We start from the raw sequence: 66561 nt of genomic DNA, 5'->3' as shown, positions 1-66561 counted from the left end.
TTACCAAGAACTACACCTGTTTACCACTGAAACACCTGTACACCAATGACTACACCTGTTTACCAAGAACTACACCTGTTTACCACTGGAACACCTGTACACCACTGACTACACCTGTTTACCAAGAACTACACCTGTTTACCACTGGAACACCTGTACACCAATGACTACACCTGTTTACCAAGAACTACACCTGTTTACCACTGGAACACCTGTACACCACTGACTACACCTGTATACCACTGGAACACCTGTATACCACTGACTACACCTGTATACCACTGACTACACCTGTATACCACTGGAACACCTGTATACCACTGACTACACCTGTATACCACTGGAACACCTGTATACAACTGGAACACCTGTACACCACTGACTACACCTGTATACCACTGACTACACCTGTTTACCACTGACTACACCTGTTTACCAATGACTACACCTGTTTACCAAGGACTACACCTGTTTACCACTGGAACACCTGTACACCACTGACTACACCTGTTTACCACTGGAACACCTGTACACCACTGACTACACCTGTTTACCACTGGAACACCTGTACACCACTGACTACACCTGTATACCACTGGAACACCTGTATACCACTGACTACACCTGTATACCACTGGAACACCTGTATACCACTGACTACACCTGTTTACCACTGGAACACCTGTACACCACTGACTACACCTGTTTACCACTGACTACACCTGTTTACCACTGACTACACCTGTTTACCACTGGAACACCTGTACACCACTGACTACACCTGTTTACCAATGACTACACCTGTTTACCAAGGACTACACCTGTTTACCACTGGAACACCTGTACACCACTGACTACACCTGTATACCACTGACTACACCTGTTTACCACTGGAACACCTGTACACCACTGACTACACTTGTACACCACTGACTACACCTGTTTACCACTGGAACACCTGTATACCACTGACTACACCTGTTTACCACTGACTACACCTGTTTACCAAGGACTACACCTGTTTACCACTGACTACACCTGTTTACCACTGACTACACCTGTTTACCACTGGAACACCTGTACACCACTGACTACACCTGTACACCACTGACTACACCTGTTTACCAAGGACTACACTTGTTTACCACTGACTACACCTGTTTACCACTGGAACACCTGTACACCACTGACTACACCTGTACACCACTGACTACACCTGTTTACCAAGGACTACACCTGTTTACCACTGGAACACCTGTACACCACTGACTACACCTGTATACCACTGGAACACCTGTACACCACATGCTAAAGGGTTACAGGTATACTGTTTATATCCTGGTACATCATCTTCTACTTATACAATTTTTGAAGTCCTTTACAATGCAATCCAACATTTGCATATTGTATTTAAGAGTTACTAATGAAAGTAGCAAAAGCTAACACATACTCCATCCCTACACTTGTCTGTGACTCAATCTTACCGAAATCAGATAAACATGAAGGTATCATTCACATTTCAGTCGTTGAGCAGACGCTCTTATCCGGAGCGACATACAGTAGTAGTGAGTGCAGACATTTTCATACTGGTCCCCTGTGGGAATCGAACCCACAACCCCATGCTCTACCAACTGAGCGACACGAGACCAGCATTAACAATTAACCGTTTGTTTATCCAGAGATATATTCGTTATTAATATCCTTACCTGAGTGGGGATGTCTTCTGTGCATTCCCGTCTGTGCTATTCAGTCCAGTGCTGTTCTGGAAGCATCCGTCACTCACAAGACACAGCAATTCCCTTTGGCCAAAGTCCCTTTGTTTTACCACCCAGTGATTCCAAGGCTTCCGGAATCCAGACAGATACATCTCCTCAATGGAACTCAAATCACTCTGATTACGTCATAATTGTTGCCATAAAACAAAGTGCATAGTCTTGTCGATGTGCTGTGCTGTGCAGTAAAGTTTAAGGCTTTGCAGGTGTAATGAAGGTGGTTCTGTAAAATGTGATCAGTAATCTTGCCTGAGACATGAAGACTTGCGTTTGTTTGCTCACTGAGCCCAATGCCTAGATTTTAGCTCAATGGGACAATAGCCTTGTGTCATGCAGGATACCTGAGTTTGAACCCAGTCTCTCTCTCCCCTCTCTCTGTCTCTCTCACCCCCCTCTCCCCCTCTCACTCTTGCTCCCCCCCTCTCTCTCTCTCTCCATGTGAACCAGAGCAGCTGGTCTAGCCCCTTCCCTCTCTGATCTAGCTAGCTGGAATGCCTAGCACAGCCTTGATGTTACAATACCTCATACCACATATGTGTCCCAAATAGCACCCTATTCCCTATATAGTGCACTACTTTTGACCAGAGCCCTATGGCACCCTATTCCCTATATAGTGCACTACTTTTGACCAGAGACCTATGGTACCCTATTCCCTATATAGTGCACTACTTTAGACCTTGACCCATATGATTCTGGTCAAAGGTAACGCACCGTATAGGGAATAGGGTGCCATAGGGCTCTGGTCAAAAGTAGTACACTATATAGGGAATAGGGTGCTATTCAAACGGCAACATTTATCTCTCTCTCCACATAGTTTATCATACTAACTTTTTTCACCATAGCGAAAATCCCCTTTATAAACCCTGCTGTCGCTTTAGTAAGTGATTAATATGGCCTTGTGTTGTTGGATAGTCCTCATTGTCGATGTAATAATGCATCAATACCCAGGGACAATACAGAGATCCATTACAACTGTTACAGTTATTTCTGTTTCTTATGTTAAGGCATGTTGTGTTGTTGCTATGGGAACCAATGTGATAAATGAACAGCAGTTTTATTCGCTGATCTGTAAATAAGTGTTCGCTCAAATTGACTAAATCTATGCAGTCCGGGATCTTAAGAACAAGAAATTTGTTAACATAATTGTACGAATTGGATTCGTAACATATATCATACAAATTGCACAATGTTATTTTGTATTATTTATTTTTTTAAATTTGCAGGACGCAACATATCATACGAAATGGATGCCTTAGAACACAATTCGATGATAACGATCCCTATTGGACCACGACGTTAAACCTCGGGTTAGGGACGGGTAGATCGGTTTAGGGACGGGCAGGGTTATTTTTGTCATCAATAACTAGTGTCCTGGCAGCGTATCACTAAACTGATCATTAACATTTTGAAGAGGAGCCATTTTCTCATGCTCTGCTGCGCAGTACGGTCATAAGATCTGACTGACTAAGATCATAACATGGTGTCAGAAGCGCTTCCAACCTTGTCAAATATAAAACAGGAGAGCCTTAAATTTGACAGAAGCAATCGGGCCTGAGTAGGGCTAGGTCTTAAAATGTATGCCTGGTTGGATTATACAAACCTTCCGGGGGGAGCATCACTTTAAGTCCGTTTCGGCAATATCACTTCACACATTCAAATGAGAGTCCTCCCAAAAACCTGTATTTTACGAATACAGTATGTCCTTTCTGAAATGCATTCTCTTAGCAAAAATGTACCATGGTAGTACAATGGGGGGGGGGGGGGGACCATGGTATTTTCCTGTCATTATAGTGACCATGGTAACTATTACAAATTAACCATGGTAATACAATGGGGGGGAGACCATGGTTTTGTACGAGCAGCATGTAGTGAAACATGAAAGCAAGGTAGCTAGTTGTTTACAATGTATTATGATGGTCTGTGTCCCACCGTTTTTCAGTTAAAGAACCCAAAAACATAGTAATTTATGGTACTCACATAATTAAACGTTGACTACTCGCTCTGCAATGGCAAAGTGTAGGCCTAGTACCTTCTTAAACCCCTTAAGCTCATAGTGAAACCACAACACACATGGTCTAGTAGAGCAGTGTACCTTCTTAAACCTTGGGAGCTGAAGGGAGTCTGAAACCTTGAAGATTTAAAATAGTTTGTTTATCTGGTGTGTTTTTTTTTCTTTTTCAGTTGGCTCTCTCTCATTCAACTGACTTGGCTACTCTTCTACAATTCTAGACGGTCAACATGCAAAAATAATTGTTTGTAAAAATGTATTAATTATCATCTTATCTCATAGATACATTTTCATCATGTAATTCTCAGAATATCCCTAAAAACAGCAAGTTTAACAATGTTTCCCTTTGTTTACACTCTGTGTGAACGTTCATTGGTCCTGTCGCCATGACTACGACAGGCTAGTTTGACTGGACCTAACTTTAGCCTACATTAGCTTATATACTAAAGGACTATAAATGAATTAACCTATCAAAACACTTTTTTTTAATAACAACAATTATATCCTTACACTCCACTTAACTTGGTGTTTCATATCATATGCTTTATAACCGTGATGATAACATTTCAAATATTTAGTTTATCCCGAGAGCCTCTGCACCTGAAGAAACCACTGGAGCGAGTCGATCCCTCTTTGATCACTTTTGCTACCATTTATCGTAATTGTGCGTTACCATCTTAGAATGTATAATGCAGGTTAAAACCCTTGTATATTTCCGTGATTCAGATCTATACCATGGTATAAATTATGTTATAAACTGGGTGGTTCGAGTCCTGAATGCTGATTGGCTGACAGCCAATCATATCAGACCGTATACCACGGGTATGACAAAACGTGTATTTTTAGTGCTCTAATTACATTGGTAACCAGTTTATAATAGCAGTAAGGCACCTCGGGGGCTTGTGGTATATGGCTAATATACCACGGCTAAGGGCTGTATCCAGGCACTCTGCATTGCGTTGTGCATAAGAACAGCCCTTAGCCGTGGTATATTAGCCATATACCAAAAACCCCTTGTGCCTTATTGGTTAATCATACAATGGTAATATGAAACATTTACAAAATATCCACCCAACACTCTACTCAGCAAACTGGATGCAGTCTATCACAGTGCCATCCGTTTAGTTACCAAAGCCCCATATACTACCCACCACTGCGACCTGTATGCTCTTGTTGGGTGGCCCTCACTACATATCCGTCGCCAAACCCACTGGCTCCAGGTCATCTATAAGTCTTTGCTAGGTAAAGCCCCGCCTTATCTCAGCTCACTGGTCACCATAGCAACACCCACCCGCAGCACGCGCTCCAGCAGGTACATTGCACTGGTCATCCCAAAGCCAACACTTACTTTGGCCGCCTTTCCTTCCAGTTCTCTGCTGCCAATGACTGGAACGAATTGCAAAAATCCCTGAAGCTGGAGACTTATATCTCCCTCTCTAACTTTAAGCATCAGCTGTCTGAGCAGCTTACCAATCACTGTAAATAGCCAATCTGTAAATAGCACACCCAACTACCTCATCCCCATATTAATACTTACCCTCTTGCTCTTTTGCACCCTAGTATCTCTACCTGCACATCATCATCTGCAGATCTATCACTCCAGTATTAATGCTAAATTGTAATTATTTTGCTTCTGTGGCCTATTTATTGCCTACCTCCCTACTCTTCTACATTTGCACACACTGTACATCGATTTTTAAATGTTTTATTTATTTTGTGTTGTTGACTGTACGTTTGTTTGAGTAACTCTGTGTTGTCGTTTTTGTCGCACTGCCTTGCTTTATCTTGGCCAGGTTGCAGTTGTAAATGAGAACTTGTTCTCAATTGGCCTACCTGGTTAAATAAAGGTGAAATAAAAAATGTAAAAACATATTTAGGTGCCATGGAAATACCACGGTAATACCATAATACTTCAAGGCTAAAACCATGGTACATTTTCATGATTCAGACCACAGTAGTACCATGGTACATGTTTATGATTCAGACCACAGTAGTACCATGGTACATTTTAATGATTCAGACCACAGTAGTACCATGGTACATTTTAATGATTCAGACCACAGTAGTACCATGGTACATTTGTATGATTCAGACCACAGTAGTACCATGGTACATTTTTAATGATTCAGACCACAGTAGTACCATGGTACATTTTAATGATACAGACCACAGTAGTACCATGGTACATTTTAATGATTCAGACCACAGTAGTACCATGGTACATTTTTATGATTCAGACCACAGTAGTACAATGGTACATTTTAATGATTCAGACCACAGTAGTACCATGGTACATTTTTATGATTCAGACCACAGTAGTACCATGGTACATGTTTATGATTCAGACCACAGTAGTACCATGGTACATTTGAATGATTCAGACCACAGTAGTACCATGGTACATTTGTATGATTCAGACCACAGTAGTACCATGGTACATGTTTATGATTCAGACCACAGTAGTACCATGGTACATTTAAATTATTCAGACCACAGTAGTACCATGGTACATTTTATTTTCTCAGACCACAGTAGTATCATGGTACATGTTTATGATTCAGACCACAGTAGTACCATGGTACATTTTAATTATTCAGACCACAGTAGTACCATGGTACATTTTATTTTTTCAGACCACAGTAGTACCATGGTAAATTGTTATGATTCAGACCACAGTAGTACCATGGTACATTGTTATGATTCAGACCACAGTAGTACCATGGTACATTTTAATTATTCAGACCACAGTAGTACCATGGTACATTTTATTTTTTCAGACCACAGTAGTACCATGGTAAATTGTTATGATTCAGACCACAGTAGTACCATGGTACATTGTTATGATTCAGACCACAGTAGTACCATGGTACATTTTAATGATTCAGACCACAGTAGTACCATGGTACATTTTAATGATACAGACCACAGTAGTACCATGGTATATTTTAATGATTCAGACCACAGTAGTACCATGGTACATTTGTATGATTCAGACCACAGTAGTACCATGGTACATTTTTATGATTCAGACCACAGTAGTACCATGGTACATTTTAATGATACAGACCACAGTAGTACCATGGTACATTTTAATGATTCAGACCACAGTAGTACCATGTTACATTTGTATGATTCAGACCACGGTAGTACCATGGTACATTTTTATGATTCAGACCACAGTAGTACCATGGTACATTTTAATGATTCAGACCACAGTAGTACCATGGTACATTTTAATGATTCAGACCACAGTAGTACCATGGTACATTTTTATGATTCAGACCACAGTAGTACCATGGTACATTTTAGTAAGGTTTTCAGTGTGGTTTGTGTGGGAATAAAAATGGAACATGACACTAGTTGAGATGAACTCAACATTTCAACGATGGTGGCACATGATTTTCATACAATAAAACAGTGTCAAGGGTGACATTTATATGACAAGGTTTTAATGATTTGCCAAAAGAAATTAGTGTTTTCCACGGACATGAAGAAATTCCAGTAAACATTAACTGTGTCACTCTTTTTGTTGTTGTTGACAGCTTAGTTCAAACTATCGCAGCGCCGAACTAAAAAATACATAACTTTCTCTTTGGAATAGTTGGGCGGCGAGAGTTCCGTCTGAAACAATTGAGTGCGCCTCTGTTTCATGCAGGGATACATTGGGTGGGTTCAATTCACTTGAACGTTTGCTATTTTGCTTAACGTTTGTACTGAACGATAGATTTCCACCAAAAACGTTCTTGAACATACCTCGAGGTAGGTTTGCTCCCGTTTGGTGGGTGTGGTGAGATGTGATTTGAAGCAATGAATGACGTTTTTAAAGTGCAATGGCCAAGCTGCTGACAGCTTTCCCCAACCCCTCCCCGTGTTTTAACTGGTCGTTCTGTACAGCACCGTCTCAGTATAATTCATTGCTTGTTCCAGAAGGTAAAAACGTTCCAAGAATCCCAGATTCCAAATACTATATAACCACACATCTGTTATTCAATCTTTTGCCAATACCAATATCCACCAGTAGATGTCAGAAGAGTAACATATTAACCACTAACCTTCTCTTGAACTGTGTCCAGAGAAACATTGTCTGGGCTCTGCACTTGTTTCAGTGGCTTGGTGGTAGACTGGAATGCCTGGTCAATAACAATAACAACCGTTTCCTCATAAACATTACATGCCAGTTTGAGAACTCAGTATATCAAAGTTCAGCCATGATGTCATATAGTAAGAACATGGTATAAGCATGGATAATACCAAGCACATAATACTAAGCACATAGAAATATAATTATTATTATATTACTTTAATATTTATATGAGCAAGCATTTGTGCATGATCATTTTCACTGGTTAGGATGTGTTGTGGTTTATACTGTCACTGCCTTGTCATTTGAAACTCCATAGAGCTGTTTATTTATTTAACTAGGCAAGTCAGTTAAGAACAAATTCTTTTTTACAATGACGGTCTTCCCTGGGAACAGTGGGTTAAATGCCTTGTTCAGGGACTATTATTTTTTTTACCTTGAGGGATTCGATTCGGCAACCTTTCAGTTACTGGTCCAATGCTCTAACCACTAGGCTACCCTGTCGCCTCTACACTCTAACCACTAGGGTACCTGCCGCCTCTACACTCTAACCACTAGGGTACCTTCCGCCCCTACACTCTAACCACTAGGGTACCTTCCGCCTCTACACTCTAACCACTAGGGTACCTGCCGCCCGTCTTCTACCTCATCAGATCAAACAAGCTGCTTGCTAGGCTTAATTTATTCATGTGTAACACTTCCTGTATTCTAAAGTTCTTGGAGGAGATATAACCTAATCCGTTGCTGCTATGTCTAGTTCTTCCTTAGTCTCAACAGTTCAGCATTGTGGGTAATGCAATGCTACACATTGGTAGTGAATGAGGTGAGTTTCCCCCTTTACCACTTCATGTATTAATGTACTGTGTAACTCCTGCACTGTAATGTCCCTTGAGAAGCCAAACAGACGATACTCTAATGGGTTAGTTCTTCCTTATTCTCTACAATTCCGCATTGTGGGTAATGCAATGTTATGCATTGGTAGTGGATGAGGTGAAATACAGTGTAAAGGCTATAAAGCCCAATGGAAAAAGTGTTATATATTTCTCCAACCCCGTGTACTGCCATGGGACATGTAGTAGCTGCCTGGTGGGTGAGAGGCTACTCTGTTCCAGCAGCTGTGTTGGGAGCTCTCTGTTGATCGTGTTTTGCCAGCTGCAATGGGAGAGAGGGAAGGAGGGCGGGTGGGAGGGAAGGAAGGAGGGAGGGAGGGATGGAGGGGGAACTGGGCGCCACACAGCCACAAAGAACAGACAGTACTGGACTGAACTTTCTCTCTCTCTCTCTCTCTCCGTTGTCTGCACAGCCACAGAGTACAGTCAGTACTGGACTGAACAGGCAGGCTTTCCTCCCTCTCCTCTCCCTCCGCTGCCTGCTGGCTAACTGCTGCCTCTGCAGTACCTCACATGGAGAAACATGTGACGCTGCTGTCTCTAACAGAAAGAACTGACTGTGCTGCAGACAGACAGGCAGACAGGCAGGCAGGCAGGCAGACAGCAGGATTGCTAATATGCTATCCTGAATCAATGGAGAGATTTTAAAGAAGATATATTTAAAACTTACCACACAAACAAACATACACATTCTCTTTCTTTCTCTCTGCACTTTTTGATTTCACAAAATGCCTTCCTTTTGGCAACCACATCGAATTAATGCACTTAGTGCCCGATTCAGACTTGAGATAAGTTGACTTAACATGGACTTATGTCAAAAAAATGTGGACTGAAGTCCATGTTAAGTCTACTTATCTCAAGTCTGAATCGAGCCCTTAGTAAAAGTTGATGTTAAGTAGAATAGGTCACAGCTGCAACTGGCTATGTATCAACAACAATAGGCTCATTGTTCAAAGAAAAAAGTTACTCTTGAATGCAGCAGTCATACCACACTAACCCAACAGTTGGTTGCTGCTCTTTTTTTCATTCTCTAAGATCACTCTTGTAGAACAGAGCAAGGAAGAGAAGACAAGAACAGAGAAGAGGGGGGAGGAGAGGAGAGGAGAGGAGAGGGGAGAGGAGAGGAGAGGAGAGGAGAGGGAGGGAGAGGAGGGAGGGGAGGAGAGGGGAGGGGAGGGGAGGGGAGGGAGAGGAGAGAGGAGAGGAGAGGAGAGGGAGAGAGGGAGGGGAGGGGAGGGAGGGGGGGAGGAGAGGGGAGGAGAGGAGAGGAGAGGAGGAGAGGAGAGGAGAGGAGAGGGGAGGGGGGGGGGGGGAGGAGAGGAGAGGAGAGGAGAGGAGAGGAGAGGAGAGGAGAGGAGAGGAGAGGAGAGGAGAGGAGAGGAGAGGAAACAGGTGATTGCATAACCTAGTTAAGTCTACAGAGCTGCAGATTGACTTGATGTTGACTTGACTTCAGTTCCAGCCTGCACTGTATTGTGGTGATTATATGCTAATAGTGGACTAATGTTTGGAATGATAATTCACAGCAATATCACTTCATCTGTAGTATCCCCTAATTGGACAATTAGTTTGATATACACTGTAACAAGGATCATCAACTAGATTCAGCCGTGTGAAGATTTGTTCTTTAGCGGATGGTCAGGACACTGGAAAATAATTGCAACACATTTGTAGACTGCGAATTGACTGCAAACAGATACAGCTGCGTTCACCTGGATTCACCTGGTCAGTCTATGTCATTAAATGTTTTGCACACTCAGTGTATATCTCCACCAGTTGGGGAACTCTGCACTGTACAATACACACTACACACTACACACTATACACTACACACTACACAATACGCACTATACACTATACACTACACACTATACACTACACACTATACACTATACACTACACACTACACATTACACACTATACACTATACACTACACACTATACACTACACACTATACACTACACACTATACACTATACACTACACACTACACACTATACACTACACACTATACACTACACACTATACACTACACACTATACACTACACACTATACACTACACACTATACACTATACACTACACACTATACACTATACACTACACACTATACACTATACACTACACACTATACACTACACACTACACACTATACACTACACACTATACACTATACACTACACACTACACACACACATACACTACACTATACACTTTACACTATACACTATACACTACACACACTATACACTACACACTATACACTATACACTATACACTATACACTACACACTACACACTATACACTATACACTACACACTATACACTACACACTATACACTACACACTACACACTACACACTACACACTATACACTATACACTACACACTACACACTACACACTATACACTACACTACACACTACACACTATACACTACACACTATACACTATACACTACACACTATACACTACACTACACACTACACACTATACACTATACACTACACACTATACACTATACACTACACACTACACACTATACACTATACACTACACACTACACACTATACTACACACTACACACTATACACACTACACACTATACACTATACACTACACACTACACACTACACACTATACACTATACACTACACTACACTACACACTATACACTATACACTACACACTATACACTATACACTACACTACACACTATACACTACACACTATACACTATACACTACACTATACACTATACACTACACACTATACACTATACACTATACACTATACACTACACACTATACACTATACACTACACACTATACACTATACACTACACACTACACACTATACACTATACACTATACACTATACACTACACACTATACACTATACACTACACACTACACACTATACACTATACACTATACACTACACACTATACACTACACACTACACACTCAGTGGCGACCCATCATTTGTTATATCTTTTATTGAACTGATCATGTCAGCATCATACTTTCAAAGACAAGCAGTCATCATCATCATCATGAATCATGTCTACAATCTTCTGCCAAATCCTTTTCAATCCTTGTCAAATGAAGATAAATTCTAAATGCAACGTATCGGTGCTCATCGGCCATTGGACATAAACATTACACCACAAGATGGAAATGGCAAATTCAACAATGAGTGGTTTGGAAGGAATCAGTGGCTAACTGCAAGCGTTACAAAGCAATCACTAGCCTGCTATTTAGTGGAGTGGGTGTGTGGTCCAAGTCTGGGTTTAAGAGTCTCTTTTCCAAGCTTAAAAGGATAAACAGTCACATGCAAACCCGTGGGCCAGACTTGGTGTACAGGGAGAACACTGTAAGAACGGCCCATGTTCTAAATTCTGTCGCTGTACATTTCAAAAGTGCTGAACAAATAGTCATATTGACTACGTCCGTCCCAGCTCGCTCATTAATGTCTTAATGGAAATCACCGGATTGCCTCGTATGCGCTCATCGTTCCCTTATGCAATAGTTCGTACATCTCAATTGTCAGTTGAAACGACATTTGTTTACAAACCTCTCTAGGGTAGGGGGCAGCATTCGGAATTTTGGATGAAAAGCATGCCCAAATTAAACGGCCTGCTACTCGGGCCCACAATATACGATATGCAAATAACTGGTAGATTTGGATAGAAAACGCTCTAACGTTTCCAAAAATAGTGTCTGTGAGTGTAACAGAACTGATTTAGCAGGCAAAAATCTGAGAAAAATCCATTCAGGAAGTTTTTTTTGTTTTGTTTTTGTAGTTTTCTATTCAATGCCATTACAGTATCCATTGACTTAGGACTCAATTTGCACTTCCTATGCCTTCCACTAGATGTCAACAGTCTTTAGAAATTGTTTCAGGCTTGTATTCTTATAAATGAGGGAGTAAGACCAGTCTGAACGAGTGGACCCTGATGTGTCACAGAGCTTTTTCATGCGCAATCCCAAGAGAGTGCATTTCTTGTTTACCTTTTAAATTGACGACATTATTGTCCGGTTGAAATATTATAGATCATTTAGACTAAAAACAACCTGAGGATTGAATATAAACATCGTTTGACATGTTTCTATGAACTTTACAGATACAATTTGGATTTTTTTTGTCTGCCTGTTTTGACTGCGTTTGAGCCTGTGGATTACTGAAGAAAACGCGCGAACAAAACAGAGGTTTTTGGATATAAAAATACTTTATCGAACAAAGGGAACATTTCTTGAGTAAATGAATGTCTTCTGAGTGCCACCATATGAAGATCATCAAAGGTAAGGGATTAATTTTATGTCTATTTCTGAGTTTTGTAACGCTTCTACTTGGCTGGTTACTGTTTGTAATAATTTGTCAACTGGGCTATGTTCTCAAATAATCGTAAGGTATGCTTTCGCCGTAAAGCATTTTAAAAATCTGACACCGTGGTTGGATTCAGAAGAAGTTCATCTTTAAACCTATGTCAAATATGTTTTGTTTTCTGAATTTTTATAACTGAGTATTTCTGTATTTGAATTTGGTGCTCTGCAATCTCACTGGATGTTGGCCAGATGGGACGCTAGCATCCCACATACCCTAGAGAGGTTTTAAGCAAGTCAACCATATCAACTATATATTTTTTAAAGGCAGTAAATGAGGCTGAATTAACTGTTTCGCTGCCGGACAAAGTTCCGCTGATAGCCAGGTGTAACGGTGGCAAGGATTCACTCCATGGTGCTGAAAAGAAAGCTCTGCTTTTGGGATAGCTTTATGTAGGTCCTAACAGTTTGTGGGCACCGTTATAGGGCAGTTAAGGTATTGGTTAGTGTTGTGTTGTGTAGTGTAGTGGCTTTGCTGGTATGAATCTAAAATAAATTGGGAGAGTTTGCCCCACCAACATTTATATGCTAAAATCACCACTGTATACACTATAGATTAAACACTATAATTAAGCACAGGAGTTTTTCCTCATCACGAAACCTGACCGGGAGAAACTCTTGCCCCAGATCTAGTTGGGACCCTGGTAGTTAACACAACTCTGCTCCAGTAAACCAATGATCTCAAGACTCTGATACTGTAGGCCCCATTTGATTTTACCAGTGCAGTGGGCTGTCAATTGAGAAGGGGGTAGCTGCAGCACAATATGGCAACTGGAGTATGGGCAAGTAGGTGTGTCAAAAGGAATGTAGTGGGTGTGTAGAAAGGAGTGGGTGTGTCAAAAGGAAAGTAGTGGGCGTGTAGAAAGGAGTGGGTGTGTCAAAAGGAAAGTAGTGGGCGTGTAGAAAGGAGTGGGTGTGTCAAAAGGAAAGTAGTGGGCGTGTAGAAAGGAGTGGGTGTGTCAAAAGGAATGTAGTGGGCGTGTAGAAAGGAGTGGGTGTGTCAAAAGGAATGTAGTGGGCGGAGAAAAGTGGGTGTGTCAAAAGGAAAGTAGTGGGCGTGTAGAAAGGAGTGGGTGTGTCAAAAGGAAAGTAGTGGGCGTGTAGAAAGGAGTAGGTGTGTCAAAAGGAAAAGGAAAGTGGGTGTGTCAAAAGGAAAGTAGTGGGCGTGTAGAAAGGAGTGGGTGTGTCAAAAGGAAAGTAGTGGACGTGTAGAAAGGAGTGGTTGTGTCAAAAGGAAAGTAGTGGGCGTGTAGAAAGGAGTGGGTGTGTCAAAAGGAATGTAGTGGGCGTGTAGAAAGGAGTGGGTGTGTCAAAAGGAAAGTAGTGGGCGTGTAGAAAGGAGTGGGTGTGTCAAAAGGAAAGTAGTGGGCGTGTAGAAAGGAGTGGGTGTGTCAAAAGGAATGTAGTGGGCGTGTAGAAAGGAGTGGGTGTGTCAAAAGGAATGTAGTGGGCGTGTAGAAAGGAGTGGGTGTGTCAAAAGGAAAGTAGTGGGCGTGTAGAAAGGAGTGGGTGTGTCAAAAGGAAAGTAGTGGGCGTGTAGAAAGGAGTAGGTGTGTCAAAAGGAAAGTAGTGGGCGTGTAGAAAGGAGTGGGTGTGTCAAAAGGAATGTAGTGGGCGTGTAGAAAGGAGTGGGTGTGTCAAAAGGAATATAGTGGGCGTGTAGAAAGGAGTGGGTGTGTCAAAAGGAATGTAGTGGGCGTGTAGAAAGGAGTGGGTGTGTCAAAAGGAAAGTAGTGGGCGTGTAGAAAGGAGTAGGTGTGTCAAAAGGAAAGTAGTGGGCGTGTAGAAAGGAGTGGGTGTGTCAAAAGGAAAGTAGTGGGCGTGTAGAAAGGAGTGGGTGTGTGGAATGCGCTCTGTTAAATACTGTTAAATACTTCCCACACCGTTGCGGGACAGTAAATGGTGCTTGGCAAGTGGGAGCGAAGGACACTATGTCCCAGTGTTGTTGCCATTCATCCCCTACCCATTGAGTGGACTGTATACATATCAAGGCCAGATCTAAATGATTATATTAGTTATTTATTGTGTAGGCTGCTGTCCTGGGAAGGAAAACACTTGACACATTAGCAGGCAACTCAACATCGGAGCTGGTCGTCAGTTTTATCAACTTGTCATGCAGCCCAATCAGCATTTGCAAAATGTCTTGAGTGGCAATGAATCTGTCCAATTAGCTGATTCGCCTTCCATACCCTCTCTCCTTTCGACACACCCACTTGCCCATACTTCGATCGCCATATTGGGCTGCAGCTATCCGTACTTGCATCGATTAGCCCGTCTTGGCCTGAGGTAAGAAGAACCCAGAAATTACAAATCAGTCCTATAGATGGACTAAAAATAGTACGTGGAAACTACCAGAAAGCAATTGGCAATCAAAAAATAAAACAGTTTGGCAGAAGCTTTCTTTCAGCCAAACACTTTTAAACTTCCTGCTACAGTGTTTGAAAGCGTGTATTTATAGTTGATTAATGGAAGACAGTGCTGGCTAGCTGCTCCAGCTGGCTGCAGATATAGTTAAGCTATGGTGGCTGACCTATATTTTTTCCTCAACTCTGGACTAGAGAGAGAGAGAGAGAGAGAGAGAGAGAGAGAGAGAGAGAGAGAGAGACAGACAACAAATTCCAATTGGCTATACTAAAACTCTTTAACATCATACTTAGCTCTGGCATCTTCCCCAATATTTGGAACCAAGGACTGATCACCCCAATCCACAAAAGTGGAGACAAATTTGACCCCAATAACTACCGTGGAATATGTGTCAACAGTAACCTTGGGAAAATCCTCTGCATTATTATTAACAGCAGACTCGTACATTTCCTCAATGAAAACAATGTACTGAGCAAATGTCAAATTGGCTTTTTACCAAATTACCGTACAACAGACCATGTATTCACCCTGCACACCCTAATTGACAACCAAACAAACCAAAACAAAGGCAAAGTCTTCTCATGCTTTGTTGATTTCAAAATCAATCAATCAATCAATCAGACTCAATCTGGCATGAGGGTCTGCTATACAAACTGATGGAAAGTGGTGTTGGGGGTAAAACATACGACATTATAAAATCCATGTACACAAACAACAAGTGTGCGGTTAAAATTGGCGAAAAACACACACATTTCTTCACACAGGGTCGTGGGGTTAGACGGGGATGCAGCTTAAGCCCCACCCTCTTCAACATATACATCAACGAATTGGCGCGGGCACTAGAAAAGTCTGCAGCACCCGGCCTCCCCCTGCTAGAATCCGAAGTCAAATGTCTGCTGTTTGCTGATGATCTGGTGCTTCTGTCACCAACCAAGGAGGGCCTACAGCAGCACCTAGATCTTATGCACAAATTCTGTCAGACCTGGGCCCTGACAGTAAATCTCAGTAAGACCAAAATAATGGTGTTCCAAAAAAGGTCCAGTCACCAGGACCACAAATACAAATTCCATCTAGACACTGTTGCCCTAGAGCACACAAAAAAACTATACATACCTTGGCCTAAACATCAGCGCCACAGGTAACTTCCACAAAGCTGTGAACGATCTGAGAGACAAGGCAAGAAGGGCATTCTATGCCATCAAAAGAAACATAAATTTCAACATACCAATTAGGATTTGGCTAAAAATACTTGAATCAGTCATAGAGCCCATTGCCATTTATGGTTGTGAGGTCTGGGGTCCGCTCACCAACCAAGACTTCACAAAATGGGACAAACACCAAATTGAGACTCTGCACGCAGAATTCTGCAAAAATATCCTCCGTGTACAACGTAAAACACCAAATAATGCATGCAGAGCAGAATTAGGCCGATACCCACTAATTATCAAAATCCAGAAAAGAGCCGTTAAATTCTACAACCACCTAAAAGGAAGCGATTCACAAACCTTCCATAACAAAGCCATCACCTACAGAGAGATGAACCTGGAGAAGAGTCCCTAAGCAAGCTGGTCCTGGGGCTCTGTTCACAAACACAAACACACCCTACAGAGCCCCAGGACAACAGCACAATTAGACCCAACCAAATCATGAGAAAACAAAAAGATAATTACTTAACACATTGGAAAGAATTAACAAAAAAACAGAGCAAACTAGAATGCTATTTGGCCCTACACAGAGAGTACACAGCGGCAGAATACCTGACCACTGTGACTGACCCAAAATTAAGGAAAGCTTTGACTATGTACAGACTCAGTGAGCATAGCCTTGCTATTGAGAAAGGCCGCCGTAGGCAGACATGGCTCTCAAGAGAAGACAGGCTATGTGCTCACTGCCCACAAAATGAGGTGGAAACTGAGCTGCACTTCCTAACCTCCTGCCCAATGTATGACCATATTAGAGAGACATATTTCCCCCAGATTACACAGATCCACAAAGAATTCGAAAACAAATCCAATTTTGAAAAACTCCCATATCTTTTGGGTGAAATTCCACAGTGTGCCATCACAGCAGCAAGATTTGTGACCTGTTGCCACGAGAAAAGGGCAACCAGTGAAGAACAAACACCATTGTAAATACAACCCATATTTATGCTTATTCATTTTATCTTGTGTCCTTTAACTATTTGTACATTGTATATATATATATAATATGACATTTGTAATGTCTTTACTGTTTTGAAACTTCTGTATGTGTAATGTTTACTGTTAATTTTTGTTGTTTTTCACTTTATATATTCACTTTGTATGTTGTCTACCTCACTTGCTTTGGCAATGTTAACACATGTTTCCCATGCCAATAAAGCCCTTGAATTGAAAATTGAAATTGAGAGAGAGCGAGAGAGCGAGAGAGAGAGAGAGAGAGAGAGAGAGAGAGAGAGAGCTAGAGAGCTAGAGAGAGAGAGAGAGAGAGAGAGAGAGAGAGAGAGAGAGAGATTGACTATCAGACCATAGAAAAATTACAGCATATCTAAAAAGGTCAGAAACAAACCACAAGGGAGAAGAACCTAGTAAATTGCACAAGGCCAATCAGCCCTATAGATCAGCGTTGCCCCAACTCGGTCCTGGGGCTCCCCCTGGGTGCACTTTTTGCTTTTTGCCTAAGCACTACATAGCTGATTCAAATAAATCAACTCATCATCAAGGTTTGATTATTTGAATCAGCTGTGTAGTGGAGGAGTTTCCTGTGTAGTCTGGGGAGTTTCCTGGCCATGGACCCAAAATATCGATGTTTTGTTCCCCGAGCCACTTAGTTATCACTTTTGCCTTATGACAAGGTGCTCCATCATGCTGAAAAAGGCATTGTTCGTCACCAAACTGTTCCTGGATGGTTGGGAGAAGTAGCTCTCGGAGGATGTGTTGGTACCATTCTTTATTCATGGCTGTGCTCTAAGGCAAAACTGTGAGTGAGCCCACTCCCTTGGCTGAAAAGCAACTCCACACATGAATGGTCTCAGGATGCTTTACTGTTGGCATGACACAGGACTAATGGTAGCGCTCACCTTGTCTTCTGCGGACAAGCTTTTTTTCCGGATGCCACAAACAATCAGGAAAGGGGATTCATCATAGAAAATAACTTACCCCAGTCCTCAGCAGAATATCAGTCTGTCCCTGATGTTTTTCCTGGAGAGTAGTGGCTTCTTTGCTGCCCTTCTTGACACCAGGCCATCCTCCAAAAATCTTTGCCTCACTGTGCGTGCAGATGCACACCTGCCTGCTGCCATTCCTGAGTAACCTCTGTACTGGTGGTGCCCCGATCCCGCAGCTGAATCAACTTTAGGAGACGGTCCTGGCGCTTTCTGGACTTTCTTGGGCGCCCCGAAGCCTTCTTCACAACAATTGAACCGTTCTCCTTGAAGTTCTTGATGATCTGATAAATGGTTGATTTAGGTACAATCTTACTGGCAGCAATATCCTTGCCTGTGAAGCCCTTTTTGTGCAAAGCAATGACGACAGCACGTGTTTCCTTGCAGGTAACCACGGTTGACAGAGGAAGAACAATGATTCCAAGCACCACCCTCCTTTTGAAACTTCCAGTCTGTTATTTAAAACTCAATCAGCATGACAGAGTGATCTCCAGCCTTGTCCTCATCAACACTCACACCTGTGTTAACGAGAGAATCACTGACATGATGTCAGCTGGTCCTTTTGTGGCAGGGCTGAAATGCATGGCAAAGAGGGACTTTGCAATTATTTTTTTTTTTTAAAGTTCCCTGCAGCTCCACAGGGAACTTCAACCTGCAGCTCCACAGGGAACTCCAACCTGCAGCTCCACAGGGAACTCCAACCTGCAGCTCCACAGGGAACTTCAACTTGCAGCTCCACAGGGAACTCCAACCTGCAGCTCCACAGGGAACTCCAACCTGCAGCTCCACAGGGAACTTCAACCTGCAGCTCCACAGGGAACTCCAACCTGCAGCTCCACAGGGAACTTCAACCTGCAGCTCCACAGGGAACTTCAACTTGCAGCTCCACAGGGAACTCCAACCTGCAGCTCCACAGGGAACTTCAACCTGCAGCTCCACAGGGAACTCCAACCTGCAGCTCCACAGGGAACTTCAACCTGCAGCTCCACAGGGAACTCCAACCTGCAGCTCCACAGGAACTTCAACCTGCAGCTCCACAGGGAACTCCAACCTGCAGCTCCACAGGGAACTCCAACCTGCAGCTCCACAGGGAACTTCAACCTGCAGCTCCACAGGGAACTCCAACCTGCAGCTCCACAGGGAACTTCAACCTGCAGCTCCACAGGGAACTCCAACCTGCAGCTCCACAGGGAACTTCAACCTGCAGCTCCACAGGGAACTTCAACTTGCAGCTCCACAGGGAACTCCAACCTGCAGCTCCACAGGGAACTTCAACCTGCAGCTCCACAGGGAACTTCAACCTGCAGCTCCACAGGGAACTTCAACCTGCAGCTCCACAGGGAACTCCAACCTGCAGCTCCACAGGGAACTTCAACCTGCAGCTCCACAGGGAACTCCAACCTGCAGCTCCACAGGGAACTTCAACCTGCAGCTCCACAGGGAACTTCAACCTGCAGCTCCACAGGGAACTTCAACCTGCAGCTCCACAGGGAACTTCAACCTGCAGCTCCACAGGGAACTTCAACCTGCAGCTCCACAGGGAACTTCAACCTGCAGCTCCACAAGGAACTTCAACCTGCAGCTCCACAGGGAACTCCAACCTGCAGCTCCACAGGGAACTTCAACCTGCAGCTCCACAGGGAACTCCAACCTGCAGCTCCACAGGGAACTTCAACCTGCAGCTCCACAGGGAACTTCAACTTGCAGCTCCACAGGGAACTCCAACCTGCAGCTCCACAGGGAATTTCAACCTGCAGCTCCACAGGGAACTCCAACCTGCAGCTCCACAGGGAACTTCAACCTGCAGCTCCACAGGGAACTCCAACCTGCAGCTCCACAGGAACTTCAACCTGCAGCTCCACAGGGAACTCCAACCTGCAGCTCCACAGGGAACTTCAACCTGCAGCTCCACAGGGAACTCCAACCTGCAGCTCCACAGGGAACTTCAACCTGCAGCTCCACAGGGAACTTCAACTTGCAGCTCCACAGGGAACTCCAACCTGCAGCTCCACAGGGAACTTCAACCTGCAGCTCCACAGGGAACTCCAACCTGCAGCTCCACAGGGAACTTCAACCTGCAGCTCCACAGGGAACTCCAACCTGCAGCTCCACAGGGAACTCCAACCTGCAGCTCCACAGGGAACTTCAACCTGCAGCTCCACAGGGAACTTCAACCTGCAGCTCCACAGGGAACTTCAACCTGCAGCTCCACAGGGACCTTCAACCTGCAGCTCCACAGGGAACTCCAACCTGCAGCTCCACAGGGAACTTCAACCTGCAGCTCCACAGGGAACTTCAACCTAGCCGTGAATGAACTGAAAGACAAAGCAGGGAGGGCTTTCTATGCCATTAAACAATCTATTCAATTAGACATACCAATGAGGATCTGGCTCATAATATTCTAATCAATAATAGAACCAATAGCATTATATGGCAGTGAGGTGTAGGGTCCACTATATGGCAGTGAGGTGTAGGGTAAACTATGTGGCAGTGGAGTGTGGGGTCCACTATATGGCAGTGGAGTGTGGGGTCCACTATATGGCAGTGGAGTGTGGGGTCCACTATATGGCAGTGGAGTGTGGGGTCCACTATATGGCAGTGGAGTGTTGGGTAAACTATGTGGCAGTGGAGTGTGGGGTCCACTATATGGCAGTGGAGTGTGGGGTCCACTATATGGCAGTGGAGTGTGGGGTCCACTATGTGGCAGTGGAGTGTGGGGTCCACTATATGGCAGTGGAGTGTGGGGTCCACTATATGGCAGTGTGGGGTCCACTATATGGCAGTGGAGTGTGGGGTCCACTATGTGGCAGTGGAGTGTGGGGTCCACTATATGGCAGTGGAGTGTGGGGTCCACTATATGGCAGTGGAGTGTGGGGTCCACTATATGGCAGTGAGGTGTGGGGTAAACTATATGGCAGTGGAGTGTGGGGTCCACTATGTGGCAGTGGAGTGTGAGGTCCACTATATGGCAGTGGAGTGTGAGGTCCACTATATGGCAGTGGAGTGTGAGGTCCACTATATGGCAGTGGAGTGTGGGGTCCACTATATGGCAGTGAAGGCTGGGGTCCACTATATGGCAGTGAGGTGTGGGGTCCACTATATGGCAGTGGAGTGTGGGGTCCACTATATGGCAGTGAAGGCTGGGGTCCACTATATGGCAGTGAGGTGTGGGGTCCACTATATGGCAGTGAGGTGTGGGGTCCACTATATGGCAGTGGAGTGTGGGGTCCACTATATGGCAGTGAAGGCTGGGGTCCACTATATGGCAGTGAGGTGTGGGGTCCACTATATGGCAGTGAGGTGTGGGGTAAACTATATTGCAGTGGAGTGTGAGGTCCACTATATTGCAGTGGAGTGTGGGGTCCACTATATTGCAGTGGAGTGTGAGGTCCACTATATTGCAGTGGAGTGTGGGGTCCACTATATGGCAGTGGAGTGTGAGGTCCACTATATGGCAGTGGAGTGTGAGGTCCACTATATGGCAGTGTGAGGTCCACTATATGGCAGTGGAGTGGGAGGTCCACTATGTGGCAGTGGAGTGTGGGGTCCACTATATGGCAGTGGAGTGTGAGGTCCACTATATTGCAGTGAAGTGTGGGGTCCACTATATGGCAGTGTGAGGTCCACTATATGGCAGTGGAGTGTGAGGTCCACTATATGGCAGTGGAGTGTGGGGTCCACTATATGGCAGTGTGAGGTCCACTATATGGCAGTGGAGTGTGGGGTCCACTATATGGCAGTGGAGTGTGGGGTCCACTATACGGCAGTGAAGTGTGGGGTCCACTATATGGCAGTGGAGTGTGGGGTCCACTATATGGCAGTGGAGTGTGGGGTCCACTATGTGGCAGTGGAGTGTGGGGTCCACTATACGGCAGTGGAGTGTGGGGTCCACTATATGGCAGTGGAGTGTGGGGTCCACTGTATGGCAGTGGAGTGTGAGGTCCACTATATGGCAGTGGAGTGTGGGGTCCACTATATGGCAGTGGAGTGTGGGGTCCACTATATGGCAGTGGAGTGTGGGGTCCACTGTATGGCAGTGGAGTGTGAGGTCCACTATATGGCAGTGGAGTGTGAGGTCCACTATATGGCAGTGAGTGTGAGGTCCACTATATGGCAGTGGAGTGTGGGGTCCACTATATGGCAGTGAGTGTGAGGGTCCACTATATGGCAGTGGAGTGTGGGGTCCACTATATGGCAGTGGAGTGTGAGGTCCACTATATGGCAGTGGAGTGTGGGGTCCACTATATGGCAGTGAGGTGTAGGGTCCACTACATGGCAGTGGAGTGTGGGGTCCACTACATGGCAGTGGAGTGTGGGGTCCACTATACGGCAGTGGAGTGTGGGGTCCACTATATGGCAGTGGAGTGTGGGGTCCACTATATGGCAGTGGAGTGTGGGGTCCACTATACGGCAGTGAAGTGTGGGATCCACTATATGGCAGTGGAGTGTGGGGTCCACTATATGGCAGTGGAGTGTGGGGTCCACTATATGGCAGTGGAGTGTGGGGTCCACTATATGGCAGTGGAGTGTGAGGTCCACTATATGGCAGTGAGGTGTAGGGTCCACTATGTGGCAGTGAGGTGTAGGGTCCACTATATGGCAGTGGAGTGTGGGGTCCACTATATGGCAGTGGAGTGGGAGGTCCACTATATGGCAGTGGAGTGTGGGGTCCACTATATGGCAGTGGAGTGTGGGGTCCACTATATGGCAGTGGAGTGTGAGGTCCACTATATGGCAGTGGAGTGTGGGGTCCACTATATGGCAGTGGAGTGTGGGGTCCACTATATGGCAGTGGAGTGTGGGGTCCACTATATGGCAGTGTGGGGTCCACTATATGGCAGTGGAGTGTGAGGTCCACTATATGGCAGTGGAGTGTGGGGTCCACTATATGGCAGTGGAGTGTAGGGTCCACTATATGGCAGTGGAGTGTGGGGTCCACTATATGGCAGTGGAGTGTAGGGTCCACTATATGGCAGTGGAGTGTGGGGTCCACTATATGGCAGTGGAGTGTGAGGTCCACTATATGGCAGTGGAGTGTGGGGTCCACTATATGGCAGTGAGGTGTGGGGTCCACTATATGGCAGTGGAGTGTGGGGTCCACTATATGGCAGTGGAGTGTGGGGTCCACTATATGGCAGTGGAGTGTGGGGTCCACTATATGGCAGTGGAGTGTGAGGTCCACTATATGGCAGTGGAGTGTGAGGTCCACTATATGGCAGTGTGAGGTCCACTATATGGCAGTGGAGTGGGAGGTCCACTATGTGGCAGTGGAGTGTGGGGTCCACTATATGGCAGTGTGGGGTCCACTATGTGGCAGTGGAGTGTGGGGTCCACTATATGGCAGTGGAGTGTGAGGTCCACTATATTGCAGTGAAGTGTGGGGTCCACTATATGGCAGTGTGAGGTCCACTATATGGCAGTGGAGTGTGAGGTCCACTATATGGCAGTGGAGTGTGAGGTCCACTATATGGCAGTGTGAGGTCCACTATATGGCAGTGGAGTGTGAGGTCCACTATATGGCAGTGGAGTGTGGGGTCCACTATATGGCAGTGGAGTGTGGGGTCCACTATACGGCAGTGAAGTGTGGGGTCCACTATATGGCAGTGGAGTGTGGGGTCCACTATATGGCAGTGGAGTGTGGGGTCCACTATGTGGCAGTGGAGTGTGGGGTCCACTATATGGCAGTGGAGTGTGGGGTCCACTATATGGCAGTGGAGTGTGGGGTCCACTGTATGGCAGTGGAGTGTGAGGTCCACTATATGGCAGTGGAGTGTGAGGTCCACTATATTGCAGTGAAGTGTGAGGTCCACTATATGGCAGTGGAGTGTGGGGTCCACTATATGGCAGTGGAGTGTGAGGTCCACTATATGGCAGTGGAGTGTGGGGTCCACTATATGGCAGTGGAGTGTGAGGTCCACTATATGGCAGTGGAGTGTGGGGTTCACTATATGGCAGTGAGTGTGGGGTCCACTATACGGCAGTGGAGTGTGGGGTCCACTACATGGCAGTGGAGTGTGGGGTCCACTATACGGCAGTGGAGTGTGGGGTCCACTATATGGCAGTGAAGTGTGGGGTCCACTATATGGCAGTGGAGTGTGGGGTCCACTACATGGCAGTGGAGTGTGGGGTCCACTACATGGCAGTGGAGTGTGGGGTCCACTATACGGCAGTGGAGTGTGGGGTTCACTATATGGCAGTGGAGTGTGGGGTCCACTATACGGCAGTGGAGTGTGGGGTCCACTATATGGCAGTGAAGTGTGGGATCCACTATATGGCAGTGGAGTGTGGGGTCCACTATATGGCAGTGGAGTGTGGGGTCCACTATATGGCAGTGGAGTGTGGGGTCCACTATATGGCAGTGGAGTGTGAGGTCCACTATATGGCAGTGAGGTGTAGGGTCCACTATGTGGCAGTGAGGTGTAGGGTCCACTATATGGCAGTGGAGTGTGGGGTCCACTATATGGCAGTGGAGTGGGAGGTCCACTATATGGCAGTGGAGTGTGGGGTCCACTATATGGCAGTGGAGTGTGGGGTCCACTATATGGCAGTGGAGTGTGAGGTCCACTATATGGCAGTGGAGTGTGGGGTCCACTATATGGCAGTGGAGTGTGGGGTAAACTATATGGCAGTGGAGTGTGGGGTCCACTATATGGCAGTGTGGGGTCCACTATATGGCAGTGGAGTGTGAGGTCCACTATATGGCAGTGGAGTGTGGGGTCCACTATATGGCAGTGGAGTGTAGGGTCCACTATATGGCAGTGGAGTGTGGGGTCCACTATATGGCAGTGGAGTGTGAGGTCCACTATATGGCAGTGGAGTGTGGGGTCCACTATATGGCAGTGAGGTGTGGGGTCCACTATATGGCAGTGGAGTGTGGGGTCCACTATATGGCAGTGGAGTGTGGGGTCCACTATATGGCAGTGGAGTGTGGGGTCCACTATATGGCAGTGGAGTGTAGGGTCCACTATATGGCAGTGGAGTGTGGGGTCCACTATATGGCAGTGGAGTGTGAGGTCCACTATATGGCAGTGGAGTGTGGGGTCCACTATATGGCAGTGGAGTGTGGGGTCCACTATATGGCAGTGGAGTGTGAGGTCCACTATATGGCAGTGGAGTGTGAGGTCCACTATATGGCAGTGGAGTGTGGGGTCCACTATATGGCAGTGGAGTGTGAGGTCCACTATATGGCAGTGTGGGGTCCACTATATGGCAGTGGAGTGTGAGGTCCACTATATGGCAGTGTGGGGTCCTCTATATGGCAGTGGAGTGTGGGGTCCACTTACAAAGCAAGAATTTGCCAAATGGGACAAACATCCAATTGAAATCCTGCATGTGGATTTCTCTAAGAGCATCCAGAGAAAAACTCAAAACAACACAATGCAGAGCAGAATTAGGCCAATTCTCTCTTCTGATTAATACCCCCCCCCAAAAAAAAAATATCCACCACATGTTATAATAATTTAAAAACAAGTGACCCCACTCCTTTACAAAACCCTCAAATGCCAAGAGTTGACTATAGAAAAAATAATCCCCTCATACAGCTGGTCCTGAGGCTCAATCCTACCAACCCAATAAAGCATCTGGCCCAACCAAATGATCACAAAACAAAAATGTAAATATATCACCTATTGGAAAGACACCACAAAAAAAATCTAAGTAATCTTCAATGCTATTTGTCTCTAAACAGACAGTACATGGTGGCAGACTATCTGACCACTGTGACTGATAGAAAACTGAGGAAAACATTGACTAGGTACAGACTCAGGGAGCACAGCCTGGCCATTGTGACTGGTCGTCACAGACAAAAACCTGGCTGTCCAGAGAGGACAGGGTGCGCTCATTCTGCACCCAGGAAGAGATAGAGACAGCTGTATTTTCTGTCAAATTGTGACAGATATTAAAAAATATATAAAGCAATACGAACAATTTGAAAACCTAAATGATGAAGATAACTTCAATATATAGTTGGTGAAAAAACAAAATGGCAGCCAAATGTGTGGCCTCCTGGCACAAACTGAGGAACAGCCAATGAGAAGTAGAGGGTGATTATTCAACCTGAGGGGACAGCCAATGAGCAGTAGAGGGTGATTATTCAACCTGAGGGGACAGCCAATGAGAAGTAGAGGGTGATTATTCAACCTGAGGGGACAGCCAATGAGCAGTAGAGGGTGATTATTCAACCTGAGGGGACAGCCAATGAGAAGTAGAGGGTGATTATTCAACCTGAGGGGACAGCCAATGAGAAGTAGAGGGTGATTATTCAACCTGAGGGGACAGCCCGTGAGAAGTAGAGGGTGATTATTCAACCTGAGGGGACAGCCAATGAGAAGTAGAGGGTGATTATTCAACCTGAGGGGACAGCCAATGAGAAGTAGAGGGTGATTATTCAACCTGAGGGGACAGCCAATGAGAAGTAGAAGGTGATTATTCAACCTGAGGGGACAGCCAATGAGAAGTAGAGGGTGATTATTCAACCTGAGGGGACAGCCAATGAGAAGTAGAAGGTGATTATTCAACCTGAGGGGACAGCCAATGAGAAGTAGAGGGTGATTATTCAACCTGAGGGGACAGCCAATGAGAAGTAGAGGGTGATTATTCAACCTGAGGGGACAGCCAATGAGAAGTAGAGGGTGATTATTCAACCTGAGGGGACAGCCAATGAGAAGTAGAGGGTGATTATTCAACCTGAGGGGACAGCCCGTGAGAAGTAGAGGGTGATTATTCAACCTGAGGGGACAGCCAGTGAGAAGTAGAGGGTGATTATTCAACCTGAGGGGACAGCCAATGAGAAGTAGAGGGTGATTATTCAACCTGAGGGGACAGCCCGTGAGAAGTAGAGGGTGATTATTCAACCTGAGGGGACAGCCAATGAGAAGTAGAGGGTGATTATTCAACCTGAGGGGACAGCCAGTGAGAAGTAGAGGGTGATTATTCAACCTGAGGGGACAGCCCGTGAGAAGTAGAGGGTGATTATTCAACCTGAGGGGACAGCCAATGAGAAGTAGAGGGTGATTATTCAACCTGAGGGGACAGCCAATGAGAAGTAGAGTGATCATCAACAGTCTAGTCTTTTCCTGTCTTTGGCCATCCTTGTTATATGTTTACTTTTACAACGGAAGTGTTTTACTTTCCACGTCAATAAAGTATATTGAATTGAATTAATTTTGACTCTCTCTCTCTCTCTCTCTCTCTCTCTCTCTCTCTCTGTCTCTCTCTCTCTCTCTCTCTCTCTCTCTCTCTCGTGTGTTGAGGCAACAGGAACTGGGGCAGTGTAGTTTCGCACACATGCCTCCAGCAGCTTTGTAGAAAAAAACCCGTAGTGAGCATCTCCCCGTGCTGTGACTGTGTGGTGCTGTATGTAGGCCACGGTTGGCCCAGCTTGAAGAGAGGAAGGAAAGTGGGGTACAAGAGACCGTGGCAGCCAGCTAGGCAGCAACCTGAGAGGACTGGAGAGAGACGGGAGCCCGGCTGCCTGGCTGAATGTAGCTTAACTATGAGTTATGCAACATGGTTACAGCAGTGACCGCATTGGAGAGGAACGATCTAGACTCCAAGACACTGGCTGTCTGGCTAGAGTAGCTGTCCAGAGTAGCTGGATAGAGTATCTACCTGGAGTAGCTGTCCAGAGTAGCTGGATAGAGTATCTACCTGGAGTAGCTGTCCAGAGTAGCTGGATAGAGTATCTACCTGGAGTAGCTGTCCAGAGTAGCTGGATAGAGTATCTACCTGGAGTAGCTGTCCAGAGTAGCTGGATAGAGTATCTACCTGGAGTAGCTGTCCAGAGTAGCTGGATAGAGTATCTACCTGGAGTAGATGGATAGTAGCAGGATAGAGGATAGAGTAGCTGTCCAGAGTAGCTGGATAGAGTATCTACCTGGAGTATATGGATAGTAGCAGGATAGAGGATAGAGTAGCTGTCCAGAGTAGCTGGATAGAGTATCCACCTGGAGTAGCTGTCCAGAGTAGCTGGATAGAGTATCTACCTGGAGTAGATGGATAATAGCAGGATAGAGGATAGAGTAGCTGTCCAGGGTAGCTGGATAGGGTATCCACCTGGAGTAGCTGTCCAGAGTAGCTGGATAGAGTATCTACCTGGAGTAGATGGATAGTAGCAGGATGGAGGATAGAGTAGCTGTCCAGAGTAGCTGGATAGAGTATCTACCTGGAGTAGCTGTCCAGAGTAGCTGGATAGAGTATCTACCTGGAGTAGCTGTCCAGAGTAGCTGGATAGAGTATCTACCTGGAGTAGATGGATAGTAGCAGAATAGAGGATAGAGTAGCTGTCCAGAGTAGCTGGATAGAGTATATGTCCAGAGTAGCTGGATAGAGTATCTGTCCAGAGTAGCTGGATAGAGTATCTACCTGGAGTAGCTGGATAGTAGCAGGATAGAGGATAGCGTAGCAGGATAGAGGATAGAGTAGCAGGGTAGATAGAGTAGCAGGATAGAGTAGCAGGATAGAGGATAGAGTAGCAGGATAGAGTAGCAGGATAGAGTGTAGAGTAGCAGGATAGAGGATAGAGTAGCTGGATAGAGGATAGAGTAGCAGGATAGAGGATAGAGTAGCAGGATAGAGTATCTGCCTGTAGTAGCTGGATAGTAGCAGGATAGAGGATAGAGTAGCTGGATAGAGTAGCAGGATAGAGGATAGAGTAGCTGGATAGCGTATCTACCTGGAGTAGCTGGATAGTAGCAGGATAGAGGATATAGTAGCTGGATAGAGTATCTACCTGGAGAAGCTGGATAGTAAGCAGGATAGAGGATAGAGTAGCAGGATAGAGGATAGAGTAGCTGGATAGAGTATCTACCTGGAGTAGCTGGATAGTAGCAGGATAGAGGATAGAGTAGCAGGATAGAGGATATAGTAGCAGGATAGAGGATAGAGTATCTGGATAGAGGATAGAGTAGCAGGATAGAGGATAGAGTAGCTGGATAGAGTATCTACCTGGAGTAGCTGGATAGTAGCAGGATAGAGGATAGAGGATAGAGTAGCAGGATAGAGTAGCAGGATAGAGGATAGATTAGCTGGATAGAGGATAGATTAGCTGGATAGAGGATAGAGTAGCAGGATATAGTAGCAGGATAGAGTAGAAGGATAGAGTAGAAGGATAGAGGATAGAGTAGCTGGATAGAGGATAGAGTAGCAGGATATAGTAGCAGGATAGAGTAGAAGGATAGAGGATAGAGTAGCTGGATAGAGTATCTACCTGGAGTAGCTGGATAGTAGCAGGATAGAGTAGCAGGATAGAGGATAGAGTAGCTGGATAGAGTAGAAGGATAGAGGATAGAGTAGCTGGATAGAGTAACAGGATAGAGGATAGAGTAGCAGGATAGAGGATAGAGTAGCGGGATAGAGGATAGAGTAGCTGGGTAGAGGATAGAGTAGCTGGATATAGAAGCAGGATAGAGGAGAGAGTAGCTGGATAGAGAATAGAGTAGCTGGCTAGAGTAGCTGGCTGGAGCACAGGAGAGTATGACTGGATGAGAGTTAACTAGCGAGGGTTAATCAAATCAAATCAAATGTTATTTGTCACATGCACAGAATAAAACAGGTGTAGACCTTACTGTGAAATGCTTACTTACAAGCCCTTAACCAACACTGCAGTTCAAGATGAATTAGTCTGTATGTTCATTGATTGTTGAGAAATGATATGATATTGGGGGAAAAAATAGCTTTTGAAAATCACTTGATGATAATTTTGAGAAATGTGCTGTGAAACACATTAGTATTATAGAAAATTCAGTGGTTATCCCTGTCCAGAGATTCACAACCTGTTGTTAATTAACCCACTACCTTATTGCCAATTAGACCCCCAACCTCTTGATGAGGCCACTAGGTGTTGGGTTAAGGTTGCTAAAGTTTTCATACACTATGTGGGATATTCTTTAGCAGTCGCAACATGTCTTTGTGCTGTACTGTAAAAACAAATACACATTACAGTGTGTAGTCTTGGTGGGCCATCGGCTGGCAGTCAGACAGACAGACCATATGCAACATAACTGTGATTAGCTATAAAAAGACAGTGTGCACAGAAGAGAGATGAAGGAGAGAGAGAAATTACTCTCTTTCTTTCTCTTTCCAGCTACGGTTTCAGAAAGGCAGCTCGTAAATGTTTTTTTTTTGTGTCAGTGTTTGAAGTAAAACTGGCCCCTATGTCAGTGTTTGAAGTAAAACTTGCCCCTGTGTCGTGTTTGAAGTAGAAATGGCCCTATGTCATGTTATAAGAGTCTATAGCAGATCATATTACATGGGCATCTGGAGGCTCCTCTGCTATGAGTCATCTCCCCCCCCCACTGCTCTCCACCTACTCCTTCCGCACCTCCCTCTCTCTGTGGCCTCCTGGGCACCTCCCTCTCTCTGTGGCCTCCTGGGCTAAGATACTCTCTGACTAAGGGGAAATCTGAAGCATAAAAGGCTCCTCACTGTAATTGCCCTGCAGCTAAGTATGAGACATACATACTACACTGTGGTGTATTGCACTGTGGTGTACTGTACTATGCTGTATGAGTCTAATGAGTCTAAGTGACCTAATGCTGTAGTCATAGTAGTTATCCTCATATAACCCTCTGAGTCTAAGTGACCTAATGCTGTAGTCATAGTAGTTATCCTCATATAACCCTCTAAGTCTAAGTGACCCAATACTGTAGTCACAGTAGTTATCCTCATATAACCCTCTGAGTCTAAGTGACCCAATACTGTAGTCACAGTAGTTATCCTCATATAACCCTCTGAGTCTAAGTGACCTAATGAGTCTAAGTGACCTAATGCTGTAGTCATAGTAGTTATCCTCATATAACCCTCTGAGTCTAAGTGACCCAATACTGTAGTCATAGTAGTTATCCTCATATAACCCTCTGAGTCTAAGTGACCCAATACTGTAGTCATAGTAGTTATCCTCATATAACCCTCTGAGTCTAAGTGACCTAATACTGTAGTCACAGTAGTTATCTTCATATAACCTCCTGAGTCTGAGTGACCTAATGCTGTAGTCACAGTAGTTATCCTCATATAACCCTCTAAGTGACCTAATGCTGTAGTCACAGTAGTTATCCTCATATAACCCTCTGAGTCTAAGTGACCTAATACTGTAGTCACAGTAGTTATCCTCATATAACCCTCTAAGTGACCTAATGTTGTAGTCACAGTAATTATCCTCATATAACCCTCTGAGTCTAAGTGACCTAATGCTGTAGTCACAGTAATTATCCTCATATAACCCTCTGAGTCTAAGTGACCTAATGCTGTAGTCACAGTAATTATCCTCATATAACCCTCTAAGTGACCTAATGCTGTAGTCACAGTAGTTATCCTCATATAACCCTCTAAGTGACCTAATGTTGTAGTCACAGTAATTATCCTCATATAACCCTCTGAGTCTAAGTGACCTAATGCTGTAGTCACAGTAATTATCCTCATATAACCCCCTGAGTCTGAGTGACCTAATGCTGTAGTCACAGTAATTATCCTCATATAACCCTCTACGTGACCTAATGCTGTAGTCACAGTAATTATCCTCATATAACCCTCTGAGTCTAAGTGACCTAATGCTGTAGTCACAGTAATTATCCTCATATAACCCTCTGAGTCTAAGTGACCCAATACTGTAGTCACAGTAGTTATCCTCATATAACCCTCTGAGTCTAAGTGACCTAATGCTGTAGTCACAGTAGTTATCCTCATATAACCCTCTAAGTGACCTAATGCTGTAGTCACAGTAGTTATCCTCATATAACCCTCTAAGTGACCTAATGCTGTAGTCACAGTAGTTACCAGTAGAGAAGGGGAACATCTGAATATGGATAAACCATATCTGTCTGTCACTCTCTCTCTCCCTCTCTTTCATTTTGCCTTGAGGTCAGGAACAGTACTGTTTCCTATGAGAACCAGAGGATTTGGATGCGCAGGAGATTTCCTAAATGGTGTAGACATTATAGTCTATATGCTCCTGTCACAACAGGACACCTATACCGTGAGGTGAAGACGCACACACACACACACACACACAAAACCCTCCAGGCACTAGGCGGTCCCTTGTTTTGGGGGGTTGCCGGGCAGACTTTAGTCTGCAGATTTTCCTCTGCTCCCTCCTGTCTCAATAGTCCTATTGTCACCTAGAGTCGGGGTGGATGTCTCTCTCTCTCTCTCTATTTCTCTCTCTCTCCCTCTCTCTCTCTCTCCCTCTCTCTCTCTCTCCTCTCTCTCTCTCTATTTCTCTCTCTCTCTCTCTCTCTCCCTCTCTCTCTCTATTTCTCTCTCTCTCTCTCCCTCTCTCTTTCTATTTCTCTCTCTCTCTCTCCCTCTCTCTCTATTTCTCTCCCCTCTCTCTCTCTCTCTCTCTCTTTCTCTCCCTCTCTCTCTATTTCTCTCCCTCTCTCTCTCTATTTCTCTCTCTCTCTCTCCCTCTCTCTCTCTCTCTCTCTCTCTTTCTCCCTCTCTCTCAGTCTTTCCCCCACCCTCTCTCTCCCACCCTCTCTCCCACCATCTCTCTCTCCCACCCTCTCTTTCCCACCCTCTCTCACTCCCACCCTCGCTCTCCCCACCAGGTATATAAGCAGTTTATAATCACACCTTTAAGTAAAGTTGATGATGTCATAACAGCACGCCTGCAATCCTCGTGAGCAGCGTGAGCTGTTACTTTGTCAAGCAGCTGGAGGAACATTCTATTCTAGCGTACCAAATTGCACCCTATTCACTATATAGTGCACTACTTTTGACCAGGGTCCATAGGCTCATAGGGCTCGAGTCAAAAGTAGTGCACTATATACTTAATAGGCTACTATTTGGGAGGCATCCTCTGTCTTTGTATCTCTGCCTTACATGTGACCTCTATGGTCGGCTGCTTGGACATGGGGCTCAGCTCACTCCTCTCTGCAGTCAAAACAGGAACATGTTGTACGATTATCCTTAAAAAGCTCAGTGAGCAGGGAGGGAGGAAGGGAGGGAGGGAGGTAGGGCAGTAGGGAGGCAGAGAAGGAGGGAGGGAGGCAGAGAGGGAGGATGAGAGGCAGGAGGGAGGCAGAGAGGGAGGCAGGGAGGTTAGGGAGGGAAGCAGAGAGAGGGAGGTAGGCAGAGAGAGAAGGGGAGGGAGGCAGAGAGGGAGGGAGGGAGGCAGAGAGAGAGGGGGAGGCAGAGAGAGAGGATGAGGGAGGGAGGCAGAGAGGATAGGGAGGTAGGCAGAGAGAGAAGGGGAGGGAGGCAGAGAGGGAGGGAGGTAGGCAGAGAGAGAGGGGGAGGGAGTCAGAGAGGCAGGGATGGAGGGAGGCAGAGAGACAGGGAGAGAGGGAGACAGAGGGGCAGGGAGGGAGGGAGGCAGATAGGCAGGGGAAGGGAGGCAGAGAGGCAGGGAGAGAGGGAGAAAGAGAGGGAGGCAGGGAGGGGAGAGGGAGGGAGGCAGGCAGGGAGGCTGAGAGGCAGGGAGGGGAGAGGGGGAGGCAGAGAGGGAGGGAGGCAGAGAGGCAGGGAGGGGAGAGGGAGGGGAGAGATAGGGAGGCAGGGAGGGGAGAGGGAGGGAGGCAGAGAGGGAGGGAGGCAGAGAGGCAGGGAGGGGAGAGGGAGGCAGGCTAAGAGGCAGATAGACAGGGGGACTGACAGGGGGACTGACAAATGTAAATCCTGTTGTAGTTTCCGTTTGTAGTTCTACAGAAAACAGTTTTACTTCATTTTCCATTATCTAATTTTTACTCCATTGTCATGTCTGTGTGGACAACTTTGGTTCTGTACTTAGTTTAGCTTGTTTGTGTACAATAGCTTCATTACACAGTGGTAGACTAAAACATTGTGGCGACGATTTGCTTATATCCACCACTGTCTGAGATAGTTTCACTTTCTTAATCACTTTTTTCTTAAACATTTATTGGCATGGGAAACATGTGTTAACGTTGCCAAAGCAAGTGAAGTAGATAATAAACAAAAGTGAAATTAACAATAAAAATGAACAGTAAACATCACACATACAGAAGTTCCAAACTAATAAAGACATTTCAAATGTCATATTATATATATATACAGTGTTGTAACGATGTGAAAATTGTTAAAGTACAAAAGGGAAAATAAATAAACATAAATATGGGTTGTATTTACAATGGTGTTTGTTCTTCACTGGTTGCCCTTTTCTTGCGGCAACAGGTCACAAATCTCTCTCTCAAGGCAATATGCTGACAGCACCAGCTGAAACTGGTTTGTAAACATGCTGAGGCACAGGGTTAGTGACCTTTGAACTCAGAGACAGCAGACCCCTCCCCTCCTTTACCCCTCAGGAGAGGACTGTCTGCGAGTATGGGAGTAGAAAAACTACCTAGCAACAAGCTGACTAATCAAGCACAACATAATCTTGGGCAATGGTTTCATAATAACATGTATCAACTAAATTCTAATAGTATGAGTCTATTTAATACCATGACCAATGGCTTTCCCTAACCCAATCCATTACCTACCACAACAGTTTTCTGCTCTATGACCAATCCAATGAGCTGAATATGGAAAATCACAATGTCTACATCTGAGAAGGCAACACACACATCATTAAACAGAACAGTAGGCTACTTATTATATCTCTCTTATGTGTCGTGGGCAAGGCATGAAGACATAGGTAGTGGCAGAATGGTCTATTATATTCTATCTGGACCGATAAGGTAATGCAGGAAGCTGTAGGCAGTAGCAGAACGTGAACAGCAGCAGGAAGAATTGTGTGTCGCTCCCCTTTCCTGTGCGACCGCCTGCGTCAGCGTCGCGCAGTGGGAGTTTTCCGCTGACGAACACACGGTTGATGTGCGCACTACACTACAGTAGGCTAGTCCAGAGAGACAGATAGAGGGGAAACAAGAGAGCAGGCATCGTCAGCGATCCAGTGCCACGGAGAAACAAAAACCCTTGAAGCTTTTACAAAACCGTCAAGTTAATAACTGATCTATTGAATTTAGGAGATGGTGATCTCATATTCTCGGTGAGTAGCCTAACTAATGACCGCGTCTTTTGATCTGTTTAGTGGCAAAGCTAAAACATATTTCAACATCAGCGGTTTTGTAACCAGTCCTTAATGCTGAGTGTTTGATAAGCCTCTTTGTGTGAGAGAAAGTTGTCTTAAAGTTATATAAGAAGTTTTTTTTTTAATTATTAGACTACACGAATGTCAAAAATACAAGCAGAATAATATATTGTTTTTAGGCTTTAAGTTTGGTTTTGGTTGTATGAAAGCTATTTATATCGATAAAAAACCTTTTGATAGTGTTTTCCAGTAGTTTTTTTGCTTGCTGTAGCCTAGTTGGGTCTTGTAATAGAGACCCCAAACAGCAACAGCTGAGTGTGACTAGCTGCTGGGCTGACCAGCACAATGTTTTCATTGTAAAGGCCTAATTACTGACCACATGAAGCTCGCGGAGTGACGAGGTCAGTGGCGGAAGTTGGGTCGCGTTTATAACGGGATGGAAGCCAAATAGTGAGGCAGTGGCTACTTAGTAGTAGTGGCAATTTGAGTAAAATATTGGTTGGTTGGTTGGTGTGTGTGTGTGTGTGTGTGTGTGTGTGTGTGTGTGTGTGTGTGTGTGTGTGTGTTGCACAGTGCTATGCAACACTGCAATTCAGGTATTTCTGCTGCTGTGAGTCATTGAATTATTTATATTAGTCACCCCCCCCACACACACACACACACACACATGCACACAAGCACACACCCACCTGTACACTCACCATTACATTTGACCTAAGTGAGAGGGGATGTCAAGGAACAGAATGTCTCTTGGAGAGATTTTCATCAAATTGCAGAAGAAAACCATAACTCGTTCTGAAACAACATGTTGTATTTAGGCAATAAGGCCCGAGGAGGTGTGGTATATGGCCAATATACCACGGCTAAGGATGGTTATTATGCTCAATGCAACACGGTGTGCTTGGATACAGCCCTTAGCCGTGGTATATTGGTCGGATATCACCATCCCAGAGGTGCCTTATTGCTATTGTAAACTGGTTACCAACATAATTAGAAAAGTAAACGAGTCATTTTGTCTCATACCCATGGAATATTGTCTGATATACCACAGCTTTCAGCCAATCAGCATCCAGGACCCAATTTACCCGGTTTATAAATACACATATTGTAGTGCAACTTTTGCAATCACTACAAATGGATAATGCAGTTAGACATGAGATAGTTCCTTCTCTGTAGAAACTGTGTGTTCTTTCTTTTAACACCAAGACAAATTCCTAGCAACCATGTGTTATATAAATTAGTCTTGACTGCCTTGTCCTGATAGTTATATCTGTGAGTATGACACTGAGTACTGTGTTGTTACCTGGGATACTGTCAGAGTTATTATTTTTTAAATTGTACCTTTATTTAACTAGGCAAGTCAGTTAAGAACAAATTCTTATTTTCAATGACAGCGGGTTAACTGCCTGCTCAGGGGCAGAACGACAGATTTGTACCTTGTCAGCTCGGGGGTTTGAACTTCCAACCTTCCGGTTACTAGTCCAACGCTCTAACCACTAGGCTATCCTGCCGTTATATAGTTGACACTGACAGGGCAGTCTGTTCTCGACTTAATTCTTCCTAGTAGTACATACCTCTTATTCCTTCCTAGTAGTACACTCCTCTTAAACCTTCATAGTAACAGATTCCTCTTATTCCTTCCTAGTAACAGATTCCTCCTATTCCTTCCTAGTAACAGATTCCTCCTATTCCTTCCTAGTAACAAATTCCTCCTATTCCTTCCTATTAGTAGAAACGGGGGGACAAGAGTTCAAATTACTAGAATAGAGAGCTTTTCTGCGACAACAAGCCTCTACACCAGGTGTATTCAAGCTGAAGTACACAACCCCCCAGGGGTCCTACTGGGGGTTCTACTGGGGGGTCCTACTGGGGGTTCTACTGGGGGTCCTGCTGGGGTCCTACTGGGGTCCTACTGGGGGTTCTACTGGGGGTCCTGCTGGGGGTACTACTGTGGGTTCTACTGGGGTCCTACTGGGGGTTCTACTGGGGTCCTGCTGGGGGTTCTACTGGGGGTTCTACTGGGGGTCCTACTGTGGGTTCTACTGGGGGTTCTACTGGGGGTCCTACTGGGGGTTCTACTGGGGGTTCTACTGGGGGTTCTACTATGGGTTCTACTGGGGGTTCTACTGGGGGTCCTACTGGGGGTTCTACTGGGGGTTCTGCAAAAATATACAAATATAAAAGCAGGAAAAAGTATTGTTTTTGTTATTGTTTTTCTGAATATCACTACAAAACCAACTAAATGCAACTCATTTTGAATGGCATACCTATAGTATAGAAGAGGGTCATTTCTTATTTGTAATGATGATACAACTTTATTTCTCAACCCCTAATATTAATATGGAGTGAAATAACACTCGCTGGAGTATCTGACAGGCTTTGAAAATGTACCCTTGAGTACCGCTCGTGGAAAGGCGGTAAGTCTCCTTGACTTGGACATGTATGTTTGCCAACACACGGCTAACCGCTGTTTAACCAGCTAAACAGCTACTTGCACAAATGCATTTGGAGTTTTTTTTTTTTTTTTTTTTTTTTTTAACTGATAGGCTGATGATGTCTTCTAATTTTAACCATAGGTCAAAAATAATGAAAAAATGATTTACTCAAATCTATTCATTTGAAAATGTTGATTACTTCTCCTTGCCATTATCATTCACAAAAATAAAACATGGTTAAAATAAATGTGCAAAAAGAAAGTTGAAGACCACCGCTCTACTCTCTTGTATTTTACACTTTACGTTAGAGTCCAGTTGAGCCTATTTAAGTATGTATTTACAGTAGTATTCAACACAAGCTAAGTTTGTAATCATTAAATAGACCTGTATGTTGTTTGTTCTGTGTGGGCTTGGTTTCCACTGTACCTCCCTGTTTCACTGGGGCCAAAATAGCCTGCTCTAGACATAATTTTCCCTCAGAAATATTCCTTCCTGGACTCCCTCCCTCCCAGTTTCCCAGCCCTCCCTGTTTCCACGTTTTCTTCCTGATAAACGTCCCTGGAATCATTGGAATGTTAATGACAAGAAGGAAATAGAGAAAGAGCTATTGACATTTTTAGCCTAGCCTGCAGTTTCCCTTGTCTTTCACTAAAGCAACAAAAAACAAAAAAAATGGATTGCAATAGTTATTGAGCATGTTTATGACACAGGTTATCAATATCTTGGCTATGTAAGTTATCAGTGATTGTTGGATCATCTGTAGGGGCGGCTTTCATTAGTTTAAATAAGCAGATGTCCTCCTTTTAAAACCTGTCAAACCGGTACAGGTACCTCAGTCAAGGAATGAGGTTGGAAAACAACGCTCCTAACCGGTGCTGTGTGTCACAGTGAACAACAAAAGCAGTATCAGATTACTCTGCTGTGTTTTTTTGCCCATTGACAACGAGAGATAGATCTAATTGATTGTTGGCGGTTTGTTGAAATGTTATTGGAAAGGAAAGTCCCAGTGATGTTTTTTAGTTTTTGTTTTGCATATGTCTTTTGATGCCTGTTTGACATGTAAATGTTGTGGGTGAAATTGAGCAGTGTGTATGTTACTGAGTAAATACCGCACTTTGCAACTTTGCATGACTCAACCATGGGTATTGCTAAACTCTTGTTTTCACCAGACTGATATTAACTATATAGTAGTCAGAAAATGCATTATAAATAAAGTCAGTGTGCCAAAAAAAAAGCTTGTGAATCACTGTTACACACGTTCAGTTATTACGGTAGACTACTGATTCACCGAGTGAGTGGGCACGGCATTGTGTATGACTCATGGATATATTGGGGGCTGTGAAAATATTTTTTTTCTCAAATGTAATCGACTTAATAGCAGGACTTTCTGTGATTAATCACAAATTCAGAATTTGCTCAAATTGAGCTGTAATTTAAGATTTTATATATAAAAAGTATTACAAGGATATTAGTGTCTTGATTTAGCAAAATCAGATACATTGATAAAGTACAACTTTCTTTTCTTTTCTTTTTTTTTACCTCAATGTCAACTTGTTTTGACATCACGTTGTTGTTGTTTTTAGCTAGAAAAGTTATTTGAGATGTTTTCAGGCAATACAATTAATCACGATAAAATAAATTGTGCACTAAAAATTACAAAAAAAGTTAACTTACAGTTGTAATTGTTATACCTCAGTTTTCACGAGATATATAGTCAGCAAAATACGGTGCCTTAGAAAAGCTATTGCGTCACTATTTTTAGTGAACATTTTTACCTTTATTTTACTAGGCAAGTCAGTTAAGAACCAAATCTTATTTTCAATGACGGCCTAGGAACAGTGGGTTAACTGCCTGTTCCGGGGCAGAACGGCAGATTTTGTACCTTTTCAGGTCGGGGATTTGAACTTGCAACTAGTCCAAGGATCTAACCACTAGGCTACCCTGCCGCCCCACTATTACACATCCATGTACTACAGTTAGTGAGTATTCATTCATCACCATCGCAGAATTCATGTGTATTGTTAATGTATATTCACCATCTTTTTTTTTACTGTTTTGTATCCAGGCAGATCGTCTAACCGCCCTAGAGAAGCCATGAGTGGGGTCCTGAAGAGGAAGTATTCCGAGGTAGAAGAGGAGGACCCTTGCTACTCCTCCCCATCTTCCTCCGCCTCCTCCTCCTCCCCCTCCTCCTCCGCCTCCTCGGAATGGGAGTCGGATGAGGAGAGCCGCAACAGTGACAACCAAGACTTCAACTCTGCCTCACCTACCTCCCATCTACCCAGTAAGTCAATAAGAATGATGTAGCTACATGAACACATCTCAGAATGATGTAGCTACATTTAACACATCTCAGAATGATGTAGCTACATGAACACATCTCAGAATGATGTAGCTACATGACCACATCTCAGAATGATGTAGCTACATGAACACATCTCAGAATGATGTAGCTACATGAACACATCTCAGAATGATGTAGCTACATTTAACACATCTCAGAATGATGTAGCTACATTTAACACATCTCAGAATGATGTAGCTACATGAACACATCTCAGAATGATGTAGCTACATTTAACACATCTCAGAATGATGTAGCTACATGAACACATCTCAGAATGATGTAGCTACATGAACACATCTCAGAATGATGTAGCTACATGAACACATCTCAGAATGATGTAGCTACATGAGCACATCTCAGAATGATGTAGCTACATGAACAGTTCTCAGAATGATGTAGCTACATTTAACACATCTCAGAATGATGTAGCTACATTTAACACATCTCAGAATGATGTAGCTACATGAACACATCTCAGAATGATGTAGCTACATGAACACATCTCAGAATGAACTACATGAACATCTCAGAAGTAGCTACATGAACACATCTCAGAATGATGTAGCTACATGAACAGTCTCATCATGAACACATCTCAGAATGATGTAGCTACATTTAACACATCTCAGAATGATGTAGCTACATGAACACATCTCAGAATGATGTAGCTACATGCGAATGATACATGAGCACATCTCAGAATGATCTCAGAATCAGAATGATGTAGCTACATGAACACATCTCAGAATGATGTAGCTACATGAACACATCTCAGAATGATGTAGCTACATGAGCACATCTCAGAATGATGTAGCTACATTTAACACATCTCAGAATGATGTAGCTGAACACACAGAATGATGTAGCTACACATCTCAGAATGATGTAGCTACATGAACACATCTCAGAATGATGTAGCTACATTTAACACATCTCAGAATGATGTAGCTACATTTAACACATCTCAGAATGATGTAGCTCAGAATGATGTAGCTACATGAACACATCTCAGAATGATGTAGCTACATGAACACATCTCAGAATGATGTAGCTACATGAACACATCTCAGAATGATGTAGCTACATCTCAGAATGATGTAGCTACATTTAACACATCTCAGAATGATGTAGCTACATGAACACATCTCAGAATGATGTAGCTACATGAACACATAACACATCTCAGAATGATGTAGCTACATTTAACACATCTCAGAATGATGAACAGAATTTACATGAACACATCTCAGAATGATGTAGCTACATGAACACATCTCAGAATGATGTAGCTACATGAACACATCTCAGAATGATGTAGCTACATTTGAACACATCTCAGAATGATGTAGCTACATGAACACATCTCAGAATGATGTATATCTCAGAATGATACATTTAACACATCTCAGAATGATTACATGAACACATCTCAGAATGATGTAGCTACATCTCAGAATGAATTTAACACATCTCAGAATGATGTAGCTCAGAACACATCTCAGAATGATGTAGCTACATGAACACATCTCAGAATGATGTAGCTACATGAACACATCTCAGAATGATGTAGCTACATGAGCACATCTCAGAATGATGTAGCTACATGAACAGTTCTCAGAATGATGTAGCTACATTTAACACATCTCAGAATGATGTAGCTACATTTAACACATCTCAGAATGATGTAGCTACATGAACACATCTCAGAATGATGTAGCTACATGAACACATCTCAGAATGATGTAGCTACATGAACAGTTCTCAGAATGATGTAGCTACATGAACACATCTCAGAATGATGTAGCTACATGAACAGTTCTCAGAATGATGTAGCTACATGAACACATCTCAGAATGATGTAGCTACATTTAACACATCTCAGAATGATGTAGCTACATGAACACATCTCAGAATGATGTAGCTACATGAACACATCTCCGAATGATGTAGCTACATGAGCACATCTCAGAATGATGTAGCTACATGACCACATCTCAGAATGATGTAGCTACATGAACACATCTCAGAATGATGTAGCTACATGAGCACATCTCAGAATGATGTAGCTACATGAGCACATCTCAGAATGATGTAGCTACATTTAACACATCTCAGAATGATGTAGCTACATGAACACATCTCAGAATGATGTAGCTACATGAACAGTTCTCAGAATGATGTAGCTACATGAACACATCTCAGAATGATGTAGCTACATTTAACACATCTCAGAATGATGTAGCTACATTTAACACATCTCAGAATGATGTAGCTACATGAGCACATCTCAGAATGATGTAGCTACATGAACACATCTCAGAATGATGTAGCTACATGACCACATCTCAGAATGATGTAGCTACATTTAACACATCTCAGAATGATGTAGCTACATTTAACACATCTCAGAATGATGTAGCTACATGAACACATCTCAGAATGATGTAGCTACATGAACACATCTCAGAATGATGTATCTACATTTAACACATCTGTTGACGATCCATGTTATTACAATCTTAAAGCAATATTTTGACCAGTAGATCTCACGAGGAAACCCCCTGAATGTATAGTTATGCAGTATGTTTTATACAGTATGTCTATATACAGTATATGTTAATGTATATCATTTTTATGGTCATTGGTCAATAAACTTGCAATGAATATGTCTTATCTTTCAAATAAATGCAAAGCTACACTATTGTTATCAGAGTCACTTGCTAGGGAGTGTATTGAAGGAGTGTCCCATTATCACACTACAGCAGCTAAGTTACAACCTGCTGATAGCAGAGAATAGACTTCTCTTTGAGGTACTGGGCTTTGCCCCTTGCGTTTGACTGAATCATTTGACTAAGCAATACGATGTGAATTACAGTTATCATGCCTAAGCTGCAAATAGGTTCATGTTATTTCATTCAAAGATCACTACAAACTCCAATGACTCTGTTTTGTACTGTTTTCAATGGACAGCACATAGACACACTTCCCTCAGGCTCAACATAGTCTATTAGATTGTGGTTGTTATTTTGATTTCATGGCCAAAAAAAAAAAAAAAACGATTTCTATTTCATGTGGTAATAATTTTTTTCTCCAAACCACATTGAGAGTTAGATTCATTACAGAATAGACGTGAAATAGGTCATAAATAGTTAATCAATCATGAAACTACCATTTCTCCCCCACACTACTGCAAACACACTGTGTCCCAGTATGGAATGTCTTTAGCCAAAATAACAGCAGCGGAACTAAGCTGAATCCCAAATGGCACGCTCTTTCCTATGTAGTGCACTTCTTTTGATCAGGGCCCCTATAGGTAATAGGGTGCTATTTGGGACATGGAATAGGTTACTACGTAGCTTGCTGAGCTGTTGTTTACCAACCTCCTCACTTTTGAGTTCCTTCTCCACTCCAGCATGTGAAGGTCAAACGACTCGTTATCATGAGGCCAAACTGTCAAATGTAAACAGCGACCTGATGGGTCATCAGTGACCTGATGGGTATTTAACAGTCTCTTAGTAGTAGGGTGGCTACTTCTCACCAAACTGCAGAGAGGTTAGAGGGTCTTACTATAATTATAAGCAGGGTCTCTTTCTGTCTCTGTGTTGAGGGAGACATTGTCTTTCTCTCTCTTCATTCTCTCTCATTTGGCTTCGTTTGCATTATTATAAATACTCCTTGGTGTTTTGTTTCTAGCAGATAAACTCCCCTATGTTCAACTCTGGTGACCCAGTTGACAAAGTTGTTAACACTGGGTTGTAACTTGTAACCATTGACAGTAAGTGAGGTAGTGTAGTCTGCCACCCAGTGGCGGCTGACAGAACTGCAGGATCAGCACTTTCAGCATACTTATTTTTAATTTTTTAAAATTTTATTTAACTAGTAAAGTCAGTTAAGTACAAATTCATATTTACAATGACGGCTTAAGGCAAAAGGCCTCCTGCGGGGACGGGGGCTGGGAATAAAAATACAATAAAACAATTTAAAAAATATATAAATATAGGACAAAACACACATCACGACAAGAGAGACATCAAAACGCTACATTCAGAACTGATATGCAGTAGCTCTAACAAGCTGACATTGACAAAGGCATAGAATACACCAACTTCTTGTCGTGACTCTAAACCCTGTTTCCCCTCCTCCTCCTCCTCCCCTTCCTCCTCCCCCTCCGCCTCCTCCTCCTCCTCCACCACCAACAGTCCGCTCCATCCTGAAGAGCCCAAAACGTTCCCATGACAACAGCGGCCATAGCAACAGCGTTGTCTTCAACCAGGTGACGGTGTTCCTGTTCCAGCGTTGCCAGGGTTTCACCAGCGTTCCGAGACGCGGCGGTGCCACCCTGGGCATGGTGAGGAAGCACAGCGCCCTCCGGAGGTACACACTGGCAGAGCACACCCAGGAGAGACGAAGGAGGCGCAGGGAGAGACTCAGAGATAGACTGAGGGAAGAGAGGCTGGAGACACTCAGACAGAGAGTAAGTATTCTAGACTTCTAATCGACTAGTGAGCACTGTAGACCTCATTGCCTGGGCGGTTTCCCTTGAACCAGATTAAGCCTACCCCTGAAATAAAAAGCATGCTGTCCTGTGTTTGTCCCAGTCGAGTGCAAACGGACCATTCTGGTATAGTTTCTTGCATCCCATTTGCTTAAATTAAAATCAAATCAAAATCAAATAATCAAATCAAATGTTATTTGTCACATGCGCCGATTACAACAGGTGTATGTTTTAGAGTGAAATGCTGGCTAACAAGCCTTTAACCAACAATGCAGTTAAGAAAAAATAAGTGTTAAGAAAGTATTTACTAAATAAACTGAAGTAAACAATAAATAAAATAAAAAAATGAAAAGAAAAAATATATAGTTAAAGAGCGACAATAAAATAACAGTAACGAGACTATATACAGGGTGTACCGGTACAGAGTCAATGTGGAGGCTATATACAGGGGGTACTGGTACAGAGTCAATGTGGAGGCTATATACAGGGGGTACTGGTACAGAGTCAATGTGGAGGCTATATACAGGGGGTACTGGTACAGAGTCAATGTGGAGGCTATATACAGGGGGTACTGGTACAGAGTCAATGTGGAGGCTATATACAGGGGAACAGAGTCAATGTGGAGGCTATATACAGGGGGTACTGGTACAGAGTCAATGTGGAGGCTATTTACAGGGGGTACCGGTACAGAGTCAATGTGGAGGCTATATACAGGGGGTTCTAGTACAGAGTCAATGTGGAGGCTATATACAGGGGGTACCGGTACAGAGTCAATGTGGAGGATATATACAGGGGGTACCGGTACAGAGTCAATGTGGAGGCTATATACAGGGTGTACCGGTACAGAGTCAATGTGGAGGATATATACAGGGGGTACCGGTACAGAGTCAATGTGGAGGCTATATGCAGGGGGTACCGGTACAGAGTCAATGTGGAGGATATATACAGGGGGTACCGGTACAGAGTCAATGTGGAGGATATATACAGGGGGTACCGGTACAGAGTCAATGTGGAGGCTATATACAGGGTGTACCGGTACAGAGTCAATGTGGAGGATATATACAGGGGTACCGGTACAGAGTCAATGTGGAGACAATATACAGTCAATGGGGTGTGGAGACAATATACGGTACAGAGTCAATGTGGAGGCTATATACAGGGGGTACCGGTACAGAGTCAATGTGGAGGCTATATACAGGGGGTACCGGGACAGAGTCAATGTGGAGACAATATACAGGGGGTACCGGTACAGAGTCAATGTGGAGACAATATACAGGGGGCACCGGTACAAAATGTAATTTTGTAATTCAAATTAACTATGCCTTTAACATTAAAATGGAGGAAGAACAGCACCATCTAGTGGTCAGAACAGGACATAGGATGGGACAAAATCCAAACAACTTCAATGACTCCTTTCTGATTATGGGGGGGGTGGTCACCAGATTCACTGAGAATGCATAGGGTGAAGAAACAATAGAGTTGCTCCATACTACTGGTCAGTCATAGCAGCTCCATACTACTGGTCAGTCATAGCAGCCCCATACTACTGGTCAGTCATAGCAGCTCCATACTACTGGTCAGTCATAGCAGCTCCATACTACTGGTCAGTCATAGCAGCTCCATACTACTGGTCAGTCATAGCAGCCCCATACTACTGGTCAGTCATAGCAGCTCCATACTACTGGTCAGTCATAGCAGCCCCATACTACTGGTCAGTCATAGCAGCCCCATACTACTGGTCAGTCATAGCAGCCCCATACTACTGGTCAGTCATAGCAGCTCCATACTACTGGTCAGTCATAGCAGCCCCATACTACTGGTCAGTCATAGCAGCCCCATACTACTGGTCAGTCATAGCAGCCCCATACTACTGGTCAGTCATAGCAGCTCCATACTACTGGTCAGTCATAGCAGCCCTATACTACTGGATAGACATAGCAGCCCTATACTACTGGTCAGTCATAGCAGCTGGTCAGTCATAGAGAACTGATACTATATACCACAGGCATCGTGGTAATAGTTGGAGCAGAGTCAGTGGAATCGGATCAAATACATCAAACACATGGTTTCCATGGTTTCCAGGTTCCCATTCCACTGGCTCCATTCCAGTCATTATGGATGAGCCGTCCTCCCCTCAGCAGCCTCCTCTGCTGTATACTCGTTGTTGAAGTAGTTTGGGTATGGGGGGTCTGTGGGTGGTTGGTGTGTGGGGGGTCTGTGGGTGGTTGGTGTGTGGGGGGTCTGTGGGTGGTTGGTGTGTGGGGGGGTCTGTGGGTGGTTGGTGTGTGGGGGGTCTGTGGGTGGTTGGGGTGTGGGAGGTCTGTGGGTGGTTGGGTGTGGGGGGTATGTGGGTGGTTGGGGTGTGGGGGTCTGTGGGTGGTTGTGTGTGGAGGGTCTGTGGGTGGTTGGGTGAGGGGTCTGTGGGTGGTTGGGTGTGGGGGTCTGTGGGTGGTTGGTGTGTGGGGGTCTGTGGGTGGTTGGGTGTGGGGGTCTGTGGGTGGTTGGGTGTGGGGTCTGTGGGTGGTTGGGTGTGTGGGGTCCGTGTTTAGAAAAATGAATCCTATGGGCAATTTGGGTGCAATCAAATTATATTTCAACATAATAATGTTGCCTGGATGCTAATGGAACGTGGAACGACCCAGATGGGTTACTGTAATAACATGGAACGACCCAGATGGGTTACTGTAATAACATGGAACGACCCAGATGGGTTACTGTAATGACATGGAACGACCCAGATGGGTAACTGTAATGACATGGAACGACCCAGATGGGTAACCGACCCAGATGGGTTACTGTAATGACATGAACGACCCAGATGGGTTACTGTAATGACATGGAACGACCCAGATGGGTTACTGTAATGACATGGAACGACCCAGATGGGTTACTGTAATAATGGAACATGGAACATGGAAATCCACCCAGATGGGTTACTGTAATGACATGGAACGACCCAGATGGGTTACTGTAATGACATGGAACGACCCAGATGGGTTACTGTAATAACATGGAACGACCCAGATGGGTTACTGTAATGACATGGAAACGACCCAGATGGGTTACTGTAATGACACGACCCAGATGGGTTACTGTAATAACATGGAAACGACCCAGATGGGTTACTGTAATAACATAACCCAGATGGGTTACTGTAATAACATGGAAACGACCCAGATGGGTTACTGTAATAACATGGAACGACCCAGATGGGTTACTGTAATAACATGGGAACGACCCAGATGGGTAACTGTAATGACATGGAACGACCCAGATGGGTTACTGTAATGACATGGAACGACCCAGATGGGTTACTGTAATAACATGGAACGACCCAGATGGGTTACTGTAATGACATGGAACGACCCAGATGGGTTACTGTAATGACATGGAACGACCCAGATGGGTAACTGTAATGACATGGAACGACCCAGATGGGTTACTGTAATAACATGGAACGACCCAGATGGGTTACTGTAATGACATGGAACGACCCAGATGGGTTACTGTAATGACATGGAACGACCCAGATGGGTTACTGTAATAACATGGAACGACCCAGATGGGTTACTGTAATGACATGGAACGACCCAGATGGGTTACTGTAATAACATGGAACGACCCAGATGGGTTACTGTAATGACATGGAACGACCCAGATGGGTTACTGTAATGACATGGAACGACCCAGATGGGTAACTGTAATGACATACCCAGATGGGTTACTGTAATAACATGGAACGACCCAGATGGGTTACTGTAATGACATGGAACGACCCAGATGGGTTACTGTAATGACATGGAACGACCCAGATGGGTTACTGTAATAACATGGAACGACCCAGATGGGTTACTGTAATGACATGGAACGACCCAGATGGGTTACTGTAATGACATGGAACGACCCAGATGGGTTACTGTAATAACATGGAAACGACCCAGATGGGTTACTGTAATAACATGGAAACGACCCAGATGGGTTACTGTAATAACATGGAAACGACCCAGATGGGTTACTGTAATAACATGGAACGACCCAGATGGGTTACTGTAATAACATGGGAACGACCCAGATGGGTAACTGTAATGACATGGAACGACCCAGATGGGTTACTGTAATAACATGGAACGACCCAGATGGGTTACTGTAATGACATGGAACGACCCAGATGGGTTGTATCTTGTCTTCATTGACTCCCTTGAAAATACTCTAAAAGCATTTCAAAATAAAAGTAAAGGACAATGTGTAAATATTTTATTTGAAGTAACTCTCTTCTCTCCAGCTGACAGCCAGTGGCATTACGGACCAGGAGGAGTTAGATCGCCTCACCATCGATCAGATCGACCTGGTGCCTGACGAAGACATCGAGGCCCACCTCCCTGCGGCTGACCTTGAGGATGGGGAGGAGGATGGGGGTGACGGGGGGCTCCTGTACCCCTACGCTTCCCGCCAGAGACAGGCCCTACTCCGGGCGGCGGGGGCGAGGCACATCGACCGGGAGGAGAAGAGAGAGCTCCATGCTCTGAGGAAATCCCGAGAGGACTGTGGATGTGACTGCCAGGGATTCTGTGAACCTGAAACCTGTGCCTGTAGTCTGAACGGGATCAAGTGCCAGGTGAGAGCCATGCAGATGTGAGGGGTTTGATCCCTGGGCGTCTGATGAACAAAAGCCATTTGGCAAAGAATGAGAATTCTCTCCCACAACTAGATCAAATGCAAACTTTAGTCATATAATGAGCTAAGATTTCAGTCATATAAGGAGCTATGATTTCAGTCATATAAGGAGCTATGATTTCAGTCATATAATGAGCTATGATTTCAGTCATATAATGAGCTATGATTTCAGTCATATATTGAGCTATGATTTCAGTCATATAAGGAGCTATGATTTCAGTCATATAAGGAGCTATGATTTCAGTCATATAAGGAGCTATGATTTCAGTCATATAATGAGCTATGATTTCAGTCATATAATGAGCTATGATTTCAGTCATGTAATGAGCTATGATTTCAGTCATATAATGAGCTATGATTTCAGTCATATAAGGAGCTATGATTTCAGTCATATAATGAGCTATGATTTCAGTCATATAAGGAGCTATGATTTCAGTCATGTATTGAGCTATGATTTCAGTCATATATTGAGCTATGATTTCAGTCATGTAATGAGCTATGATTTCAGTCATATAATGAGCTATGATTTCAGTCATATAAGGAGCTATGATTTCAGTCATATAAGGAGCTATGATTTCAGTCATATAATGAGCTATGATTTCAGTCATATAATGAGCTATGATTTCAGTCATGTATTGAGCTATGATTTCAGTCATATAATGAGCTATGATTTCAGTCATGTATTGAGCTATGATTTCAGTCATATAAGGAGCTATGATTTCAGTCATATAAGGAGCTATGATTTCAGTCATATAATGAGCTATGATTTCAGTCATATAAGGAGCTATGATTTCAGTCATATAAGGAGCTATGATTTCAGTCATATAATGAGCTATGATTTCAGTCATATAATGAGCTAAGATGAATGTGATCTCTCCCTGCAACAGATGGATCGCTCCAACTTCCCTTGCGGCTGCACAAAGGATGGCTGTGGGAATACTAACGGTCGCGTGGAGTTCAACTCCAGACGGGTCCAGACCCACTACATACACACTGTCATGAGGCTGGAGCTGGAGAGGAGACTGCAGGATGAGATACTAACCCAGAGGAGAGACCCAGAGGAGAACCAAGACGATCTCCAGGAGCTCCAGGACCAGGGACAGCATCAGCAGGACAGTGCCCAGGAGGGGAGATGCCCCTTCGGGTTCACCCTGGAAGAAGAGGGCCTCCCTCTCTCCATCCCCACCACCCCTACCTTCCACTTCAGCTCTGAACTGTGTGAGGTTGAGAATAGTTGCTGTAGTGACATGACCGACTCGTCCGGCGTCTCTGCCCAGAGCGAGGACTCCGACGTGGGAGGAAGCCCTCGAGAGCACCAGCCTCTCTTGGATGTGGACGATGGAGGTGTGGCTTGTGTCCTCAGCTTCTGCGACTCTGACAATGAGGACTGCTCCATGGGCAGTGAAAGTGGCACAAAGCCAGGGAGACAACCGTCGCCACACCTTCCCCAGTGTGTCACCGGCTTCGACACGTCGTACGGTCTCTGTAAAGACACCACAGCCGCCCTCGGCCTGTCCAACGCACCCAGTCCACACACAGACAATACACAAAGGTACACAGAGAAGACACACAGACACACAGACAACAGCTACAGCGGCGGTTCTTTCATGGCCGAGTATCAAGACGACAATGCCAACCAAGCGACTGCCCTGTTCACCCACAGTCCCCTCCAGGACTACCCCAACACACCCTCTCCTTCCATAGACTACTCATCCAGCAGCTACATGGACCTCAGTCTCTCCTCTGACTCGGATTTGGAGCTCTTTGACAACTTCCCTACAGACTATAGCTCAGCCCCTCTACACAACTCATTCAAAGGCCACAAGCACCCTGACAACTTCCTTCATCTGCAGGTGTTGAGTTCTGCAAATGTCCCACAGTTCAACGAGACAGCTGGCACCTGCCTCCTGGAGTCTCTGATTGGCTTATCCGATCCAATAGAAACTCCTTCATCCACAGACAATCAGTTATTGGAGCAGGTAATTCAGTGACCAATGGGCTGAACTGTCAGGGTTCTGTGGGACCTGATTGGCTCATGGACATTAAAATGAGCCTAGAAGAACATTAATATGTACAGTCTACAGTTTGTATTTTAATAAGATATTTGAATGTACAGTATGAGATATTTTATTCAGATTTATTAAATACAATGTTATTGAAGAAGAAGAGGCACATTATGGTTATTCATATTATACATGAGCAAATATCACAAAACCCTAAATGTCATCACTACAAGACATAACATGTCATCACTACAAGTTTGTATGTTTCATATTTCCTGATGTTCATGTTGTTTTATTTTTAAATGCGCTTTCCAGCAGTTATTTATAAATTATTATTCATTTAAAAAAAAAAAAGAACAATGGCTTAATTGATTTATTTACTTGATGTACATTTTGTTTTTAGCTGAGGGATTGTATTGCTGGCATCACCATGAGACAGACAGATGGAGACATTCATGACATTTTATGAATTGTATTCATGTGAAGTTTTGTTTCGATCAAGACTGTGGCACAATATTCAGAATGACAACATCTTGTCGTGTATTATTAACTGTAGTACTACTACTGTGTATTGGCCTACATTAAATGATTTAGCTAAATGTATTGCTATTTATTTGTGTCAAAACGCCATAGTTTCATGTATTGGAGATCCATCTCTCTCCTCCACCGTAGGTCACTTATTATTTCTTCTTCTTCGTTTTGGCTTATTTGACAAACTGAAAAGTCATTGCTTTGCAAAAATATCAATGGAATCTGGTATGTGCTCCGTGTATTTAAGAACGTTTTGCATCGTGTCTGTCTTTTTAAGTTATTTTTATGGAAATATATTAGCATTTACAATGTGTTACTGAATCTTGTATTTTAAAGCAAAGTCAAATCTTCTATCAATGAATAAACATACATCTTTTGGAACAATGTTAAACAGAGAGCTATCCTTTATTAGGCTACTGCGTGTATAACAGAACTAGAAACCCCAACAATCTGACCAACCAAACATTCTTCAAAAACATTATCATTGCAGTTAAAATAATAAGGTAATTCGTGAAAAAAAATGACTTCTTAAATTCACTTTGTTAATTTACTGTACTCCACAGAGATTCACTAAAGGGTTCTGACTAATGGGTGTCACGTGACTGATGAGATGGAAAGCGTCGCGGTAGCTATTGTTAAAGAAGAAACATCAAGACGAAGCAGCTGCTTTACAAGTGGGACACATTGTTGACACTAACATCCCGAGGGGTTCGTGCTGATTGTACGGAGATTGTGACAGCCGGGTTAAAATGGCGTCCCTTGACAGGGCAAGAACAAGATGTATGTCAGGAGAAGTGCAATATTATCATCAGGAGATGTATACTTGGAGTACAGAGGAGGGAATAAGAGAGGCAGGGGAGGTCTAGGAAAGAGAGAGAGGAAGAGGGTGAGCGTGAGTTGATTCAAAATGGCAGAAGAAAGGGAGATGATTTGTTGGAACAGAACGGTAGAAAGTATAAACAGAGTGAGTTGAAGACAGGAAGAGAAATGGAAATGAATGAGGGCAAAGTATCGGGCGGTGGTAGGTGTGATGAAGTTCTCGGGGCCAAGGCTTGCACCGTCAGGATAAAGATGAGTCTGTGACAGTAGGAGTGACGTTGTGGGGGGGGAAAAGTGGACCATTTGTGGTTTCAGGGTGGGTGAAAACAGAGTTAGGTGCTGTGGAATCGGTGAGGGTAACCAGAAGTGGTCTTGTGATAATTGTTTGTGTTTCTGCTGGTCAGAGGGAGAATGCGCTCCGTGTTAAACGAGCGGGGACAAGATATGTGAATTGTTTTGCTCTGAAAAGGGTGCCATTGAAAGGAGTGATTACTGGGGTAGCAGTAAATGTTCAAGTTGACCAACTGAAGGGCCCAGTGTTTGTGATGCCCGTCGTTTGGTGCGACGCAGACAGGGTGGCGAAACAGAAGAGTCATTGTCTGTTCTTTGAGTTTTGATGTTGAGTCTTTGCCCGACAAAGTGATGTTAGGATATATAGGTTTTCCTATAAGAGCTTTTGTGCCAAACACATTACGTTGTTATAGATGTCAAGCTTTTGGGCATGTGGCAGCAGTGTGTAGGAGGGAGCTTCCTAGGTGTGAGAAGTGTGCAGAAGAGCATGAGACAAAGGAATGTGTCGCATTGGGGAAAGTAGCTGTATGCATTAATTGTAGGGGTGCCCCTGGGGCTGGGGATCAGAAATGTCCCATGCGAGAGATGCAGGTTGAGGTTCCCAGGATTAGAGTAGTGCAGAAGTTGTCATATGTTGAGGCAGTGAAGAAAGTAGAGGAAGATGGATCAAGGGGCAGAGATCCTGAGAGGAGTGGTGTGAGTAGTAGATCTGTACCAGTACAGAGGGAGGGATCCTGAGAGGAGTGGTGTGAGTAGTAGATCTGTACCAGTACAGAGGGAGGGATCCTGAGAGGAGTGGTGTGAGTAGTAGATCTGTACCAGTACAGAGGGAGGGATCCTGAGAGGAGTGGTGTGAGTAGTAGATCTGTACCAGTACAGAGGGAGGGATCCTGAGAGGAGTGGTGGGAGTAGTAGATCTGTACCAGTACAGAGGGAGGGATCCTGAGAGGAGTGGTGTGAGTAGTAGATCTGTACCAGTACAGAGGGAGGGGTCCTGAGAGGAGTGGTGTGAGTAGTAGATCTGTACCAGTACAGAGGGAGGGATCCTGAGAGGAGGGGTGTGAGTAGTAGATCTGTACCAGTACAGAGAGAGGGATCCTGAGAGGAGGGGTGTGAGTAGTAGATCTGTACCAGTACAGAGGGAGGGATCCTGAGAGGAGGGGTGTGAGTAGTAGATCTGTAACAGTACAGAGGGAGGGATCCTGAGAGGAGGGGTGTGAGTAGTAGATCTGTAACAGTACAGAGGGAGGGATCCTGAGAGGAGGGGTGTGAGTAGTAGATCTGTACCAGTACAGAGGGAGGGATCCTGAGAGGAGTGGTGTGAGTAGTAGATCTGTACCAGTACAGAGGGAGGGATCCTGAGAGGAGTGGTGTGAGTAGTAGATCTGTACCAGTACAGAGGGATAAACCAACAAGTGATATATGTTTCAGAAAGATTGGATTTTTAGCATTTATATCAATGGTTATCAACTGTACTGCAGAGAGGTATTTGGTTGTGCGAGACTTGACGTCAGAAGAGTCACTGTTGCAGTGGTGAATATGTGTATGTGACTAATAAACATTTGATTTGAAGAGTTACAGGGTGTGTTAAGTGGTGGTGTACCATCCTTTCAGGCTGTTTGACCTGAAGTATTTTATTTATTTATTTGTATTTATTTAACTTTTATTTAACTAAACAAGTCAGTTAAGAACATATTCTTATTTACAAAAGGCCTCCTGCGGCGACCGGGTCAGGGATTAAAAAATGAACAAAAATAAAATAGGACAAAACACACATCACAACAACAGAGACTCTACATAAAGAGAGACCTAAGACAACAACACAACATGGCAGCAACACATGACAACACAATATAGCAGCAGCACAACATGGTATAAACATTATTGGTCACAGACAACAGCACAAAGGGCAAGAAGGTAGAGACAACAATACATCACGCAAAGCAGCCACAACTATCAGTAAATGTCCTGTAGGACTAAATATATTTAAATAGCGGGGTATGATATATTTTTTAGTTTTTATTATTATTATTATTTTTGTGCGTGTAGTGTTAGATGGTAGGGTATTTGTTTTATTTATGTATAATTTTGTTCCAGTAAAGTATAAGGGAGTTATACTCCGGTCTAGCAGGTGGCAGGATCGTTGCTCTACATACTGCGTGGTGCTCGGTGTCACCAGTGTGCGACTAGTCTGGTCTGATATAGGAGATCGCCAATGACAAGATGGCCACGGAGCATTAGAGGAATCTGTCAACTCTTTTAGCTACAGTGAAATAACATTTGGTGCTTTCTATAATAATGGGTTTATCACAAAGCACCGGTGCGTCGGAAGGAGGAACAGATGGATACCACGTCCACGGGGTAATAATGAGTCTTTATTTTATTGCACTTTTTTTCTGACGCTGCGTGTAGTTCTTGACAAGGAGAATTGACGGGGATATACAGGCATACAGTGGTGTAGGAGCCGGATAAGGCCTACCGAAAGCTGATGAGGTGGCACTTACCTAGCTACCCTTTTTGGCGCACTGATAACACAACGACCTCACATTGATTTACGAGCTGAAACAGTCGACCATAATAACTGTGTGTATAGTCTGTATACGATATACGCTTTGTTTTTTGTGTGAATGAGCAGCCAATGTAACAACTTAAACCAAGTCGATGTTGCTACTGTAGATATACTTAGGCCTAGCGGTGACCAAATGACAACAACATTTTAACGTTGACACCTTTTCATGCATACATTTATATTATAAATGTGTGTGTATATAGCTACACGAGTTAACTATATAGTAACTTAGTAAAGTCTACTCCATATGAAGTTGACTTTACTCAACTAACGTTAACTAGATGGCTGTTTTAAGTTGTGCCATTACATTCGCTTGAGAGGAACATTGTGATTAAACGGTCTAAATTCTGTTCCATAAATAACACGGTTGCCAACAAATAACGCATACAAAGTTGTATAGCGGTAGAATAAGATACCTGGTAGGGAGCGGGCAATTTAGTTACGCGTTTCACTCACCACGTTTATTCCCCCCCAAAAATGTCTATCCTCACTCTGGTAACCTATGGACAAATATTAAGAATAAGCTATATGATGGTTTGATACCTATTCGGCAGCTAATCGGCTAGGTGAATTAATCATTCTACTTTCTATTCGTTGTTTGTTGGCATCCTTGTACTTTACGAGGTTTATGGAACAATATCCTGTTGGAAAGTTCCACCAATTATACCCACCCTTGCTGCTACCTGCAGGAGCCACATGTTGCACAACAGCATAGCTGGAATGCATACAATACTGCACAACACAGCTTAATTAAACCACTATATGACCTACTATTTGTTGATCAACGGTACTTGTTTTGGAATTGTTAGATATTGCTGAACTGTCGGAACTAGAAGCATAAGCATTGGATTAAATGGTTGTGTTTGTCTTCCCATGTCCACGTGGTGATCTGATAGGTGCAGGAGAATTCCCCTGCAGAGAAAGCTGGGCTGGAGACGTTCTTTGACTTCATCCTCTCTCTGGGAGACCACAGACTGGTGAGTTAGTCAGATTCATCCTCTCTCTCTCTCTCTGGGAGACCACAGACTGGTGAGTTAGTCAGATTCATCCTCTCTCTCTCTCTGGGAGACCACAGACTGGTGAGTTAGTCAGATTCATCCTCTCTCTCTCTGGGAGACCACAGACTGGTGAGTTAGTCAGATTCATCCTCTCTCTCTCTCTGGGAGACCACAGACTGGTGAGTTAGTCAGATTCATTCTCTCTCTCTCTCTGGGAGACCACAGACTGGTGAGTTAGTCAGATTCATCTCTCTCTCTCTCTCTCTCTGGGAGACCACAGACTGGTGAGTTAGTCAGATTCATCCTCTCTCTCTCTCTCTGGGAGACCACAGACTGGTGAGTTAGTCAGATTCATCCTCTCTCTCTCTCTCTCTCTGGGAGACCACAGACTGGTGAGTTAGTCAGATTCATCCTCTCTCTCTCTCTCTGGGAGACCACAGACTGGTGAGTTAGTCAGATTCATCCTCTCTCTCTCTCTGGGAGACCACAGACTGGTGAGTTAGTCAGATTCATCCTCTCTCTCTCTCTCTCTCTGGGAGACCACAGACTGGTGAGTTAGTCAGATTCATCCTCTCTCTCTGGGAGACCACAGACTGGTGAGTTAGTCAGATTCATCCTCTCTCTCTCTGGGAGACCACAGACTGGTGAGTTAGTCAGATTCATCCTCTCTCTCTCTGGGAGACCACAGACTGGTGAGTTAGTCAGATTCATCCTCTCTCTCTCTCTGGGAGACCACAGACTGGTGATTTACATTTACATTTAAGTCATTTAGCAGACGCTCTTATCCAGAGCGACTTACAAATTGGTGCGTTCACCTTAAGACATCCAGTGGAACAGCCACTTTACAATAGTGCATCTAAATAAGGAGTTTGTTCCACCATTGGGGGGCCAGAGCAGCGAACAGTTTTGACTGGGCTGCGCAGGAACTGTACTTCCTCAGTGGTAGGGAGGCGAGCAGGCCAGAGGTGGATGAACGCAGTGCCCTTGTTTGGGTGTAGGACCTGATCAGAGCCTGGAGGTACTGAGGTGCCGTTCCCCTCACAGCTCCGTAGGCAAGCACCATGGTCTTGTAGCGGATGCGAGCTTCAACTGGAAGCCAGTGGAGAGAGCGGAGGAGCGGGGTGACGTGAGAGAACTTGGGAAGGTTGAACACCAGACGGGCTGCGGCGTTCTGGATGAGTTGTAGGGGTTTAATGGCACAGGCAGGGAGCCCAGCCAACAGCGAGTTGCAGTAATCCAGACGGGAGATGACAAGTGCCTGGATTAGGACCTGCGCTGCTTCCTGTGTGAGGCAGGGTCGTACTCTGCGGATGTTGTAGAGCATGAACCTACAAGAACGGGCCACCGCCTTGATGTTAGTTGAGAACGACAGGGTGTTGTCCAGGATCACGCCAAGGTTCTTAGCGCTCTGGGAGGAGGACACAATGGAGTTGTCAACCGTGATGGCGAGATCATGGAATGGGCAGTCCTTCCCCGGGAGGAAGAGCAGCTCCGTCTTGCCGAGGTTCAGCTTGAGGTGGTGATCCGTCATCCACACTGATATGTCTGCCAGACATGCAGAGATGCGATTCGCCACCTGGTCATCAGAAGGGGGAAAGGAGAAGATTAATTGTGTGTCGTCTGCATAGCAATGATAGGAGAGACCATGTGAGGTTATGACAGAGCCAAGTGACTTGGTGTATAGCGAGAATAGGAGAGGGCCTAGAACAGAGCCCTGGGGGACGCCAGTGGTGAGAGCGCGTGGTGAGGAGACAGATTCTCGCCACGCCACCTGGTAGGGAGCGACCTGTCAGGTAGGACGCAATCCAAGCGTGGGCCGCGCCGGAGATGCCCAACTCGGAGAGGGTGGAGAGGAGGATCTGATGGTTCACAGTATCGAAGGCAGCCGATAGGTCTAGAAGGATGAGAGCAGAGGAGAGAGAGTTAGCTTTAGCAGTGCGGAGGGCCTCCGTGATACAGAGAAGAGCAGTCTCAGTTGAATGACTAGTCTTGAAACCTGACTGATTTGGATCAAGAAGGTCATTCTGAGAGAGATAGCGGGAGAGCTGGCCAAGGACGGCACGTTCGAGAGTTTTGGAGAGAAAAGAAAGAAGGGATACTGGTCTGTAGTTGTTGACATCGGAGGGATCGAGTGTAGGTTTTTTTCAGAAGGGGTGCAACTCTCGCTCTCTTGAAGACAGAAGGGACGTAGCCAGCGGTCAGGGATGAGTTGATGAGCGAGGTGAGGTAAGGGAGAAGGTCTCCGGAAATGGTCTGGAGAAGAGAGGAGGGAATAGGGTCAAGCGGGCAGGTTGTTGGGCGGCCGGCCGTCACAAGACGCGAGATTTCATCTGAGAGAGAGGGAGAAAGAGGTCAGAGCACAGGGTAGGGCAGTGTGAGCAGAACCAGCGGTGTCGTTTGACTTAGCAAACGAGGATCGGATGTCGTCGACCTTCTTTTCAAAATGGTTGACGAAGTCATCTGCAGAGAGGGAGGAGGATTCAGGAGGGAGGAGAAGGTGGCAAAGAGCTTCCTAGGGTTAGAGGCAGATGCTTGGAATTTAGAGTGGTAGAAAGTGGCTTTAGCAGCAGAGACAGGAAGAGGAAAATGTAGAGAGGAGGGAGTGAAAGGATGCCAGGTCCGCAGGGAGGCGAGTTTTCCTCCATTTCCGCTCGGCTGCCCGGAGCCCTGTTCTGTGAGCTCGCAATGAGTCGTCGAGCCACGGAGCAGGAGGGGAGGACCGAGCCGGCCTGGAGGATAGGGGACATAGAGAATCAAGGGAGGAGAGGAGGGTTGAGGAGGCAGAATCAGGAGATAGGTTGGAGAAGGTTTGAGCAGAGGGAAGAGATGATAGGATGGAAGAGGAGAGAGTAGCGGGGGAGAGAGAGCGAAGATTGGGACGGCGCGATACCATCCGAGTAGGGGCAGTGTGGGAAGTGTTGGATGAGAGCAAGAGGGAAAAGGATACAAGGTAGTGGTCGGAGACTTGGAGGGGAGTTGCAGTGAGGTTAGTGGAAGAACAGCATCTAGTAAAGATGAGGTCGAGCGTATTGCCTGCCTTGTGAGTAGAGGGGGAAGGTGAGAGGGTGAGGTCAAAAGAGGAGAGGAGTGGAAAGAAGGAGGCAGAGAGGAATGAGTCAAAGGTAGAGGTTAAAGTCGCCCAGAACTGTGAGAGGTGAGCCGTCCTCAGGAAAGGAGCTTATCAAGGCATCAAGCTCATTGATGAACTCTCCGAGGGAACCTGGAGGGCGATAAATGATAAGGATGTTAAGCTTGAAAGGGCTGGTAACTGTGACAGCATGGAATTCAAAGGAGGCGATAGACAGATGGGTAAGGGGAGAAAGAGAGAATTACCACTTGGGAGAGGTGAGGATCCCGGTGCCACCACCCCGCTGACCAGAAGCTCTCGGGGTGTGCGAGAACACGTGGGCGGACGAAGAGAGAGCAGTAGGAGTAGCAGTGTTATCTGTGGTGATCCATGTTTCCGTCAGTGCCAAGAAGTCGAGGGACTGGAGGGAGGCATAGGCTGAGATGAACTCTGCCTTGTTGGCCGCAGATCGGCAGTTCCAGAGGCTACCGGAGACCTGGAACTCCACGTGGGTTGTGCGCGCTGGGACCACCAGATTAGAGTGGCCGCGGCCACGCGGTGTGGAGCGTTTGTATGGTCTGTGCAGAGAGGAGAGAACAGGGATAGACAGACACATAGTTGACAGGCTACAGAAGAGGCTACGCTAATGCAAAGGAGATTGGAATGACAAGTGGACTACACGTCTCGAATGTTCAGAAAGTTAAGCTTACGTAGCAGGAATCTTATTGACTAAAATAATTCAAATGATACAGTACTGCTGAAGTAGGCTAGCTGGCAGTGGCTGCGTTGTTGTTGTTCTATCTCTCTATAGTGCTGTTTCTTGTATTATGGTCTCTTGTTTCTTTAGAGGTTTCACTTTGTTGTCCTTTTTCTTTTCCTTTTTCTTCTGTCCTTATTTTGTCTTCCTTTCTTCTGTTAACTAGATATTTTTTGTTGTTATTATTTGTAAGCTAGCTAGCTTCTTCCAGGAGAGTCCCTAGCAACTGCTTAGCAACTGCTTAGCAACAAGTAAACAATTCAGCTAGCAATTCAGCTAGCTAAGATAACTGTACAATTTTATGAAAAATAGTTACTTCTTCAAAAGCCTGTCTTTTTGGTTTGTTCCTTGTTTTGTCTTCTATTGAGTCTTCCAGTTTTCTCTTGATTTTTTCGATGTACTTCACTCTAAAAAAACATTTAAATCTCAATATATACAGGAGCTCATTTTTCAGCAGCTGCTCAATTTAGAACTCCGGAACAAGTTAGTCAGATTCATCCTCTCTCTCTCTCTGGGAGACCACAGACTGGTGAGTTAGTCAGATTCATTCTCTCTCTCTCTCTCTCTCTCTCTCTGGGAGACCACAGACTGGTGAGTTAGTCAGATTCATCCTCTCTCTCTGGGAGACCACAGACTGGTGAGTTAGTCAGATTCATTCTCTCTCTCTCTCTGGGAGACCACAGACTGGTGAGTTAGTCAGATTCATCCTCTCTCTCTGGGAGACCACAGACTGGTGAGTTAGTCAGATTCATCCTCTCTCTCTCTCTCTCTCTCTCTCTGGGAGACCACAGACTGGTGAGTTAGTCAGATTCATCCTCTCTCTCTCTCTCTCTCTGGGAGACCACAGACTGGTGAGTTAGTCAGATTCATCCTCTCTCTCTCTCTCTCTCTCTCTGGGAGACTACAGACTGGTGAGTTAGTCAGATTCATCCTCTCTCTCTCTGGGAGACCACAGACTGGTGAGTTAGTCAGATTCATCCTCTCTCTCTCTCTCTCTCTCTCTGGGAGACTACAGACTGGTGAGTTAGTCAGATTTATCCTCTCTCTCTCTGGGAGACCACAGACTGGTGAGTTAGTCAGATTCATCCTCTCTCTCTCTGGGAGACCACAGACTGGTGAGTTAGTCAGATTCATCCTCTCTCTCTCTCTCTCTCTCTCTGGGAGACCACAGACTGGTGAGTTAGTCAGATTCATCCTCTCTCTCTGGGAGACCAGACTGGTGAGTTAGTCAGATTCATCCTCTCTCTCTCTGGGAGACCACAGACTGGTGAGTTAGTCAGATTCATCCTCTCTCTCTCTGGGAGACCACAGACTGGTGAGTTAGTCAGAGCATTGTGAGATCTCATTTATTTCTACTATAGACCTTTGATTAATATAAAATACATCTTAGATACTCTGTTCAGTTCCTCTATCTAATCTATGACACACAACCCCCACCCATGTATTGCACATTTCCAACTGACAAACTAACCTGTGTCCAGAACCAGGAGAATGAAATGCTGAAGGACCTTCTGAAGGCTAATGTGGAGAAGGCAGTGATCATGGAGGTGTACAGCACTAAGACCATGAGGCTGAGGGAGGTGGAGGTGGTGCCCAGTAACATGTGGGGAGGACAGGGCCTGCTGGGGGCGTCTGTCCGGTTCTGTAGCTACCAAGGAGCCAACGAGAACGTCTGGCATGTACTGGTGAGGACTCACCTGGCTGTCGATGAGGCTATGATTAGGTAGTAGTAGATCAACGTACACACAGCTACAATTTCAAACAACTAGGTATTGTTTTATCTGTGGTGTGATCAGTTGTCTTGGGGGGGGGGGGGGGGGGGGGGGGGGTCCTAGATGTTGTTTCACATCATGCTGGTGTTATTTTCTGTAGGATGTGGATGTGAACTCACCAGCTGCTTTGGCCGGCCTTCAGGCCCACAGTGACTTCATCGTTGGAGCAGACCAGGTGTTGCAGGACGTAAGCTTCATTCTTAACGTTTTTCAAAGTTGTTATCTCCGTTGACTAGGTCGTTGCCTTTTTACTTTAGTGGGAAAATAACCCATTGCAATAAACAATTGGCACTGTGATCTCGGTGTCTGTCCTCAGTCGGAGGACTTCTTCTCGCTGATCGAGGCCCACGAGGGGAAACCTCTGAAACTGCTGATCTACAACACAGACACAAACGCCTGCAGAGAGGTGGTGGTCACACCCAACGGGGCCTGGGGAGGAGAGGGGAGGTGAGTGGGCTGAGCCTTACCTGGGGTTTACCTTGACCTTACCCAGGGAGGTGAGTGAGCCACTAGGTCTTACCTGGGCTCTCTCTCTCTGAGGTTATTCTGTACTGCCTAAATGCCAAGGCTCTGAAACATCAGCAGTCTAACTGATATCTGTTTGTTTTTTTTAGTTTGGGTTGCGGTATCGGATACGGCTACTTGCACAGGATCCCATCCATGTTTCCCTCTCTCCCCGAAGAGGACTCCACGCCAGAGATACACGCCAATGGACACCAAGAGGTGTGGATGGGCTCCTTGTGTTTCACTACAACGACTTGTATGGGAATAAGACCGAGGGAATTCCACTATGCCCGTCACTTGTACAGTAATGACACATGAATCTACAGGCCTGCTAGTGACAAGGCTGACCGTTACCCCCCCATTACAAGGCTATCATACATGCCTATGACATCATAATGCATTATACTGATCGGCAGTATTAAACTTGGAACTACAGATGACAACAGCAAACATGTTGTCCCTCCCCCCCCCCAGGCAAATTTCCAGAAATGTTCATTGATGTGCATTGTCCCTGTGAAATAAATGAATCAACTGTTGTGGGCTGTGTGATCCACAGGTGTCTCTGATGGTGGGTCAGTCTGGCCCACGCCTGGGACAGGGAACAGAGATGACAGACCAAGATAACAGACTGGAACAGATCACTCTGCAGAAAGAGGACAGTCCTCCACCTCTACCCATACAGGGAATCATGGATCCAGGTGGGTTGACTGATTGGTTGGTTACAGGGAATCATGGATCCAGGTGGGTTGACTGATTGGTTGGTTACAGGGAAGTCATGGATCCAGGTGGGTTGACTGATTGGTTGGTTACAGGGAAGTCATGGATCCAGGTGGGTTGACTGATTGGTTGGTTACAGGGAAGTCATGGATCCAGGTGGGTTGACTGATTGGTTGGTTACAGGGAAGTCATGGATCCAGGTGGGTTGACTGATTGGTTGGTTACAGGGAAGTCATGGATCCAGGTGGGTTGACTGATTGGTTGGTTACAGGGAAGTCATGGATCCAGGTGGGTTGACTGGTTGGTTGGTTACAGGGAAGTCATGGATCCAGGTGGGTTGACTGATTGGTTGGTTACAGGGAAGTCATGGATCCAGGTGGGTTGACTGATTGGTTGGTTACAGGGAATCATGGATCCAGGTGGGTTGACTGATTGGTTGGTTACAGGGAAGTCATGGATCCAGGTGGGTTGACTGAATGCTCGGATCAACCCTCCTCCTCTGCCAGAGCATCCATTGTGTGCTCTGAAAGCTAAGAGGGCGAAACACTCTGAATTTACGAACAGACAGACAATCTGACGAACGCCCAGGGCGCACTCTGGCACCCCAGAGTGAATATACAAACGCACCCTAGATCATTATAAAACACATTCAGCCAACACGCATAAAGCCATTAATGAAATAGGAGTATTTTTTTGGGGGGGGGTAATAGTTACTCGTCCTTTGGTCCACACAACGCAGTTATACACAGAAACCAAGACTATGTCTGTCTTTACTGTTCATCTTCCATGACCCTCTGTGTTGTTTTTGTTTGGCCGTTCAGTTAATACATCTGTCTTTCTGTGTTCCTCTGGGTGTCTGAGGTTAGGTTCTGAATCTGTGAAACTGTTATATTAATGCAGTCTCTTTGTCATTGTCTGTTTTTACCTCTGTGCTCTGCCAATGCTTTGTCTTTTTGCCTGATAAGGAAGTGAACCTTTTTTTTTAGGTTCTGAATCTGTGACTCTGTGTTCCTCCAGGCTTCTCTGAGTCTGAGGTGGCTATGATGGCCCCTGACCCATCAGAAGACATGGCTGATCGACTGGACCTGTCCGTCTCGTCCATCGACATGACCGGCACCTCTCTGGCCGTGCACGAGGAAAAGGACAGCAACAACATCTCCGGCATCGGTAAGTTAACTGTAACTCGGAGCTTATTGAAAGGGAAACGAGCTGTTGTTTTGGAAGTGTTTGTATTTTCAATTGGTTGCCGTGTCATAACAAGACAAGCAAACTGTTGTTGATATTTCTTATCGCAATGTGAAACGGTATACCCTTATCTGTCAAACACTATTTATTTTATACCGCTGCAACCAATTTGTCCAACAATGAATCTCCGTAGTCCCGACGTTGACTGTCTCTCTTCTCTGTTTGTACAGAAGAGCTGGGTGACAGTGAGCTTCCTGAGACGCCACCTGAGAACTGGATGGAGACTGAACATCGGGAGTCCCTTATCATGCCCCCCGAATCACAAGACCAAGCATCCGAATCCGCTGGATCCCCTGACACAGTTGTGGAGGCTCCATTCGCCCCCCCTCCTGTCGTTGAGTCCCTCGCCCCTCTTGTTGATGCTGAAGCTTCTCTCCCGGACCCAGACATCACCTCTTTCTCCCCCTCCCCTCCCCTGGACCTCCTGCCCCAGGACCAGCTCCTGCTTCAGCCCCAGGTCAGTGACATCTTGGTGGGGGACTCACTCACTCAGGACAACGTCACATTGGATGGAACACCACCAGAGCCAATGGTAGAGCCTGACGTCATCAGCTCACTGGAGCAACTCTCTGTGGAGCAGGATGAAACCGCCGCGGCGGAACACCACCATGACGACCACGAGTGTTGCCATGACCACCACCACGAGCATGAGGTCAGCAACCCGGAAGTGGAGGAAGAGTAGGTTTGTGTGTTTTCTTTCCGGCTCTGGTCACTGCCTGAAGAAACACTAGCAGAGATACTGAGCAGTCAAACAACATGGGAAATGTTCAGGACACTGGTGAAAAGACCTGGGGTGATGTATTGAGATGCAACACTAATAGAACCAGATAGAAATGTAAATGAATTTAACTGACACGCTTCCCCAATTTTATATGATGACAATGGATGTCTGTTCTATCTGAACGTGCTGAACAGTCCTCTGGTATATGAGTGATGGCGAGCGTACAGTCTATGGTCCAAGAGAACGTTGTACAGTTTTTTTTTTTTTTTTTGAACGACTGGTTGGATGGGTCACGAGAGAGATCATGGTAGAAATGCATAACAATAGCTCTCTTGTATTTTTGGGTGTAGGATCCTATGTTACAAGTTCAGCTTAATGTTCCGATTAGCCGTAAGGTTTGCAATGTTATGAACATTTTGTAGTTTGTTTTCGTGTAAAAAAAATATTATTTTTTTATTATGGTTTTTGGATTTCTTAAAAAAACAAATCAAATCAATTAATGGAATGGCCGTGTGAAAGATCCAAAGATAATTACACACACACAGATAAATACATTCATTATATATTGTTGAACTACTTTATAGAATTCACTACGACAAACCAGTGATGTATAAACTTAAAGCATAGTTGCACCTTTTTAATATTTGATTTGTGACGACGACAATTATTATTATTTTTTTTGTCCTGTAATTTGACTTCCTGTTGAAATACACTACTTGACATACGAGTGGACCTCATAGGCCTGGGTCTAATAGATTCAAATACCTGAGCCGCGCTTGATTTAGTTTGCCAGTAGGCTTGCATGGCCCTCCTTCCAAATCCCGTCTCGTTGACTCGAACGTGAGAAGCCTGGGCTTCCGAGGTTACTTTGCCAGGTACCATGGAATAGTCTCAAAAGTGCAAACTTCAAGCTAAATTAAGCGCATCTCAAATGTTTTTTTTGGACATTTTTACATATATACTTGACCCAGGTTCAGTACCTGAACAGTA

The 66561-nt window shown here is 44.8% G+C and overlaps 3 protein-coding genes across 4 annotated transcripts in view; 2 read left to right on the top strand and 1 right to left on the bottom strand.

Moving 5' to 3' along the window:
- LOC115122390 (xin actin-binding repeat-containing protein 1-like) overlaps positions 1-2095 on the bottom strand; it is a 24566-nt gene extending 22471 nt beyond the window's left edge. Inside the window, 1 exon segment of the mRNA XM_065013775.1 lies at positions 1707-2095. The gene's annotated coding sequence lies outside the window, so the exon portion shown is untranslated.
- A 6426-nt stretch (positions 2096-8521) lies between these two features.
- Positions 8522-52502, top strand: LOC115114791 (cysteine/serine-rich nuclear protein 1-like). 2 transcript variants are annotated; one of them, XM_065013774.1, is made up of 5 exons: positions 8522-8684; positions 40127-40345; positions 44608-44882; positions 49186-49518; positions 50465-52502. In XM_065013774.1, the coding sequence occupies exons 2-5, from the start codon at positions 40156-40158 to the stop codon at positions 51566-51568; spliced, it is 1902 nt and encodes a 633-aa protein (XP_064869846.1). In that variant the 5' UTR covers positions 8522-8684; positions 40127-40155; the 3' UTR covers positions 51569-52502. The 2 variants fall into 2 exon arrangements, with proteins under 2 accessions (XP_064869846.1, XP_029499155.1); XM_029643295.2 differs by lacking the exon at positions 8522-8684 and adding an exon at positions 35423-35584.
- A 2902-nt stretch (positions 52503-55404) lies between these two features.
- LOC115114793 (Golgi reassembly-stacking protein 1-like) overlaps positions 55405-66561 on the top strand; it is a 12607-nt gene continuing 1450 nt past the window's right edge. The window contains exons 1-9 of the mRNA XM_029643296.2: positions 55405-55582; positions 56687-56767; positions 62094-62297; positions 62485-62571; positions 62701-62831; positions 62999-63107; positions 63445-63586; positions 64623-64772; positions 65021-66561. The exon at positions 65021-66561 is cut by the window's right edge and continues 1450 nt beyond it. Of these exons, the coding sequence (XP_029499156.1) occupies positions 55520-55582; positions 56687-56767; positions 62094-62297; positions 62485-62571; positions 62701-62831; positions 62999-63107; positions 63445-63586; positions 64623-64772; positions 65021-65532 (1479 nt within the window). The 5' untranslated portion in view covers positions 55405-55519 and the 3' untranslated portion in view covers positions 65533-66561. The remainder of the gene's footprint in view (positions 55583-56686; positions 56768-62093; positions 62298-62484; positions 62572-62700; positions 62832-62998; positions 63108-63444; positions 63587-64622; positions 64773-65020) is intronic.

Source organism: Oncorhynchus nerka, linkage group LG9b (genome assembly GCF_034236695.1).
Source record: "Oncorhynchus nerka isolate Pitt River linkage group LG9b, Oner_Uvic_2.0, whole genome shotgun sequence".
Lineage (NCBI taxonomy): Eukaryota > Metazoa > Chordata > Actinopteri > Salmoniformes > Salmonidae > Oncorhynchus > Oncorhynchus nerka.
Note: the sequence above shows the minus strand (reverse complement) of the source record. Positions and strands in the feature narration are given on the sequence as shown.

What these genes read in the sequence shown, in the direction of transcription:
- LOC115114791 (XM_065013774.1), top strand. Translation starts at nt 40,156, where the DNA reads ATGAGTGGGGTCCTGAAGAGGAAGTATTCCGAGGTAGAAGAGGAGGAC. An exon ending in ACCTACCTCCCATCTACCCA is followed by an intron (nt 40,346 to 44,607) that starts GTAAGTCAATAA and finishes CACCACCAACAG; the next exon opens with TCCGCTCCATCCTGAAGAGC. An exon ending in TGGAGACACTCAGACAGAGA is followed by an intron (nt 44,883 to 49,185) that starts GTAAGTATTCTA and finishes TCTTCTCTCCAG; the next exon opens with CTGACAGCCAGTGGCATTAC.